Source organism: Lissotriton vulgaris, unplaced genomic scaffold (assembly GCF_964263255.1).
Source record: "Lissotriton vulgaris unplaced genomic scaffold, aLisVul1.2 SCAFFOLD_1994, whole genome shotgun sequence".
Lineage (NCBI taxonomy): Eukaryota > Metazoa > Chordata > Amphibia > Caudata > Salamandridae > Lissotriton > Lissotriton vulgaris.
The window spans coordinates 220,062-292,150 of record NW_028244464.1 but is presented as its reverse complement, the minus strand read 5'-3'; positions in this window follow the sequence as shown (position 1 = coordinate 292,150).

Sequence of the window (72,089 nt, the reverse complement as noted above, 5' to 3'; positions counted from 1 at the left end):
CAGCAACTACATTCTCTGTTATAGACTTGAAGAATGCTTTCTTTTCGATCCTTATTCATCCTGAAAGTCGATATTTGTTCGGTTTCACTTTGAATAACCAATTGTATAGATTTTGTAGAGTTCCTCAAGGCTATACTGAAAGTCCTAGTATTTACAGTCAACATTGAAAAGACAGCTTGATTCCTTTACTTTGCCAGAAGGAGTGGCTCTCATACAATGTGTCAATGACATCTTGTTGGCAGCCGATACGCCTGGACTATGTGAAGGGTGTACTTTGTCTTTGCTTTCTTTTCTTGCTACACACCACCATAAAGTATCACGAAAGAAATTGCAATATTGTAGACCGAAGGTAACCTACTTAGGTCACCTTCTGTCTAAGGAGGTTCGTGCATTAACACCAGATCGCATTCAAGCAATTTTAGACACCCCAGTACCTTCCACTCAGAAAGATTTCCATGCATTCATTGGTCTGACTTTGTTTTGTATGCAATGGATATTAGGATTTTCACACGTTGTTAAACCTCTGGTAGCGCTTTTGATGAAAGACACTCCGGTGCCCCTTCCATGGACAGATGAATGCAAAAATGCTTTTCGTCAGTTAAGACAAGCTCTTTGCTCTGCACCAGTGTTAGGCACACTAGATTACACAAACGCTTTTACATTCTATGTACACAAGAAAGATGGTTGTGCATTGTCAGTTTTAGTACAGACACACGGGGACAAGCAGCGTCCCTGTGAAAACTTTTCTGAAGTTCTTGATCCTGTTGCTCGTGCATTGCCTGGGTGCTACCGTTCAGTTACAGTGACAGCTGTGTCCATACGAGTGAAGGGATAGTTTTGTCACACAAACTGTTGGTACTCGTACCCCATGCCGTAGATACCCTTTTGAATCAGACCAAGACACAACACTTAACTAGTGCTCGCCTGACAGGATATGAATTGACACCGTTAGCACCTCATATTACCTTGAAGAGGTGTGCGACACTGAACCCAGCCACTTTGTTGCCATTCAAAGCAACCTCACAATTGAATATTCCTTACTGAGGAACAGACAAAGGGTTGCATCGATTTGCAAGATATGCCCCTTCCACATGTAGATGGGGAACTGTGGGTTGATGGGTCCTGTCTGAAGTTACCAGATGGCACAACTTCAGCTGCATTTACATGGATAGTCGCTATGCTTTTGGAGTGGTCCATGATTTTGGCATAGTCTGGAAAGAAGGAGGCTTTCTTACATCCCACAGGATGCAGATAATGCATGTAGAATTAGTGCATAACCTCTTGATTGCACTTACATACCCAAAGAAAGTTGCTATTAGGAAGTGTTGCGCACACAAGAAAATCATTGACAAAATAGGACAAGGCAATGCCTTTGCAGATCTCGTAGCTCGTGAGACTGCGATGCAGCGAAGCACTACTTCTATGTACGTAGTAAAGTCTCAAACTGAGCGTTGGCATGACGCTAGAGAGAAAGTAATGGATATATAGAGATCTGCCCCTCTGGAAGAACTTGAGCAATGTTCTGAAGAAGGAATGTCAGACGATGAGGGTTGTTGACGTAATAAAGAAATGAATACGTGGAAATTACCTGCAGCCTATTTACAACCTATGGTTCAAATGGCACATGGGCTGGCACATGTTGGAGCTCTGGCAATAACTAAATTGCTTACACAAGTTTGGGAGCATCCTGAAATTGCCAGCACAGCTAAAAGAGTAGTACAGTCCTGTTTGATCTGTTGGCAGTATAATCCTGGAAAAGGGACACGGACTCCTACAGGAGGGTTTGCTACACCGACTGCACCTTTTGAAGTCTTGCAGATGGATTACATTCAACTTGAAAGCTGCAATATTCTGAAATATGTCCTAGTGGTGGTATGTACCTTTAGTAAATGCATAGAGGCGTACCCTACAAAGGATAATACAGCTCTCACCACAGCAAAGGTGCTTCTGAAGGAGTTTTTCTGTAGATACGCTTTTTGTAAACTTTTGTGGAGTGACAACGGACCTCATTTTATTGGGCAAGTTGTTGAGTATGTCCTGAAAGGATTAGGAATCAAACAGAAATTCCATACAGTCTTCCACCCGCAATCAGCAGGATTAGTGGAGAGGTACAATGCTACTTTAAAATTGAAGTTGGGGAAAATACTGGCTTCCACGTCTTTAAAGTGGCCAGATGCATTACCCTTGGCATTGTTGTCCATAAGATCTGTGCCACATTCACGATCTGGTATCACCCCGTAGGAAGTGATCTTTGAGAGACCGATGAATATCTGGGGAGTTCCTAAGCCACGCCTCTTCCGTGATGTTCCTTGTGTTCTGATGAATTAATATTTGGCACAGTTAACCAACAGTTTGATTTCTATTCATCAACAGGTTCAAGAAGCGCTTCCTGACAGATCTACAGGTGAGGCCCACAACTATGTGATGGGCAAGGTCTTCGACAGATCGAACAGCCTGGAACCGAGGTGGCGAGGTCCAGAGCAGGTGCTTCTGATTACAAGGACAGCATTTCGAGTCACAAACAAGAAGAATTGGGTCCACAGCACATACTGTAAGCGTGTGTTGCCTGCCATGGTGGAACCTGCTGTGCTGACCGACCATCGAGAGATTCTGGAGACGGAGAAAGGTCAAGCTATCTCACCTGACAAATCTGCAGACGTTTTCCCGGACCACACAATTCCTGCAGCATCGCGATACCACTTGAGACCGGGGAAAGAATCTGCAGTGTTGAAAAAGACTGGTTGAGCTACCGCCCTGGGTTAGTGAAATGGAGAGCCGATGTGGCAAGGGGGGGATCAGCCCTGCTTTAGTGTAGTGACACCCGTCTTGGCACATGGTGAAGAAATCAGCTGCTGCCCAAGGGATAAGACCTCCAACGATTGTTTTCAATGAGTTTTAGAAAGATCAATTATCACTGTTGCTGAAATGAATAACAAAATAATCATTTGTGCTGTAGGGTTTGTTGTTGCTCTGGTGGTTATGGTAATAATCACCTGGTTTGTTGAGAAAGTGGCTCCTGCTCGACAGCTTCTTGTTGCCACTACTCCAGTTTCAGTGGAACACCACTATTTTACACTTCCCTACCATGAGCAGAAACATTGACAATCCTACTTAAATAACACATTCATCCAGATGTTGCATCATACACACAATGCTACGAATACTACCAACTGTTAGGTGTGTGGAATGATACCTGCACACCAAAAGAAAGGAGGAACACCTTTTATTCCTCTACCGTTTTCCCATAATGGTTCATTTCAAGCTTGGTATGCCCTTTTGTTTGCTTTCTGAAAGCCCTCAGTAGGTAGAATCATCTTTCGGTTGAATAAAGTATGCTACCAAGATGAAGATAGTTATCCTCAAGCTAAAGAGACTAAATAGGAATGGGAAGAGTACCAACCGGACAATATTTTGACACCATATGTCTTCATGAATATGGGGAACATTAAAGACAATGGACCTTTTGTAATTTCTGTGATCAGAGCTAAAGGAGAACTGTGTATAAGTAGTGTTGGGAGAATTCCAGTAGGACGGAGTGAATGTATTTTGAAATTGATTATTGAAGGAGCACACAACAGTAGTTTTACGTCTTCGCATAATTCATATTTTGTATGTGGTAATAAAGGATACTATCAATTGCCTGTTGGTTGGTCTGTGGTATGTTACATATCATTTTTGTTACCACCTGTGTTCTTGGCCCCTCCATCATATTACCTGAATTTAAAGTTGTATAATGACATTTCAAAGAATAGATACAAACGAACAATAAGTACAGATGAAGTTGACCAGACAGATACCACTTTGCAACAATATGTCGATTTCAATTTGGGTTTGTTCTTCTTTGTGGGTACTGCATTGAATAGCAGAAAGATAAGGCGATTAACTCGTGTTGTGGAAGCTGTCACCAATAAAACAGCTATGGCACTTGGGAATATCACAGAGGAACTACAAATTGCGAGGATTGTAGCACTCCAAAATAGGATGGTGCTAGACGTGATTTTGGCTGATCGAGGTGGTGCATGTCGCATCATCGGTAGCAGTTGTTGCGTATTTATATCGGATCACTCACCTTCAGCATATAATGCAACCTCAAAACTGCATAAGATTGCTGCAGAAATTCACACAGAGACTGGTACATGGACATTTTCAAACTGGATATGGACACTGTTTGCTACTTGGGGCTGGAAGCTACTAACTAGTCTATGTATACTACTGGTGATGCTATTTACATGCTGTACTTGTATACAATGTGGTCCTATGCTTTGCTCCATGTGCATCACTGCTTGCACACCTGCCAAAAGAAATATTGCAGATATAAAAGCACAGCATATATTAAACAGAGATATATTCAGCCTCTTCTGCTTCGCACATGCTCAGTTGAGTTTACAGCTGTCCTCAACTTGTAAGTGTCAGGATGTGTCCACCAGAATTAGCTAACTGTCAGCCCCTCCCACTTGTTGCCAGCACACTTTCTATATGACCTTATATGTATTTAAAACCAGCATTCTGTACTTGTACCACCTTCATTTGAGCCCCTGTGTGGGTATAAAAGGATCATGCTCCTTCCAGTCAGTGTGCTTCTTCATACATTGCCGAAGGGTGTTGTGTGAATGTAGTTCCACCTCATGAGGTTTAATGAACTCTGTCTTTGCTATTCCAGTTTCTGTGCCAACTTCTTCCTATTGGTCTGAGGACTCTGTGCAGAGAAAGGCGAATCCCTTGTACTGGTAGGCCTTGCTGATGCTCACCACCACAGCGGAATATAAGATTCAACGTAAAACACAATTAAAATAATTTACTAGCACCACAACACGAAAAAAACAGCATTAATTGAAAACCACTATGGAAATAGATGTAAAAAGGAGAAAGAAATGATATAGAAGAAAAAATGATACTTTGTAAAAAAACCTTAGCCAGCTCCTAGTGCATGCTGCTCAAAGAGGATGGAAGTCTTTATGTGATACATGGAACTAAATGAACCTGTTAGTCTGTCAATATTGGCTTGGGGACAAAGGTATCAACAATTTAAATGGAGAAGAAAGAGCAACTCAGCAACTAAAGGCCCTCTTTGGCCAAGCACAAGCTGCATATTACTCTCCAAGGTCCAAATATTTACCTAACATATGAATTACACCCTATTTCAAACCCAGGGGCCATGTGAACAGGCTGTGTCATACCCAGTGATCCAAACAAATAAAACATCTAACCTATTTCAGTTTAGTAGTGTTAAGAAACTGATGGCACTAAGAAAACTCCATTAGACTAAAAAATTAGGATTGTGATCCTGACTCTATATCACACCCAGAGCCTATGTGTATGGTCTGTGCCACAGCCACACCCAGTGGTCTAAGCAGTGAGGCTACAACCCTGTATCACACCCATGGATAGTGTCCTTTTCCTTCAGCTGCAGTTGGGCTCAGACAACCAATCTCTCCTATCTGGTTTGCCAGGATGTTGCTCCAATGTGAATTTACCTTAAAAAATAAAAAGCCAAGTGGCATTTGGCAAAACACAAACTGCAGGTTTAAGTAAACAAAGCGGAAGCTTGCTGAGGAGGCAAATCTCAGGGTTAGCACCAGAGGGACCAAAAGGGTATCTGGGGGACACCCACAAAGGTGGTCAGGGTTCCCTACAGAAGGAAGAAGGGAGAGAAAAACTTTAAAAAAAGAGTTCTCAAAAGGCCCCCATAATGATCACCAAAGGAATAGTCCTAACCAGCCCAAGTCTGATTCCAAAAAGAAAGGGTTCTTCGACCATAAGATAGGGAGGTTTGTACCCCAATATATAAAGGGGTAAAGGTATGGGTACATAAAGGGTGACTCCAAAAGTCCCAGGAGAACACAGCCTCCCTTGGTGGGTTGACATCATGGTTACAAAGCGCTTAGAGACCCCTGGGTTATAGTGCGCTATACAAGTCACAATAAATAAATAAATAAAATAAATAGTGAGTGATGCGCTTGGAGAGGAGTTAGTCTCAGTTAGTTTTGGGGGATAGACAGAGATGACACTAGTTTCCACATGGGATAGAGAAATGGTGTCAAAAGCCAATATGCCTGAAAATAATTCCAGGTATAGGTAGTGGGTCACCAATGATAGACATCTGCAAGACATAGGAGCCAGCATGACAATTGTCAGGTGTCAGCTGTTGTCAGCAGAGCAGCTCCTAAAAATCACATTCCAGCAAGTCATAGTCGCCAACAATGGTGGGAGCCATCTACTGGTGGGAGCCATCTACTGGTGGCTTTGGTTCCCTTTGAGTAGGGGGGCTCAGGTTCTCTCAAAGGTGCTATGAACCCTGCCATGCCTGTAGATTGTCTATTAGGCAATGCCCTGGAGCATGCTACCTAGAGGGAGGTAGAGCTCAGGTCTCACTTAGAAATGAAGGAATTGCCTGATTGGATCTGCATGACCACACGAGCCAAGAGCCTGATCCAATGGGCCAGACAACTGCTAAGGAGAGTCGTAAGTGGTGCAGGAAACTGGTCTCTGGAGTAAGTATGGGCAAAATTTGTGAATTTGCGTTCCGCGAATTTCACACGAAATCGAATTCACAATCTGCAAAATCCGCGAATTTGTGCGAATTTGCGGATTTTTGGTTTTTTGCGTGTTCGTGAGGTTTTTTGCATGTTCGCGGGGCTTTTTGCGTGTTCGCAGGGCTTTTTGCGTGTTCGCGGGCCGCTTGCATGGCGAAGTTACCCATGCGGTCGTGTATGGGCACAGCACCCTCTGGTTCACCACTGCCACCCTCTGGTTCATCACTGCCACCCTCTGGTTCACGACTGCCACCCTCTGGTTCATCACAGCACCTCTGGTTCACCACTGCCACACCCTGGTTAACCACTGTCTCCCTCTGGTTCAGCACTGCCACCCTCTGGTTCACCACTGCCATCCTCTGGTTAACCACTGTCACCCTCTGGTTCAGCACTGCCACCCTCTGGTTCACCACTGCAATCCTCTGGTTCACCCCAGCCACCCTCTGGTTCACCACTGCCACCCTCTGGTTCATCACAGCACCCTCTGGTTCACCCCTGCCAACGTCTGGTTCAGCACTGTCACCCTCTTGTGGTATTGGGTTCTTCAGACCTACATACTCTGTAAAAACTCCATGACACCATAACATAGAAGTTGGCACGGAAACTGGAAATGCAAAAGACAAGTTTATTAAGACCCCATGGGGTGGTGGCACATTCCTACAGCACCCTTCGGCAATGCAAGAAGTATCACACCTAACATCGGTGCAAGACCTCTTTTATACAGTTTTACAGTAATAAAAAGAGTGGGTGGGACACATTTACTCAGTTTAGGTACATATAAGGAAATTTTTGGAACACAGCCAGCTTATGGGAGGAGTTTTAACACCACTGGTCAGTTTGGGGAACATTCCTAAGCGATGACTGTCCACTAATACAGAGGGTTTGACTGCGCATGTGCAAGCTTGACCAGTACTAAAAATAGCCTGTTGCTGGGCAAGGTTAGATGGTCATTGGCACAGAGGAAGGACAAAAGGGCATGCTGACCATGAGGCAGCACGTTCATGTAAATGGAAGCCAGTAATTCAAAATGGCCTCCGAAAAACGTGGTCAAGATAAGGAGAAATTCGTGTAGCTGAACCTAATGCTAACCCAGTCATTGTCAAATTACGACAGACGACCCTTTTAGCGTTTAGCTGAAGCTATCTCATAATGGACATTATCGGGATATTCATCGTCAGTATTAATCAACATAATATTTGTTATTTCTCGATCAATCATTTGCTCATTCTTAGCAATGGCTCATTTGGATGGAATACAAGCAGAAATACACATAGAACATAACATAGGGCCACATTGAATACATAGGCAAAGGAAGAAGAGAATCCCAATTATTATACATAAAATTGTTAATAGTTTCCAACCCCAAGTACTGAGCAAAGTCCAGACCCAAATTGAAAATGTCCATGCACCGTTTTCAGGATGTATTTCAGCAGCTATTTTATGCAATTTAGAAATAGCATCATATACAGAAGGTGAGTTATCAGGAACATATACACAGCAACTACTACTGATAATGCGGCATGCACCCCCACGATCAGCTAACACTACATCTAGAACCATACGGTTCTGGAGCGTTACAATTCTGGTAATTTGAAGTTCTTCAGTCAAATTCCCTAGGGCAAAAACTGTTTCATGAGCGACAGCTTCCACAACACGTGTTAATCGTCTTATTTTTCTGCTATTTAGAGCATCACCAACAAATGAAAAGAGGCCTAAATTAAAATCAACATATTGCTGCAGGGAGGTGTCTGTTTGATCAATCTCGTCAATTGCTAATGTTCTCTTCCCTCTATTAATTATAAAATCATGATATAACACAAAGTCATTATGATACATGGGTGGGGCAATAAACACAGGGGGTAATACAAAGGATATGTAACATGTTCCTAACCATCCAATAGGAAGACGGTGATAACCTTTATTTCCACAAATGAAGTAAGTCTTTCGTGAAGCCACAAAGGCGATACCATTTGGAGTGTCATAGGTGACAGTAGTATTACATTCACTTCTCCCTACTGGGATAGCACCTTTATTTCGGACACATAAATCAGCTTTGGTATCAATAACTGTAATCACATGTAAACTGGACATATTTATACGTCTTTGATTAGTGTAAACTCGAGGCAACGACACATTATCTGGTCGATATTCTTCCCATTCGAATTTAGTTCCTTCTGCTTGCGGTTAGCCATCTCTGTCATTATAGCAAACTTTATTAAGCCGGAAAAGTAGTCCACCTTTTGTCGGCCATCTCAGAGTAAACAGAAGAGTATACCAAGCATTACAAGAACCATTATGAGAGAACGGAAGCGGAATAAGTGGAGTGCCTCCTTTCTTCTGATGTCCAGGCAACATTCCACATACCCAACAGTTCGAAGTGTTCATCATATTATGGGTGTGATGCAAAATTTGAATGAATCTGTTATTTAGATAAGTCTGTCTATGTCGTTCTTCATGATAAGGCAAGGTGAAATGAAAATGTTCAGATGGGATTGGGGTAGTAGGCACTAAGTAGTCTCCCGACGGAACCAATCGTTCTACAACCCATGCTATTACTGCTATTACCACTATGGTCGTAACAAAAAGCACTGCACTAAGAATTCTCTTATTTCTTATCGTAGTAGGTGCCATAGATCAAAGCACAAATGTCTCAAAACAAAACAACTAAAAAATAAAAATATGAGTGTTGAGCTCCGAGGTAGCCATTGGTTTCTTCTCCGAGATTCAAGACGGGTGTCGCTACACTTGGCAGAACTGATCCCCCCCCCCTTGATATTCCAGGCTTCCGTTTTCACAAACCTCAGAGCGGTAACTCAACCAGGCTCGCACAAAACAACTGCTTTTCTTGGCCGTAGATTGTATTTTTCTCCACCAGAAACAGTGTGGTCCGGGAAGGCTCCCTCCGATTCAGTAGACGTAGTAGCTGGGCTCTTCTCTGCGTCCAAGATGTCTCGATAATCAGACAGCACAGTGGGGTTCACCGGATCCGAAGAGACACAACAACAATGAGTAGAATGCACCCACCGCTTCTTGCTCGTGACTCGCACAGCCGTTCGAGTCACCAGCAACACCTGCTCAGGGCCTCGGCTCCAAGCTGCTGGTTCTCTCAAACGAGCGGATCATCACATAATCCCCAGGACGAAGATTATGAGCCTCTCCAATGGAATTGTCGGGGAGCGCTTCTCGAACCTGTTGGTGAATAGAAAGTAAATAATTTGTTAATCGTGCCAAATAATCGTTCATCATTATACAAGGCACATCAAGTAACAAACAAGGCTTAGGAACTCCCCATATGTTCATAGGCCTTCCAAACAACACTTCATAAGGTGTGAGGCCAGTTCGGGAATGGGGTACTGATCTAATAGATAGCAATGCTAGAGGCAGAGCATCCGGCCATTTCAAAGACGTAGATGCCACGATCTTTGCTAGCTTCAACTTCAGAGTAGCATTATACCTTTATACCAAACCTGCTGACTGTGGATGGAATACAGCATGGAACTTTTGCTGAATCCCCAACCCTTTCAGGACATACTCCACTACTTTCCCAACAAAATGAGGACCGTTATCATTCCACAAAAATTTACAAACACCATAGCGTGGGAAGTACTCTTTGAGCAAAACCTTAGCTGTTGTCAACGCTGGATTATCCTTCATGGGGAAGGCCTCAATCCATTTACTGAAAGCACACACCACCACTAAGACATACTTAAGATTATTGCAACGCTCAAGCTGGATGTAATCCATTTGTAGTACTTCAAATGGTGCAGTAAGTGGAACAAACCCTCCTTTCGGAGTATAAGTCCCTTTAGCAGGGTTGTACTATAAGCATATCAGACAGGTCTGCACTACTCTTTTGGCCGTATTGGCAATCTCAGGATGCTCCCAAACTCGTGTAAGCAATTTAGTAATTGCAAGAGCTCCAACATGTGCCAATCCATGTGTCATTTGAACCATTGCTTGCAAGTAAGCGGCAGGCAATTTCCATCTCTCCATATCCTTGCTCCTCCAGCAACCCTCATCATCCAACACTCCCTTCGTTGCCCAGGTTGCGAGTTATGCTTCGGACGCTGATTTCTAAATGTCTAAGATCTCCTCTCTAGCATCATGCCATCGCTCAGCCTGCGATTTCACCACATATATTGATGAGACATTTGGTAACATGGCAGTTTCCCTCACTATGCGATCTGCAAAAGCGTTTCCTTGTCCTACTTTGTCTGTCACTTTCTTATGTGCACTGCATTTAATTTTCGCTACTTTCTTTGGATGTAATAGCGCATTCAGGAGGACACGTACTAATTCTCCATGCATAATGTGCACTCCGTGTGAAGTCAAAAATCCTCGCTCCCTCCAGAGCAGGCCAAAATCGTGCACTACTCCAAAGGAGTACCGGCTATCAGTGTGGATATTCACACATAAACCAGCACTTAATTCACATTCTTTTGTTAAAGCTATCAATTCAGCTGCTTGGGCCGATTTCTGCGGTATTCGTGCTGTTTCTACCACTGTCTTAAGTGTCGTGATCGCATAGGCTGCAGAAGTTGTACCATCTGGCAACCTTAAACACGATCCATCAACCCACAGTTCTCCATCTACATCTGGAAGTGGCGTATCCTGTTAGTAAATACGACCCTTTGTTTGTTCTTCAGTCAGGAAAACACAATCATGGTGTTCTTCCTCCTGGCCCTCAGCAACTGGATACGGCAATAAAGTAGCAGGGTTCAAAGTGGCACATCTCTTCAATGTAATATGTGGCGCTAACGGTGTTAACTCATATCCTGTTAAACGTGCACTCGTTAAATACTGGGTTTTTGTTTGGTTTAACAGAGTGTCTACCGCATGGGGAACTAACACCAACAATTTGTGTGACAAAACTATTCCCTCACTCTGTCGTATAGCCACTGCTGTTGCTGCAACTGCTTGAAAACACCCAGGTAATCCTCGTGCTACGGGGTCAAGTACTGCTGAAAAGTATGCACAAGGTCTCTGTTTATCCCCGTGTGTCTGCACTAGGACTGACAATGCACACCCATCCTTCTCGTTTACATATAATGTAAAAATCTTTGTATAATCTGGTGTACCTAGCACTGGTGTGGAACAAAGGGCTTGTCTCAAATGTTCAAAAGCATTCTGACATTCGTCTGTCCATTCAAGGGGAATCAGTGTAGTTTTGGACAACAATGCTAACAAAGGTTTTATAATGTGTGAGAACCCCATTATCCACTGCCTGCAAAAAGATGTTAAACCTATAAAAGCACGAACATCTCTCTGAGTGCGAGGGACTGGTGTATCTAAAATTTCTTGGATTCGATCAGATGTCAATGCACGTCCCTCCTTAGACAAAAGATGACAGAGGTAGGTCACCTTTGGTCTACAATATTGTAACTTTTTCCTAGAAACCTTGTGATTATTCTGGGCAAGAAAAGAAAGCAGGGCAAGACTACTCTCTTCACATTGTTCCTGCGTGTCTGCTGCAAGTAAGATGTCATCAACATATTGAATGAGAGCCACTTCAGACTGTAAATTAAAAGAATCAAGCTGTCTTTTCAAAGCCTTGCTATAAATGCTAGGGCTTTCAATGTAACCTTGAGGAACTTGACAAAATCTATATGATTTATTATTTAATGTGAAGCCAAACAGATATCGGCTATCAGGATGGATGGGGATCGAAAAGAAAGCGTTTTTCAAATCAATGACAGTGAAGGTAGTGGCTGTGGGCGGAATCAAAGTAAGTAAGGTGGTAATATCAGACACCACTGGGTACTGAGGCACTATTATCTTATTAAATTCTCTCAAATCAATAATGAAACGATAGATTTAAGTGTCTGTATCTTTCTTTAAAATCGGAAGAATAGGGCTGTTACAGACATTATAGGGGACTTCTTCCACCACGCCTGCAATAATCAAGTCATGTACAGTATGCATCAAAGCAACTTCACCTTCCCTGGAAAGTTTATACTGCGGTACACGAGGCAAAGACGCCCCCTCCTTAACAGTGATACGTATAGGAGGGATAATCATCTGTCCCACATCTGTATCTGAAGTAGCCCATAACGTTTTTGGAAGAGAGGCTAACGCCTCGGTCTCTTGCATGAGGCACAATCTCACCACATCCGGGTAATTCTCATTCAAAATAACCCGCACCCCTTCAGGAGCGCAACGTATAGTTGCTCGAAAATATTTAACCATATCCAGTCCCATGATATTATCTGGAGTGTTCGGTGACAACAAAAACAGACATGCGGCTGTAAATTTATCAATGTGAAATGTAAGGGGTTGTGATAATGGGCTAAGAGAGGGTGTTCCATCGAACCCTATTGATGTAATTATTTCGCCAGACAGGGGAGCCCTTGGAACCAAGTGTTTGGACAGAGCACTACGAGTAGCTCCTATATCGACCAGAAACTGATCAGTAGAACCCACAACATGCGCTGATACATATGGATCCCTTTGATCTACTGGTGCTTAAACCGATTCCACACCCCATCCTAAGCAATCCTATGCATGTACATATTCCTGGGACTCAGTCAGTCAGTCAAATTAACTTTATTCGATTTGATTAAAATCATACAAAGGACATAAAAACAATAGTATATACAATTAAAATAGGATTAAACAATTTCTTTACAATCGAGTTCATTTAACATGGTATTACAATAAAAACAATTTTAAAATCACTAAAAACGGGTTATACACACTGATTTGACAAGTTCATACATCTTCTTGATCTGGCCGCTGCCACTAGGAAATTTGCCATGGCGAATGTGATACGTATATTTCCCAGAGATTTTAAATAAAGCATGGCTGGTCTCACCTGGGAAAAGCCAGCTTCCCTTAAAACAGGTAACAGGTATTTTTTTCTTTGCGCAGAGAAGAAATCACAAAACATAATAACGTGCATCGTGTCTTGAACTGAAAAATTGTCACAAGTGCAAGGTGGTGCTAACTCTGGTTTAATCCAAGAGTTAAAATTTCCCAAATAAAAGTGAATAAGGTTGAACATAAATTTTGTTAACAGAAATCTATGAAAAGGGTTTGTGACAAAACATAAATAGGGCTCAATTGCAAGTGAATAAAGTGACAAATAATGCAGTCATACTGTGGGCTTTAACAATTCTGATTCTTCTCGCAACAAACTTTCCCTTGACATGAATTGTTTTTTAATTACATCCACATCCTGTTTTGTAATACCGGAGGGAACAGTAAATAAGTCTGGGCGTCCCAGGTCCTTAAAAGATTTTTTTAGGTAGGCCAGCCATGGAATCATGCTACTATTCTCCAGACTCATCACATCCCTCATAATCATGTGGTTTAGCGTTAGTTCTGTGTTTAGCCAGGTCTTGAGCCAATATGTTAAAGGTGCCAATCTCAATTTATCCTGAACGTAGTCCAAACCCAGTTCCATGTGAATAGAAAAAGTCGGGGAAGATTGGGGAAGGCACAAGAGGGAACGTAAAAATCCATTCTCCGCTAGCTGAATTTGATCCAAGCGTGCATAGCCCCATAAAGGCACGCCATATAAAGCCACAGGGAGGGATTTGCTGTTATACACCTTTATGATGGCTTTCATTGGTCTATGACCCAACCTTTTGGCGAAACCCAGAATGGCCATTGATGTCCTTGTTACCGCTAGGCTTTTGGCTCGTATCTGGGGTCCCCAGGTACCCTTACTATCAAAGAGCACACCCAGGTAAGGGAAAACAGGAACACTATAGACTACCTCTCCTTTACAAAAGAATGTTTTTGCCTTAGCCTTTTTCTTTTGTGGACCAACGACCATGGTGTGGGATTTAGCAGCATTGACCCTCAAATCAAGCTGGTCCATAAAGGAGCCGAATGCGTCCAGCAGCTTTTGGAGACACACCCCTGTGCGTGCTATGAGAACGGCGTCGTCCGCGTATAGGAGAGCAGGGATCTTAACTTCTCCTACAGGCAGAACGTCTCTTGCTGCCCCTTCTAAGTGCTTACCTAGGCCGTTTATGTAAATTGTAAATAGCAGGGAAGCTAATATGCAGCCTTGCCTAACACCCCGTTTCGAATTGAAACGGGTCGTGCATCTGCCTTCTTTTGTTACCCTAACTGCGGCAAATAGATCCCGGTGTAGGGACGCTATGAACCCCACCAAGTCTTTGTCAATCCCCATCTTCAACAAAATGTCCCATAACTTTGATCTGTTGACCAAGTCGAAGGCCGAGGAGAGGTCCATAAATGCTAAGTACAAGGACCCCTCCTTGGCCACCGTATACTTAGCGGTCAGTAGATGTAAGTTTGAACACTGTTCAATCGTTCCTCTTTTTTCCCTGAAGCCGTACTGAATCTCGGCCAAACCGCCACATCCTTCTAAACTATCCTTTTACCTTGCCAAGAGGACTCTGCCCAAGATCTTTATAGCAGAGTCCAAAAGGGATATGGGCCGATAACACCCTGGGTCGTCCCTTTGGCCCTTTTTAAATATGGGGACTATTGTGGAGGTCGCCCATGTAGTTGGGGGAGGCGTACTGTTTGCGGCTGCGAACACATTTGCCAGGATGCCAGCCCATAGTTTTGGTGAATGTATATAAAAGTCGGCCGGCACCCCGTCTGGGCCAGGGGCTTTGTTCCTTGTGGTAGCACAAATTGCCTTTTCCACCTCCCCACTGTTAAAGTGTAGGGGTGTGACCACCAAACCATGCATATTTTGTAGATGGGTGGAGTCGCCACTATCACCATAGATGGAGCTGAAATGAGCCAGCCACCTCTCGTCTGGTATTACACAGTCAGTATCTGTGTTGGGGGAGTCCGAGAAATATGGATGGTTGATTACAGCCCAAAATTGCCTGCTGTCCCGCAATATGTCGGTGGAAGATAGTTGTTCCCACGCCTCTGTTTAATGCAGTCCCGTCTGTTCTTAGTAACCTTACTGTATTCTTTTCGCAAATTTGTAACCAAGGCCCTGTCCCTGGGGTTTGCTTTAAGGGCAAATTTTAGGGCTTTAAGTGCTTTGGTGCAGGCGGGATCAAACCACCTATCGTGTTTTGACTCTCCCCTGCCCCGTGGGGCCGTGAGGTTGGAAGATACTATACTGCATATTGACTGGAAGGTGTCCATGATGTCATGGCCTTGTGAGGAAGGGTCTAGGCAGATCATTATCTGATCATTTATCTGCGGACCAATGTCAAAGTAAAAATCACCAGGAACCACATTCCCCCACTTCAACCGTCTACCCTGGTCTATTGGGCATAGGGTAGGTCCAGGTCTGGCCTGTCCTGTCTTAGGGCCCATAAAATCCCCCCAGGACACAATCAAAAGGACAGGGTTGTGATCACTAAAGGGGGATGGGACGGTGCAATAAGAAAAAGTGTAATTGAGAATAGCAGATGTCACAAAGATATAGTCAATGACAGTCCCCGGGGATGACCCCTTAAACGTTGGTGTTCTAGGTTCCCCCTCCCGTGCTATAAATTCGAAGAGGTTGAAATTGGCCAGGAGATCCTCCAGTTCCTCACCAGCCCTAGTATGCTCAAAGTGCTGCCCCTCCTGATCCCGTGTCTCCATACATTCAATTACAGTACAACCAAAATAACAAGGATGGATATTAAAATCACCCATTAACACAAATTCATAACTAGTATGAGTATTTTGGCTGAATAGATTTAAAAAGCTATCCAATTTTGAGATGTTATCCCCACCATATTCCTTGTTAACAGAGTTATAGAAACTAATAAACAAAATACTCTTTGACGGGCTAGTTTGCCTTTCTACAATTAAGCAATTTGGAGAATCATATTTAATCTGTTTCAAAGATCCAATAAGATCAAGAGAAAAAAGAGTCAGGAGGCCTCCCCTCGCTCTGCCTGCATTACTAGGACAAGCCGCGGCTGCAAAGCCTGCGAAACCGTCCAACCAAAAACGGGATGTCATATCCCACGTTTCCTGCAGGGCAATGACGTTGTGGTCTGAAACAAAAGAAACCCATTCAGTGTCACTCATTTTTGAGCTAATTCCTGCGACGTTCCAGCTAAGTATTTTACAACCTACTTCCTTAGTGGCTGCCATAGTAGCCCTTCTTTCCTCAGGGGGCGTGGTTGACTCTTCCCTGGGTAGTCAGTCCATATCATCCAGGCCAGACAGGGGTGAAAACTGGTTACTTAGGCTCACACTTAACCCGCCCTCCTTAGTTAAGGCCTGAGGGACATGATGTGTCAATGTGAGAGGGGCAGGTAGGGCTATTACTGATTGCGTTTGAGTGAGCTCATTTGGGTTTCCATGTGCCGCTGCTAACCTCCTACCCTGCCATCTGGCCTGATAATTTGTTTTGGGTTTATGGAAGGGTGGTGGTTGATAGAAAAAACCCAGGGGAACAGGTCTTAAACGATCCCCATTTGATATTGCTGTACCATCCCAAAAAAGTCTGTCAGCCACATCGGCCCTACAGCAGTTTACGACCACGCAATCGCCATATGTTGTTTTTGGTTGTTTGCCAATCCAGCCCACCCTCCTTGCATGAATGATCAAGTCCGCTATATTTCCACCACAACATTTCTCGCCACTCCAACGCTTAACTTTAGCCATAAGATCCCTGGTTGATTCCCGTTCCCCTTCCCCCAGGGGGTCTACCCCAATAAACACTGCCACCAGGGGGGACGCTTCCGGTGGGAGGTGAAGTTTGTATGTACTTGGGGTGACCCTTGTCCTAGATGGTTGGAACTTTTGGGGCGGTGCTAGTGGGTCAGGTGCCACACTGTGACTGATTGCCGTGGCCTGCTGAATGGATGTAAAAGCAACCTGAGGCATGGTCCCATTAGGCAAAATCCCGCCTGTGGAATTGGTCACGGGTATGGCCCCCTCGACTCTCCTGCCCCTACCCGTCTCCTCAAGTTTGCCCTCGCTCGTTAAAATGCTGTTAGAGGGGAGCGAGTGAATGATTCTGTCAATGAGGGAACACTTCTTTAATAGTCCTTCCAGGCATGTATTTAGGGTGTCCACAATGTCTTTGGCGATGCCCACCAACAGCGGTTCAATCCTAGCCACAAAGAGTTCCTCCAGTTTTTCCTCCATATTGACTGAATTGTCAGCAATAACTGGCATGGTATTAGCTTTTTTCCCTTTCTTGCGAGTGTTTGTTTTTGTGGCCATCTGAGGTTGGGCTCTTGGAGGTGTAACAGGTGGCCTGGGTGCAGGTTCCCTTGCTGATTGGACATGAGGTGGAGGGTTGACAATGGACACAAGGGGTTCCAAAGGGACACAGGCTGAGGTTCTGGGAGAGGGGACTACGGCCTCAGCTGTAAGCGATGTTGATGGAATTCTCGGGGACGTCAGTGCAATGGCAAGTTCTTGCTCAGCGTTAGCAATCTCCTTCGTTAAAGCCCCCACAGTGGAGGAAAGGTAAGACATGATGGAGTTTGAGTGCCTAGGCATTTTGGCATTATTACCACCCTCCTCCAAGGTTGAGTGTTTCTTTCTCTTACCCATCTTGGATGTTGGATGTTAGCGAGTTTGCCCAGCCCGGCCTCCTTTGGCCCCTGACAGCCACAGACGGCCCGCCCTCTGCCCAGGCTCCACCCGGCGCCGCCCGCGTGCGTCCGCGACGCGGAGGAAGGTGCTTCCTTTTGTGCGCCTCCTGGCGCTGTAGACAGGAAGTGGGCGCTGTTGTTGCAAGGCAGGCTGGGAGCTGTGGTCCGCCCCGCTCTGCGGCCGTGCGATGGAGCTGCTGGGCGGCGGGGGCAACCACAGCCTCAGGAACCCAGCGGCACGGCGGTGTTCTCACAGGTCAGTGCAGCGCTGTGACCCCTCCTAGGGTCGGTGTCCAGATGTCTGTTTCCCCCCTGGGACTCTGTAAACTCACCCTCAGCTATCTGATACTGATTTCGTCGATCAAAAGTATTATGATCATCCTGACCACGACCCCTCGCTTCAAACCTGCCACGATCATTCGCTCCACCCCTCGATCCTGAATAATTATTCTGCGCCCTTCCACTTCCTCGACCACGCATATTACGCTGTTCTCGAAGCACTGGACAGTCTGAAGCCCAATGTCCAAACTGTTTACAGTATGCACACTGGTCCTCAGAAATATCGGAACGAACAGAAGACGTACCATACGATCCACGTCTACCCCTATCGTTCCCTCTCGTCTGTGTAGCATGAACCTGAGCCAACATCACCTTCGTCTTTAACTCCTTCGCTTTCTTATCACTACTTTCCTTAGCCTCCAATTCCTGTTGTTCATAATACTGAGCCATAGTCAATAAAGAAGCAGGGGTCGCTGTGGTCTAAGAACTTTCACTGGTCTTTAAACATTTCGCAATCTACGGTAGGAGATTAGCCACATACTTGTCAACGAACAAATGCCTGCCCATATCTTCTGTTAGTAATTGCCCACTATAGTCATGGAATGCTTCCTCAAAACGCGAAAAGAAGTCAGAAACAGATTCATCCGGTTTCTGTTTCCAAGAAGCTAAGATAGTCCAATCAACCTTCTTAGGGGGAACAAGCATTTTCAATTTATTCAAAATAGCCCCCGGGAGATCTAAAAGTAATTGACATGGCTTACACGCAGGCTTCCTATCTAAATCGGCTTGGGCTAGTTCTTTCCAATCTGCACCTAAAATCGCTCGATCATCGAATTTACGAATCGCTCTCCACATATCAGGAGGTAATATCAATCCAAAGAAAAGATCAATATCAACTAATGTCATTACACACGCAGAAATAGTCCCTTCCACTCCTTCATAGAAAGCTGCCGGGTTTTTACGAGGGTCAGGCAAAGCAGTCTTAAGTGCCATAACATCTGTTCTATTCCATGGCGTGTAAACCCAATTATATATAAAATAACCCTTTGCATTCACAGACGTTTTATCATCATCTGTACCTTGCCCTTTAAGAGGGACATATAAAGGTGCAGCTTCTCGCATAGGCATAATGTGAACTGTAGAACTCTTATCTGCTCCAAAGATAGGACACTCTTTGGAATTCTCCGTCGATCTAGATGCAGCCGAGTCTGATGCCTTTTTCGCCGCTCGTAATTGTAACGCCTCATCCAGCAGATGGACCAACCGTTGGAAAAACGAATCCGCATCTGTAAGAACAAAAATACCTTTACGCAAATGTTCACGACCAACTGATACATCTTTTGGTTCCAACTCAAATGAATATTTTCTAAACCGTTCTACAACTTCGTCTCCAAAATGACTCAAGAAATACAACCGTTCTTTCTCGGACCACTTACGCATGTGGTCATCAATCTCTGAAATAGTTATAGTTTTAAGATTAAGTTTTCAAGCAAACCCACGCAATTCCGCAGCCCGATCAACACTTAGCCTGGTATGACTATGCCCTTCATCATCTTCATCCGATTCCTCATGCGGAGCCGTAGGTGAAGCATACGGAGGCGGGCAACAGTCTATCAATAAAAAATCATCAGGTTCATTAGTAAGGACAGGATAAAGAGGACGTCGAATAGGAAATTGACCATTAATTTGCAAATTACGTTCTCGTGCCTCCCTCTCTTTCTTTTCCTGCAAATCTTTCTCCTCCAGCTGTAAAGCTTTATCACGGGCAGCCTTTCGCTGCTCCTTGTCCGCCAAGGCTTGTTCACGCTTCATTCGCTCACGCACCACTTTCTCCCACATTCATACACAATCAAACATATCCTGTCCAGAACTGCGCTGAAACAAACATTGCTCCACATATTGAACCTTTCGTAAATCAAACGACCCATGTAGTGGCCATTGCAATTCACGATCTGTCTTGGTATATTTATGCCACAGCGTACTATACATAATAGGGGAAAGGCCAAATTTAATATACATTTCGCGATTAGGTGTCCCCTCTGGAGGAGTGGCTGAGATTCATTTAATCGATAATTGGTACCTTTTCCAAGAAAGCACATTCCTCGAAGTGTGCTTAAAACAGGCATGTCAAAATATCACGAAAACGCGATATTACATAAAATGGCACTTAATATACTTTACACATGGTGTGCCGTCGAACAAATACAAAATCAGAGAAATATCTCCACACTGCCTGCCTATGTGAGGTGCACTGCACATATAACTCAAATCATAGAACCAAATGTTAGCTAACCAAAACAAATCCAAAAAGCCACAGTAAGTGTCCGTAGACTATCTTACCAATCACAAGCTTACCAAATTCTCAAGTATCAAGGTTCCAGCTGCCAAGTTCTTTAATCGAATCAGCCAAACAGGCACGGTACGACAACCCAACCGATCAGGATCTCAGTCGAGGACCGGCGCCACCTGAAAGGTCAGATCAGAAGGAAAGGAAGAAAACACAGTGGGTGCCAAGACTCGGGTCACTCAGTGGCAGCGTACGCGTCCATGGCGAGTTTCCAATCCTTCGTCACGACCTCTCCTTCGGACATCCGAGTCGCCGATGAGTCCCTTTGTGGTCGCCAATTTGTGGTATTGGGTTCTTCAGACCTACATACTCTGCAAAAACTCCATGACACCATAACATAGAAGTTGGCACGGAAACTGGAAATGCAAAAGACAAGTTTATTAAGACCCCATGGGGTGGTGGTACATTCCTACAGCACCCTTCGGCAATGCAAGAAGTGTCGTAATTGGCATGGTCGCGTTAGCGATTAGCTGAAACTACACGTTTTCCTCCTTAACTTGGCTATATATGAAAACGCCATTTTGAATGTTACGGCGGCCATCTTAGACCATAAGCGGCCTCGTGGCAAGCGTGCCCTTTAGTCCGTTGTCCGTACCACTGACCACTTCAGTTTGCCCAGCAACAGGCTATTTTTAGTACTGGTCAAGCTCGCACATGCGCAGTCCCCACTGACCAGTTACCCCTCAGGAATGTGCGCCAAACTGACCAGCGGAGTTGTACCCCCTCCAATGAGCTGGCTGTGTTCCAAAACATGACCATATATGTACATAATGTGTTGTAGTTTGTGCCGCCTATCTTTATTACCCCAAAACTGTATAAAAGACGGGGTCACACCGGTGTACGGTGTGATACCTCTTGCATTACCGAAGGGTGCTGTATGAGTGTACCACCACCCCATGGGGTCTTAATAAACTTTTTTTTGACTTTTACAGTTTCCGTGCCAACAGTTCTTGAGTGTAAGTGGGTTATCTACGGAGCATGTAGGCCTTAGGAACCCTGATTACTACAGAAGTATCTCACAGAACATCGGTGCGAGACCTCTTTTATACAGTTTTACAGTAAATAAAAAGAGTGGGTGGGACACATTTACTCAGTTTAGGTACATATAAGGACATTTATGGAACACAACCAGATTATGGGTGGAGTTTTAACACCACTGGTCAGTTTGGGGAACATTCCTAAGCGATGACTGTCCACTAATACTGAGGGTTTGACTGCGCATGTGCAAGCTTGACCAGTACTAAAAATAGCCTGTTGCTGGGCAAGGTTAGATGGTCATTGGCACAGAGGAAGGACAAAAGGGCATGCTGACCACGAGGCAGCACGTTCATGTAAATGGAAGCCAGTAATTCAAAATGGCCTCCGAAAAACGTGGTCAAGATAAGGAGAAATGTGTTTAGCTGAACTAAACGCTAACCCAGTCATTGTCAAATTACGACACTCTGGTTCACCACTGCCACCCTCTGGTTCACGACTGCTGCCCTCTGGTTCATCACAGCGCCTCTGGTTCACCACTGCCACACTCTGGTTAACCACTGTCACCCTCTGGTTCAGCACTGCCACCCTCTGGTTCACCCATGCCACCCTCTGGTTCATCACTGCCACCCTCTGGTTCACCCCTGCCACCATCTGGTTCATCACTGCAACCCTCTGGTTCACCCCTGCCACCCTCTGGTTCACCCCTGCCACCCTGTGGTTCAGCACTGCCACCCTCTGGTTCAGCTCTGTCACCCTCTGGTTCATCACTGCCACCCTCTAGTTCACCACTGCCACCCTCTACTGAGACGTTTTGTGACGCAGCGGCAGCACAATAGATGCGCCATGGTGCTGGGTATTAACAACGTGACGCATCTAAGAGATGCATCACGTTGTAAAGCCCTGCGCCATCAGGAGGCGTTCCGGCGCAGGGGAGGGCATTCCTGTGCAGGAATGCCTCCTAAAAGTGGCTGAGTGATATCTACAGAATTTCACTCAGTTACTTTTAGGCCAATGCTGCATCAAAACCCTGCGCCTGCTTGAAGCAGGCGCAAGGCTTGATGCAGCATTGGGGAGATAGGGCCCCCCAGAGCATTGCTGGAGCTGCGTTGCGCTGTTTTTACGGCACAGATGTGGTATTGCATCTTGCCGTTTTTGCCACATGGTGCGCCGCATTGGAAATGCGGCGCACCATGGGTGGCTGAGCTGCGGCGCACAATAACTGGCGCATCCCTGGGGATGCGCCAGTTATTGTAAATCTGCCCCTATACATTTAGCCAACGAAGGAGCACTTACTGATTAGACAGTAGAAAGTACTCCAGTTGAGTAGAGGTATTGCACAAAAAGGTGGCATCTTCGTGGACAAACACGCAGGGCGGGATTCTTTCTGCCCCCTGTTAGACTCCTTTTTTGTGCCCTTCTGCCCTCTGTTAGACTCGTTTTTCCCTTGTTTTTCTGCCCTTCTGCCCTCTGTTAGACTAGTTTTTCCCTTGTTTTTCTGCCCTTCTACCCCCTGTTAGACTCGTTTTTTGTGCCCTTGTGCCCTCTGTTAGACTCATTTTTCCCTTGTTTTTCTGCCCTTCTGCCCTCTGTTATTCCCTTGTTTTGGGGCCCTTCTGCCTTCTGTTAGACTCCTTTTTGTGCCCTTCTGCCCTCTGTTAGACTCGTTTTTGTGCCTTTCTGCCCCGTTAGACTCATTTTTTTGCCCTTCTGTCCTCTGTTAGAATTGTTTTTCCTTTGTTTTTCTGCCCTTCTGTCCTCTGTTAGACTGTTTTTTGTGCCCTTCTGCCCTCTGTTAGACACATTTTCCCTTGTTTTTCTGCCCTTCTGCCCTTTGTAGACTGCTTTTTGTGCCTTTCTGCCCTCTGCACCACAACAGCACCACTCAGCACCACCACAGCATCACTCAGCACCACCACATTGTCACTCAGCACCACCACAGCACCACTCAGCACAACCACAGCATCACTCAGCATCACCCTAGCATCACTCAGCACTACCACAACACCACTCAGCACCACCACAGCACCACTCAGCCCTACCACGGCATCACTCAGCACTACCACAACACCACTCAGCATCACCACAGCACCACTCAGCCCAACCACAGCATCACTCAGCACTACCACAGTATCACTCAGTGCCATTACATTATCACTCAGCACCACCACTGCACTACTCAGTACCATCACAGCATCACTCAGCACCACCACAGCATCACTCAGCACCACCACAGCACCAATCAGCACCACCACAGCACCAGTCAGCGGCACCACAGCATCACTCAGCACCACCACAGCATCACTCAGCACCACCACAATATCACTCAGCACCACCACAGCACCACTCAGCACCACCCCAGCATCACTCAGCACCATCCCAGTATCACACAGAACCACCACAGCACCACTCAGCATCACCACAGCACCACTCAGCATCACCACAGCACCACTCAGCGCCACCCCAGCATCAATCTGCGCAACCATTGAACTAATTAAGTATTAATTATTAAAAAAAATTAAAAGCCATTGTAATTTGTAATATCAAAACAGCTAAGTCACGTAAATACAAACCATGTTGCATTACAAATGCTATAGGTGTCGCATTTGTGAAAGTTATAACTATTGGCACTGTAAATGACAAAGCTAATAATTTAGCTATTTTCAAAACCAACACACAAATAAAAAAAAATTGTAATTTACAAGACCAATACTCAAACTTTCCTAATGCGAGACCTATTGTATTGCAAATGCTTGTTTTTATATCTGTCAGTGCTTCCTGTTGAGGTTTAATTTTCGTGACAGGCACCTCATTGCCTACTTATAACTATTCTCTGACCCTGCTTCAAGGGTCAGAGCAGGGTCAGAGAATAGTTGCAAGTAGGCAACGAGGTGCCAGGAAGCACTTACAGGCTTACAGCAGCAGATGCCCAAGTTGAAGTTAATTTCTTTGTAACCCTTTTGTAAAAGGTTACAAAAAAATTGCATAAACTTTTGCACCTGCTGCTGTAACCCTGTAAGTGCTTGGATGAAAATGTGTCCCCGCTGATTCACAGATTTTACCGCGAATTCGCGAGATTCGTGGATCACGATATCGCGCAAATTCCCCGAGCGGAACGAATTTTCAGCCCATGCTTACTCTGGAGTTTAAAGGGGTTGCTGAGGAGGAGACCCCAAAGCCAACCGGGGAAGACATTGCCACCCTAGGTGAACTACTTGAGATTGCCAGCTGGCAAGTTGAGGGAGGGTCAACAGGGAGGAATTCTCCCAAGTACAGAAAGTGTCCCACTCTTGAGGGTTTGAGCCACCAGGCCTCAGCCAATGCAACAGGTGAAGTCTCTGGGGATCACCTGATCTACTGGGAGAACGATCCCCTTTATAGTGAACCTAAGGTTACTGGTGCTGGGGCAGCCCTTATGCTCGTGCTCCTCTAGTTTTACTGGTCCTTCTTACAGGGTTTGGGTCATGACATCCCCTGGCAGGACATTTGGGGCAAGACAAGACCTTCGCCAGGCTTGTCTCCCAGTTTTATTGGCCCCGAATAAAGACATCCTCAGATACATTCTGCAGGACCTGTCCAAACTGGCAGACCAGTGGGAAATCAGGATAAAAGTACAAATATCCACTGATTCCACTCCCTATCATTGACACCCCATTTAAAAAGGTTGCACCAATGGCATTGGACCCTTGGACCTCATAAAGGTGCTAGGAAACAGGTTTGTCCTGGTCATTGTGGACCATGCCATCCGCTACCCAGAGACCATCCTTCTGAGGACAGTGACTGCACCCATGATGACGAGAGCTCTGATGGGATATTTACCCGAGTTGGGTTCCTCAAGGAGTTAGTGTTGGACAGGGGCACCAGCTTCAAGTCAGAGTACATGAAGAACATTTGGGATGAGTATGATATTACATACAAGTTCACTACACTGTGTCACCCACAAACCATTAGCCATAAGTGGGATGTCCTCTTCCAATTACATCTCTTTTTTCACCAAGAGGTGCCACAGAAAGGCTTAGTAATCAGCCCACTTTGAACTTCTCTATGGGCACCTCTAAGCTGTGTCCATGAGAAGTGAGAGCAAGCTCCCAGGAAGCCAACCCAGGATGTAGTCAGCCATAAATTGCCCCTCCGGAACCAGATGCACTGCTTCAGGAAGCACAGCCAAGAGGAGATGAAACCCTGGTGTGACAAGAAGGCCACACAGGAAGAGTTTAATCCTGGCCAAAAGGTATGGGTCATGGAACCTGTAGAGCCCATATAAGATCAAGGAGTGGAAGGGGGAGGTGAGCTACATCGTGGACCTCCAGACCCCTAAGAATCCCCTAAGGTTACTCCATGCGTAAAGGTTGAAGCCTCATTTCGAGAGGGTCAAACTTAGCGTGCGCCTAGTCAGATCAGGGGGTGGAGGAAGAGAGGGATCATCTCCCTGACCTCCTCTCTGTACAGGAATATGATGGGTCAGTCGAGGGCATCAACCTCTCTTTCACCAGGACCCCATAATAGCGAAATGACTGTAACAAGTTGCTGGGGCTGTTTGCTCCACTGTTCTCCCTTACCCCTCGACTCACTCATCTGTGCCTCAATAATGTCAACACAGAAGACAGTTTCCCTGTAAAGAACAAGATGTACAGATTGCCAGACAGGGTGAACACCAGCATCAAGAAGGAAGTTTCTAAAATGTTAGCCCTCGAGGTGATTGTGCATTCTAACGGTCCCTGGTCCAGCCCTGTGGTATTGGTACAAAAGGCGGCCATGCTGTGGACCAAACTAGAACTACGGTTCTGTGTGGACTACCGAGGTCTCAATTCCATCACTAGCACTGACTCACACCCCATTCCCAGAAATGATGATGAGATCATTGCATGGTTTGACGCTACCAAATTCTTTAGTACCTTTGTTGATATCAGGGTACTGGCAGATCACCTTAATTCTCAAGGACAAACAAAGGTCAGCATTATCAAGCCCAGAGGGACATTACCAGTTCTAGGTGATGCCCTTTGGATTGAAGAATACCCCTGCTCCCTGCAACAGTTGGTAAACAAGTTCCTTGCTGGTAATGAGGCTTTCTGGCCTACCTACTTGTAAGACATGGCTGTCTAAAGTTCAAGTAACACCTACATCACCTCTAGGAAGTGCTTCAGGTCTTGTAAGAGGCAAGCCTGACCATCAAGGTCAGTAAGTGCTAGACTGAGCAGAGTTCTGTGGTGTATTTGGGACAATTGGTAGATGGTGAGGTTACGTGGTTTTTGACTTTGCTTCGTATCTAGCTGCCATTTTTTATGTAACCACCATTTTCTGTTGCCTCACTCAGGCAGCACGGCGAATTTGATGAGCGCGATGTTTTTGCCTTTTCAGCTGCTATGTGTCTTTCCCGTTAAAGAGTAACTCCTGCCCATGTTTATGAAACCGATGTCAGGGTCTCCCGAGTTCTGTAAATCCATGTCTAGACTGATTAATCCATGTCTTACTCCACTGGTTGGGTCCCACCATTCTTCTCATCTCTACCTTGTTTAACTGACCTTCGCTGTTCTGTTCGTGTGTTCTCTTGTTTCATAGACTGTCCTTTGAAGCATTCAAGTATGTTCTACCACCTGCAAATTGAATTACGGACACTAGTGTTGATTAACTTGAGGGGAGGGGAGCACACAGGGTCTGAAAGGAGGGTGTGTTTTAGACATTCGATAGCTTGTTGTCAAACTATTCCTATTTGTCAGTTTTGTATGTTTTGGGAGTTGACATTGTAAACATGTGTACTATAATAGACTGCGCACCACGGAATGAGGTGGCAGACTCCTGCTAACCTACCAGTTGGTGTACTTACAGGACCACTGTGCTTAGCTGCAGCTAATAAATCTGCTTTTCTATGCCTAACAGAGTGTCACGTGTCTCTGTTTGCCAAAGCAGGTGAACCCGGAGATCTTAGGCGTGCCCTGCGCCGCCTGGCCCATAAGGTCAGGTTCTCCAATGGAGACAAGGTGCAGCCCACCAAGCCAAGATTGAAACAATCATGGCCTGGGAACCACCTAAAACCCAAACAAAAGTGAAAGCTTTCCTAGGCCTCACTGGCTGTTACCACAAATTTGTTAAGGGATATGGTACCATTGTTGCCTCTTTAACTGAGCAGACTTGCAAGAAGTGGCCTAGATTGGTGACCTGGACAGAGGCTTGTCAGATAGCCTTTGATTCTCTCAAGGATGGTACGTGCAAAGCATATGTGCTCAGGGCCCCTGATTTCTCCAAAGAGTTCATTGTTTAAATGGCCTCATCAGAGCAGGGGCAGTCCTAGCAAAGCTGAATGAGAAGGGCTTTAACCAACTGGTAGCTTTCAATAGCAGGATGTTCCTTCCAAGGGAACAGAGGTTGAGTGCTATTGAAAATAAGCTTTTGTTGTGCTTTGAGCACTAAAGAAGTTGGGACCATGCCTCTTTTGTGTGGACTCATTTCCTCATTTAGGCCGACCACATGCCCCTCAGATGACTCATTCAGATGAGGAGTGAAAATCCCAAACTGTTGAGGTGGCCCATCTCCCTATAGGGATTGGACTTTACAGTGGAGTACTGACCATGCCATTGCTAGTACTCTCTCCAGATCCTTCCGCCTTAATAAGAGAGAGCTCCCAAGGGGATGGGTAACTCTCGCTGTCAGGTGGCTGGGTTAGGCCCAGGAATAAACACTGCCATTTCACATGCACCTGTTTCTTAACTTGTCCTCCTTTCTAAACAATGACTTTTAACACACATTTGCTTTCGTGACAATGCAGGATTACTTTCTCTGAAACTACAATGCTCACATTTCCACTTCGTAAGCACACTCTCATGATACCTTGAACATTTGGTACAATGACTAAATGTACACGGTGCAAATGTTGTTGTTTGTCCATAAGGCAACGTGGCTATCACGAGAGGTTGAATAATGTCAGCCTGGCTCAGGCCTTTGCATGGAAGCATGGATGCTGTTATAGCTACACGCACATTTCCATATTCAAATCAGAGGAGCAATCTGCTGTCACTGTGAGGACGCTGTTGTCAGAGTTTCAGCCCAGGTGATTCCTGTTTTACCTCTGCAAAAAGGGATGTCCAACTTGTGAACAAGACAGGGACCTGAACACATTCCCTCACAGGTAATGGGGAGTTAGATTATTCATTAGGGGATTTGGGCAGAGGAACCGCCCTAGGCAAGAGGGTTAGAGAGCGCATAGTAGGAGTAAACTACGTACCGTACTTATATGCCAGCATATGCACTGCTTTAGAACAGTGATGAAATTGTTTATCCTTTTCACTGTTCTCATGTTGCTAATCACTTCCATCTGCTTCTATTTATGAATCATTGAAATGCATACATTTTATACCTGAATCACAATTGTTCTTAGCCAGTTGCACACTACATCCTGATGTTGATAGTTTGACAGGTAAATGTGTAAATGTGTGTAAATGTACATGTATTTAGATAGCGCAAATCACTGACCGAGGTCGGTATCTAAGCGCTTGCTTAGGGAACCTGTCCTGGTATTCCCCTGTGAGATAACCCCGGCAGGGTATCCACAAGGTGAAAGCCAGGCATCCCCCCGCAAGGGGCCGTTGTGGAGATTAAGCAAGCTATTGCCCAGAGTCGCAGAGTGTGAACCCGTGAGTCAAGAAGGCACCGGAGCGAGAATTATCGAGTCCGTGGAATTTTTTAGCCCAAGACCCGCCGAGGCGGGGAATTGAACCCTGGTCCAGGGCCGATCTCAGCTTCCGGGTCTGCCGCCTCTAACCCCTGAGCCACACTTCACCACTCCTCCACTTCTCCAGGTATACAAATACGGAGATTATATAAGAATTTAGGAACAATACATAGATGCTTGCCCCTGCTTTTTATGCAAACATTGAAAATAAACACTATGAGAGCTGTCCAAGCTCCACAATCACAATTAGCTACACAGGACATTAGCCCACAAACATTGAATGCAATCATGGGTAAGGTTCCCATCGGATGGGAGGAAATTACATTCTGTGAAAGCGAGTGCATTCATCAGGACAAAGGATCAAGCTGGTACGGACGTAAAAGCTCACCAGGTGTGGGGACCTAATCCAGAGGTAGCCTAAAACGGATGCCTTCATGTCAGTACTCACAGCATAATCACTATCATTGGGTCCCAAGCCTGCCTTGCTGCTGTTTGTTTTGTCACCGCCCTGCCCTCCTGTGAGGTAACAGTCAGCGGGGGACTGCACCGTTTCTGCATCGAGGGAAGACTCCAATTACCAGAGTCCCCCTGTGGCACCAGATGTGAGCGTCACCATCTAGCGCCAGGAAGCGCCAGGAAGCGAGTTAAAACCGGCTCAGGGCTCCCGCAGCCTGGGTCCCAAGCCTGCCTCGCTGCTGCTCGTTTTGCCACCACCCTGCCCTCTTGTACCTTAACAGTCTGCGGGGATTGCACTGTTTCTGATTCGACCGGGAGACTTCAATTCCCAGAGTCCCCCTGTGGCTCCAGACGCGAGCATCACCATCTAGCGCCAGGAGGCACGTTAAAACCGCCTCAGGGCTCCCGCAGCGTGGGTCCAAAGCCTTCCTTGCTGCTGCTCGTTTTGCCACCGCCCTGACCTCCTGTACCTTAACAGTCCGCGGGGACTGCACCGTTTCTGCATCGACCGGGGACTCCAATTCCCAGAGTCCCCCTGTGGCGCCAGACGCAAGCGTCACCATCTAGCGCCAGGGGGCGTTTTAAAACCAGCTCAGGGCTCCCCCAGCGCGGGGCACGCTGGCGTGCCCGGGCAAAGCCCGGGCCAAGGGGGGCCCATCCGCGTCCTCCTAAGCCCAGAAAAGGCCAGGCTGGGCCATACTCTTTGGGTTTTGGCCTTATACTACCGCCTTGTTTTTACTTAATACTTGCGGTAAGACTGAACAGATTTATTTTATTGATTGAACAAGGACATATTAGACTTCTGTGATCTTTGGTAAAGCGAATTGGAAATTAGGCATTTCGCTCTTTTTAAGCATCTGTGATTCACAATTTCGTTTTTAAATTTTATGTTATATTAATATTAATATTTTATTGTTTTCAATTAAATTGTTGATTCTTACAGGTCATAGATAGATAACGCTAACACTGTATGATTAGTGTTTGTTATAATTGTTAGAATAGGATAAGACTGGATTTGGGAGTATCATACCTTGGGAATTTATAGTAATCATATCCCAAACTGCACTCACCTTATTTGATTAAACAACTGACGCAGATATCCCTACCCAATTAGGAAGGCAAAATGGGGAAGAGGAAAGCAGCTGACATGATTACTGGGAGGAAAAAAATAGCAAAAACTCAAAAGTTAGTTAAATCAGCAGCTGATAATTGCACGCTTGCCGCTATTGATGAGCTAATTGAGGAGGTTGAAAGTATGTTATCAACTGAGAAAGATAGTAATGCTAAAGGGAAAAACAAAATGTTCTCCTATTATAATAGGAAGGATATATCTGGTAAGGTAAAGGTAAATTGACCAACTATTACTGTGCACCAACCCTATAACAAAGATCCAGTTTTACTACCAAGTGTGTCTCCATCTAAATCTGGACGGGCTACAGGCGCGACCCCCTCCCCCGCTATAAGCAATTGCACTAACTCAGGTAGGGATCGTCATAGCCTTTCACACAATGAGGTAGTGAACATAGAGTGTTCAAATAGATATCTGCCCCTAGAGGACAGCGAGGTGGAAACTCAGGTAGTTTTTGCAGCAAATGAAGTTCAATTTGGACCAATTGGCCTATTTTCAACAGAGGAAGCTCCGCAGAGCAAAACCAACCATTACAGGGAAGAAACCTGATCCCCCTAATATAAGAAAGTGGGTACCTAAAATATTGGATAGAAACACTGTCAGTCAAAATACAAATCTTGCCGTAAATCAAAGCACCTACCCTATGACAAGAATGTGCACTAAACCCTTGGAGCCCCTTAAGAGAACTGGCACAATAAATATATTCTCCCTCGGGGACCAAACCAGGCGTGTAAATAGAAATCTAGAAAGTTCACATCCATCTAGGTCCTGGACGGGGGTGCAAACCTCAGGAAGGGGTCTTGTTGTTGAGGAGGGGAATCCTAGAGTCAACCAGGGCAACTATATCTCAACTAGAAATTAGCAAAAATTGTATAATGTATTCCTAACCAATGTAGCGAGGTTAGCCCCGATAGTAGAGAAGACAGGGAGTCACTTGTAAATAAAGTAATGCACTGGTTTAGGAAGGAAAGACAATGTCTTTCCATAATAAGATCTGACATAAAAATGGGGAAAGGATCCCTCAGAGCCCTGGTAATTTAGACTTTATAAGGGTATCCTTTTGTTCACAAGATATTGTTGAGAATGTAATTGGTATGAACCTAAGATCTCATTCCCTTTTTCAATCAAGAATTAGTATTAGGCAAAGTAGAACTGAGGGAACCAGTGATTCTAATCAATGTATTAATTAAAGGTGTTACAGTGACCTTGAAGCAATAGATTGACTACCTCAAGTTTGGAATTTGCATCCTGTAGTGAGTGATACAATACAATCCTTGGGTCAGGCACATGGCATCTCACAACCTGTTGACGAATGTATACCCCAGGGGAAGGTAATAGGCCTGAGGGTATTAAATCAAATGATAGTGAGCCACCAGAAGGGTCTATGCATTTTATTGATACTGAACCTCGACTTGAAGTACTTATAGATCCTAAAAATAATTATGATAGTCCTCACATCTTAATATTACATCTAATTCCATGCCAAATAAAGATGGTATCTTGGAACATAGCAGGGCTTACAAGGAAGCTGCAAGAACCGGATTGGCAGATTTACATTGATTCCTTTGATATTTGCCTCTTCCAAGAATCCTGGGCAAGAGCACCTTTATTTAAAGCTGGTTATAGAACATTCAGCTTAGAGGCGCGGCAATCATTTAGAGGAAGACCATCTGGAGGCCTCTAAGTATAGATAAAACATAATATCAATGCATCTGTAGTGATCTTTCCTACTGCCACTGATGATATCCTGGGACTTAGTTTTAAATTTCCGAAAAAGTACTGGTTCTACCTGTTCAAATATATATATATGACCCAGAGAATCTTCAAATGAATCAGTAATAATCACCCAGTTAGAGGAAGCTCTTGACACAATACAATCTAAAGAGCTTATTATACTTGGAGGTGACTTCAATTGTTGATACGAGCCATTGCAGGGAGTAAATATGGTTATTGAAGAACAAGACCTTGCTATGGGCATCCCCTTATTGGAGACAGAGGAAATGGTGAGACCTTCTGCCTCAGCTTCACAAATATTTAATTTTACCATTGAATATGGATTTAGATCACGCAACGGCAGAACCCCCTTAGACCTCAAATCCTCAAATACCTTCTCAATAGGGGTGTCATCCTCCCGCATAGATTATATTATGATAAGCACCCATCATTGGGACCTTCTTCAAGATTTTAAGATGAATAGCAGCATAAGAGAAAATGATCACTTCCTCTTGTGCTTAGACCTTGTATGGAAAGTTTTTCTGCTGCATTCTCCATCCCAAACAGACAGGGATGTAGAGGTGATACAGCCTCAGTTTTCTAACAATAGGAGGGCCGTAAAAAGGCCATCTATCCTGGGTAAGATCGAACCTCTGACACATGTTTACAATATCTTTGCTGACCTGGTATCATATTTTATGAAAGAGCGATCTAGTGGCCTAACTATAACTCAGATCCATCAGAGGCTGATTGAGAGTATAAAGCCTCATTTAACAAAACCAGTGCCTAGGAACATCAAACATAACATCATGTCAGGGCAGTCGAACCTATGGTTTGACACGGAATGTGTTCTTGCAAAGAAAAATCTAGTCAAGGCCCTAGAAACCAAAAACATCACTCTGATTAGGCAACTGAGGGGCGCATATAAAAAAAAACAGAAGGCTGCACATAGAAAGTGGGATGATGAAAACTAGAAAGAACTGCTATCAGCTACTAAGAGGAGTGACCAGTTTTTGTTCTGGAGGATTATTGCAAATGGCACCAAGGCAAATGTTCCTGTCCAAGACTATATTCTTGATCCTAACTCCAGGTATAACCACTTTGCCCACTTATACGCTCTCCCTGCCCAACCAATTGAAGTTTCTTCAGTTAATATTGATACAGTTTTATCATCTAAACAAACTACACCTCTCCAATTCAGTATGGCAGACACATTAAAGGCAATAGCGGCCATAAAATCCTCTAAAGCACCGGGACCTGATAAGATACCAGGTGACTTATTTAAATATGAGACAGATGTTTGGGCTCCTTATAGCAACCTCCTCTGTAATGAAATTGCTAGAGGCCAACACATCTCTGACTCATGGAAGGGAGCAGAGATCGTCACAATCTATAAGAAAGGCTGTAGGGACGATCCCGCTAATTATAGACCCATTAGCGTGTTAGATATATTACAAAAGGTCTATGCAAAACAGATCTTAGACAGGCTAAATGACTGGATTATAGTTGATAACGTGCTCTCTCCATGTCAAGCTGGTTTTAGAAAGAAAATAAGTACCATAGACCAGGTCTTTAGATTAATAGTTATATCATGGAAATACACACGGTTAAGATGTGGAAATCTATATGTGGCCTTTATAGATTTAAAGGCTGTACTTGATTCCATTCCTAGAGACCTACTATGGGCAAACCTACTTCAGCAAGGGGTTCCGAGCAACATTGTAATCAGCTAGTTAGGCTCCATGAGAACACATATGCGAAAGTACGGTGGGGGAAAGGGGGAGAATTGACGGAACAGATATCAGTATAAAGGGGCGTGCTCCAGGGCTGTGTCCTGGCGCCAACCCTATTCCTCTTGTTTGTCAATGATATGATTGAGGCCCTCAAAAATGCCAAGCATGATTCCCCGAAATTGGGAGGTGAACATATCTGTGCTCTAACTTTTGCTGATGACACCATCTTGTTACCCCAGACACCTAAAGGTCTCTAAAACCTCTTAAATTCATTCGATGTGTAAAGCAGGCAAAATGAGCTGGAAATAAATCCACTGAAAACTAAATATATGACTATCAGACCCCATAAATGTTTTAAATACAAACTGCAGTTAAATGGAGTAACCTTGGAGCGTGTTCCAAATTTTGTATATCTTGGGGTAACTGTTGACTCCAAACTATCATGGAATCCTCAGATTATGAAATCCAAATCGATCCTTAAACAAAGTGCAGCTCCGATCATAAAAAAGCTTTTCTCCACCACGTCTAAAGCTATTACTCTTGCACTCCAAGTTTTTAAATCTAGTGTTCAAGCAGCTGCTTTATATGGCTAGGAGTTATGGGGGGGGCGGCGGCCCTCTTACCACTCACGATAGGGGAAATCAAAACTATGAGGAGATTCACTGCCATATCACAGAATACACCTGTAATCCCCCTTATGCTTGATTTGGGCATTTGGAGGATCAAGCATAGGGATATTTGGAGAACCCTTTTATATCGGATCAGAATAGGGACTACAGAGGATTTGCAAACATATAGACAGGTTTGAAGAGAATTGATCACTCTTAACACTTCTGTTACCTTCTCATGGTTGGTCCATATCCGTAGATGGGTTCTGGTTTTGGGCTTGACCAGGTTCTGGGAACATCCTGACTTGCTCATTCCAGAATCCAAATAGGACTGCAAAACCATCTTTTGGAATTAAATTCAGCCACATTAAATTGCAATTATGGCCCACTCATAACCCAGTTTATCAGTTTTAAAATAATCCCCTGCTTTGAACCTTACTAGACGAGATTGAGCCCTTACTTGCTAAAGTGCTGTATCTAAAATTTAGATACGTTATGTTGCTAATCAAGACACTCACATCTAGATCTGGGAAAAAGGATGGTGAGAATAATGATTCTATATGCACCCTCTGCTCTTTAGGAAGAGAAGAGGATCTTGCCCATGTACTATTCTTTTGTGCGTTATATGAAATCCCAAGGAAAAATGGATAAAACCCTTGGGTAGGAATTTGTGCATCAGGAAATACATTCAAATGTTGTGCATCTTAAAGGCAGACACTTCTAAGTTGATCATATTTGGAATGAGTAGATTCTTATTGGCAGCAAATTTTATTAGACTAAAGCGAGGTTTGAAGCTTTGACCTAAATAATGAAAAAAGGATAATACCCGGCTCTATGATTCTATATAAAGATTGTTATTTCCTATTCTAGTATTTGTATATAATGTCAATCAAATATTTTCGTAGTTGATTGTTAAAATTCATCATTAATGACATATCTGTGTGTGGCACTTGCACTTTACATAATTAAAATGCTGTTATTGTTTCTGAAATTATTATTCACATTTGATTCGGGGTAGTAACTTACATTTTTTTTGCTGTAACTAGGAAGAGATTGGCAACCATTATGTGTTTAAAAAGTTTTGTACATGTTGCTAAAATTATAAAACTGCACTTTAGACATTGTATTGCTAGGCACTATGCACTTTAACAAATATATATATATATATATATATATTACCTACTGGCGGTCGCCTGTAGGTAGTTATAGTTAGGATTTTTTTCAATGCAAAATCTTTGGAAGGGATTCGTCAAGCGGGGGCCGAGATAAAAGGGGGGTCCCAAAACGTGTTTTCCCCATGTTAATTTCCATAGGGCGGTCGAACTCACTTTTAGCCCAAACGGCTGAATGGATTTCCACCAAACTTGGCAAAATTGTAGGGACTGGTAGCCCGATGTGCCGTTGCTATGTCTCAAGATATGTGCTCCAGTGGATGTTGAGTAATTTAGGTTCAAAAAAATATATATATCTATGGCAGCGCCCCGGTGTGCGCACCGGGGCATGTACCGGGCGGCTACGCGACTTGCGTGCGGAAGCTAATTGGTTCTCGGGTGTCTGTAAACATACCAAACAGTCCGGAGCGGCCACCATCTTGTGTCTCGGTAGGATCGAGACACAAGAGGTGGCAAAAACAAAGGGGAAATTGACCATTAGGGGGCAGAGTAGACGCCCCCCTGACCCCTTAGGTTTGATGTGGGGGCCATAAAAGTGCATCGGGCCCCAAAAAATGTTCTTTTTTTTTATTTTTGCGGGGGGGAGCGCCCGGTACGCGCACCGGGGAGCGGACCGGGCGCGTACCATGGGAAAAAGAATGACAGTTTAAAAAAAAAGTAGCTGTTTTAAAGAAATGTTCTTTTTGTTGTTTTTTAATTTTTTATTTAAGTACCTACATGTAGGTACCAATGCAGAGACTTAAATTTAATGTACACCGTCTCCTCTGTAGATATCTTGCATGTTGTTATAGAAGTTATTGTGGTATATGGAATCCATAACATAGTCTGTCAGGAAAGCAGAAACAGATCCTTTAAGCACTCCCTGAGAAGTCCTAGGGGATCATGGGTAGTCTATCCTGCTCCCTTATGATGAAAAAGAGATGTAAAATACACATAGGAGATAATATAGTGGGAGAAAGGTAGTAACTATGAGTAAACTTACTATGTAACACAAAAAAGTTGCACAGCATACTATGAGTCTCATTTTATAATATAATCATGTTGGTAATACTTCATGAATTACATATAAAAATGAATATTGTCTCAAACAATTTAAAATTATTAAATATAAATTTATTCGTCTGATTCTTTTTCATAATTTAATAAAACTTGCAACATAATATTGTCAGGTATTTCCTCATAATTATAAGTACATGATTCCATTTGTACCAAACATTCTATTAACTGTTGGTCCAAAGAGTCATCCATGAAATCAACTTTATCTTTTTGCTCTTCTGGATTTTCCAACCTTTACTTCGATAGAAGTAACATTTGCTTGTTTTTCTCCTTCCATTTTCTTTCTGAAAATTGCATAAAAATTAACTATATTAGTAGAGTTAGGGTACTGTTGGGTTTAAGTTTAGACAGGTACTTCTGAGTTTTTAACAGTGAAGTAATTTTTGGGCAGTGTATGGTTTCAGGCAGGAAGTAAAACTATTACAAAGTGCATGTGATGAAGTCTAAGTAAATTCATAATTATACCAGAGAAGCCTAACTCAATCCATAATTATAACAGAGAAGCCTATCTCAATCTATAACTATTACACAGGGATAGTATATACCTATCAGAAAACGTTTTCCCAAATTAACTTACAGTGCACAACATAGTTCCCCTTTCAAATTAACAACTTACCTTTTTCAAAGTAGTTGAAGTTTTTTGTCAAAATTCAATCAAAATGCACCTCAGGTAGTATTAGTCAAAATGGCTGTGTTTCCCTGTCATTTTTCTTATATATTCATGTACTCAACCAATCAAATGTCTGCAAATAAAAGTACAAAATGTAAGTAATATTTTAATTGGTTGTAAATTCCAACAATTTCATATGTGTTTTTGTCATGTAATTTACCTCAGGATATTTAGACAGGGCTACAGCCCAAATGGCTCAATGGAATACCATCAAATGTGGGATAATGGTAGGGACTGGTATGTAGTAGGGTCTATGCTATATTTGGTGAAAGTCTGTCCAGTGTTTTTTATGTAATTTCATTTCCCACATTTTTTTGGGAGCGCTCACCAGTGCGCGCCCGTGGTACGCGTACCGGAAGCGCTACGGGAGTCCGCCATTTTGTGTTTCGGTTGAATTGAGACACAAGATGGAGGACAAACAATGTTGGGAATGGGATAAAAAAGGGCACAGTAGCCACCCACTGACCCTCTAGGTTTTCTGAGGGGAGTGTAGGAGGGGCATATATGCCCAAAAAAAAAATTTAATTTCGCGGGGGGAGCGCCCTCTGGTAAAAAATAGTGAAAAAAGTTAGAGAAAAATAATCATTTTGAGTGATCAGAGGTAGGGTAGCTCTGAAAAGAGTTTTTGGGTTCTGTGGCTGATTTAGGTACCTACAAGTAGGTTCCAATGCACAGTCAGGAGGAATATTCTATTCCCCTCATCTGAGAAGTGCACACCATCTCCTCTATAGATATCTTGCATGTTGAAACGCAACTATGAATCTCATTTTATAATATAATCATGTTGGTAATACTTCATGAATTACATATAAAAATGAATATTGTCTCAAACAATTTAAAATTATTAAATATAAATTTATTCGTCTGATTCTTTTTCATAATTTAATAAAACTTGCAACATAATATTGTCAGGTATTTCCTCATAATTATAAGTACATGATTCCATTTGTACCAAACATTCTATTAACTGTTGGTCCAAAGAGTCATCCATGAAATCAACTTTATCTTTTTGCTCTTCTGGATTTTCCAACCTTTACTTCGATAGAAGTAACATTTGCTTGTTTTTCTCCTTCCATTTTCTTTCTGAAAATTGCATAAAAATTAACTATATTAGTAGAGTTAGGGTACTGTTGGGTTTAAGTTTATTGAATTGAGACACAAGATGGAGGACAAACAATGTTGGGAATCGGATAAAAAAGGGCACAGTAGCCACCCACTGACCCTCTAGGTTTTCTGAGGGAAGTGTAGGAGGGGCATATATGCCCAAAAAAAAAATTTAATTTCGCAGGGGGAGCGCCCGGTACGCGCACCGGGGAGCGTACTCTGGTAAAAAATAGTGAAAAAGGTTAGAGAAAAATAATCATTTTGAGTGATCAGAGGTAGGGTAGCTCTGAAAAGAGTTTTTGGGTTCTGTGGCTGATTTAGGTACCTACAAGTAGGTTCCAATGCACAGTCAGGAGGAATATTCTATTCCCCTCATCTGAGAAGTGCACATCATCTCCTCTATAGATATCTTGCATGTTGAAACACAAGTTATTGTTGTATATTGAACCCATTCCATAGTCTCTCATGTAAGCAGAAACAGATTTATTCACATGTTTCCGTGCTTTCTCAAATTGTGGACAAAATTGGTTGGACCAGTTCCATTTCTGTCTTTGGCATATATTGGAATATACCAAGGCAGTTTGTGGAAAAAGTGTCATCAATTGATCAAAGGTGTCCTTTAAAAGCATTTCCAGACCAACCCCAGTCAAAGTGCCCAAGTCATTTCCACCACAGTGCACTATTAAGAGGTCAGGCTTTGGCAGATGCAAAAAGGTTAACTATAATTGGTGTGAAGCCTGTGTTTTTTTCAGTGAATTTAATAGGTTTTTTAAATGCTAATTTCTAACTATAACTGGTGTGAAACCTACAGTTTTTTCAGTGTGTATATATATATATATATATATATATATATATATATATATATATATATATATATATATAGATATATATATATATATATATATATATATGTATATATATATATATATATATATATATATATATATATATATATATATCTATATATATCTATCTATATATATATATATATATATATATATATATATATATACATATATATATATATGTATATATATTGTTTTTTTTACGGAAATGTATTGTTTTAAATGCTCTGATAATTCTGTGAATCAGGTTTTGAACTCTGGAATCTTTCAACTAGCCTGTATACGGCCTTTGCTCAAGAAGCCCAAGTTAGACCCTTCTGATGAGAAGAGCTATTGTCCCATCTCCTGCTTGCCGCTGCCAGCTAAGCTAGTGGAGAAAGCCATGAATAGAGAGCTATCTTTCTATCTTGAGACATGGCATATTCTCGACAGCACCCAGCATGGCTTCCGTGCGAATCATTCCACGGAAACCGCTCTACTGATGGCAGCTGAGGAAATTGGGAAGGGGATGGATGAGGGAGGCAGGGTCATATTGGTTCTGCTGGATCTTACAGCGGCCTTCAACACCGTAAATCACGAGGTACTCATCCAACGGTTGCAGGATGTCGGTGTCAAAGGCCTTGCATTAGATCTCCTCTCCTCATTCCTGTCTGACAGGGAACAAGTCATCTACTGGAACGGACTTCAGTCAGACAAATTTTCCCTTCCAGGAGGAGTTCCCCTGGGTTTGGCATTATCGCCCACCCTGTTCAACATCTATGTCTCCCCCCCTGGCCAAGCTAATAAAGAATCTGGGTTTCAAGCTGGAGTCATATGCTGATGACACTCAGCTGATCATTTCCTTGTCCCACCCCGTGGATTCCATGGCTTCTGACTTCGCCGGCTGCATGTCCAAAGTCATGCAAGGATGAACTCGAACTTCCTAAAATTAAACACTGAAAAGACGAAAGTCCTGGAGTTCGGAAGAAAGAGTCTATCTAGAATCACAACTGGTGGCCTACATCGGCAGGAGTCTGTCCGGTCCCAGTGGCGAAAGCAAGGAACCTGGGGTTTATCTTTGATAAAGATCTGTCATGGAAGCCCCAGGTGAATCAGGTGGTTTCTTCCTGTTTCTTCATGCTTAAGGGGCTGAGAAGGATCCTGCCCTTTATCCCTTACCATCTCAGGAAAACGGTTATCATTGCCACTATCTTTTCCAGATTAGACTATGGAAACGCTCTCTATTTAGGAGCAGGGTGTGCTCAATTGGCCAAAATGCAATCAATCCAGAATGCAGCAGCCAGGATGCTCCTCCACCTGCCTAAATACCATTCCACCTCACAGGCTATCAGGCAGCTACATTGGCTCCCTGTTCAGAGACGGATAGACTTCAAAGCGCTCTGTCTGGTGCATAAAGCCTTGGCTGGTGTGGTGGCCTCAGATCTTCAACACCTAGTCACGAGGTATCTGCCAACTTGACCCCTGAGGTCTGCCTTACAAGGACTTGCTATGGTCTCTAAGATCAATAAACAACGATGGGCCTGGAAGGGCTTCTCCCATCTAGCCTTGAGGCTTTGGAATTCATTACCTCAGCAGTTAAGACAAATTGCCGACTACAGGAGGTTCAGGAAGGAGGCTAAGACCTGTCCTTACTCAATAGGACAGTGGCCAGCGCAATCTCAGTTACCCTGCACAGCGCCAAGATGCCTCAGCATTAGTGAGCTTCAGAAATACCATCACTCACTCACTCACTCAAATAAAGATGCTTATATACAACTTTCTGTATTGGACAGCTTGAAGCAGTTTTTACTCATATGAGAGTCCAGGAAAAACACAGGATTTTTACAACGCCTTGGCAGAGTTCACGGAACTCTGCAGAGTGCCCCAAAAACTCCACCTCACTATATGGAGTTTCACAAGTAGGCAGAGCTACTCAGCGCAACCATTCAAATGGTGGATTATGTTTTCTTGAACACAAAGTGTGTTCTTGCATTGGAAATCACACAAACGACACCATGCGGTTCGCTTGGGCACAGCTATCTTGTTTTTTGCTCTGTTTAAGTGCTTGAACTGTTTTTCAATCCTTCCCTAATCTCTGTAATCCTCCCTCACCAAACTTGTCTACCCCTTATTTGTATTTATTATATTAGCGTGTGTCTTTAAGTTTGTGCATTTGAAGATTTTTGTAATTTCTGGGGGGGGGTTGTTTTTTTTCATATTTCTCTTTACTGCCTATTTTTTCTTTACTTCCTTTTCCTGTGTCATCTTATTCACCCAGCGCCAAGGCAGAGCAGGGGATCAGCTGCATCAGCCTCCCAGGACCACTGACAGCAACAGCCACCTTCCTTGCGGTCGGCAGCACCATAATTGTATGCAGCCCATGCCATTTATTCAGAGATGGAGGTGGCTGTGCTAGTGCAGAACCACCTCCCCTCCACTCTGGCAGCAGGCAGCAAGCATGATAGTGGTATGGCCTTCAGGAGCATCAGAAGTGGGGGGAGAGGGTACACCGGGTTGTGCACCGCAGCTCTGTGGTCTGGCACACCCAACAAAAGCTGACACAGCGGTGGGTCGACATCCTAGACAGGGAACAGGAGCTGTTTGACCTGCCGAGCATTGAGGTTGCATGGCTCGGTGAGAAATAATCATTTGTTTGTTGTGATCTGTGCTAATATTTAGTTTCCCTCATAGCAAGCATGCTTCTTACATTTGAAAGTAAAGTTTATGTTACAAATATTATGTGATCGTCATCCAGCCGGGTGCTCGGAGCTACCTATTCCTAATCGTTGGTGCTCGTGATAGAGGGCACAGGGACCTACTAGCTCAATTTTACCATACTCACCTGGGTCCATATAGCATTCACACTTTGTACTAGCAGTGCTGCCTAACTAATTATTAATTAATCACCCTATCAGTGCCTTGAGTCCTTTCAGGATTTATACATATAAACCATGACTTACCAATCCTTGTCACCTTTGCTATAAATTCTGGGGATCGAAGACGGAGTTAGTATAAACAGGCAGTATTTAAACCCATTTATGTTTCCTGTAATAACTACAGACTCGGGGAACATTTTAAAACCTTTATCTATGAAAGATTTTCTGAGTCAAAATGAAAAAGCCCACAATCTCATGACCATACATTTTACAAGAAATAATATAACCAGTAGGACATAAAGATTGTAAGAAATCACAGTAACACCTTTAGATATTGGTACCTGGGAAGGATGAGAAAGGGAAATAGCACAAGGACATACCACATGGATTATATTTACTTAGAATTGTGCAAGGACCAATCCTGGCCACGGGCTGGGTCAAATATGGACCAGGCTCCCGACTAATCAGGTCTCCATGGGACAGCACAGGTGCAGATCAAGACAGGTGACCTCAGCTAAGTGCAACACCAGCATCACACCCCTCTCTCTCGGGAAAGCCAATTAGTACCCCGACTGGGAAATCAATAATGTCCACCAACACCTCAATTCCTCTGACAAAGTGCTCTGCCAGCACCTCTGCTCTCGATCTACTATAGCATGTGTTGGGTCAGTGACAGGGCTGCTACTCGGACAATTCTGACAATTCTCCATCTAAACCTACCTTAGTTATACCATTTCGAGGGCAATGTACCACCCCTAAAAGTTGCAAAACTATGTGTTCCCCTTTAGTGATTGGTTGGAAAGACGGGGAGAGTTCATCACACCATGAGATCATCTCAATTGACTGGTATTGATTAAGTCTCTACCCACAATTTATTTTCCCATGACTTTATTCCGCCCAACAATATTGGCATACAAATTATATACATTGTATTTATTTGAGTCTTCTTGCTTCCTCTTTAGAGGTCAGTAGACCAGGTTCCCAGGAACATGATGGGTAATAATAAGCCACATTTGTAAAGCATGAACAATCACCCGTAAAGGTCTCTAGGTGCTGGGGGCCGTTGGAAAGATTAAGCAAGCTATTGCCCAGAGTCACATGGTGCTGGGCTAATCTGCCTCCAGGGCTCAAACCATGATCCCCAGATTCCAGTGCCAGTCGGCACCACACACAAGGATGTTGGTAGCCATTCAACGCCAATGCTTCGGCAATTTCGAAGTTTGAGTGAGCGCGCAAATCTTTGTCCAAGATGGAGTTTCATCAGTATTCAGACCCAAATATTAGCTAACAACAAAGACAAAGAGAAACATATTAGAATATAAAAATAATTTAATGCACTGAATACCACTTATCTCTACTCTAACTCCATTCCTTTATTTTGCCTTTCGCATTAATAACTAAGCAAAACGAATTAGCTTAGTAAAAGCTGCAGCATAAGCGTTAGCATGTGAGATTTAAAGCAGCCATTTTGGCACTAGTGTGCAGAAGCAAGAAATTCCCTCCAAAGCAGAAAGACGTCACACGGCGTAGATGTGGCAGACCCATGCGCAATAAAGTTCCCGCATTTTCGGCAGCCATTTTTAGGCACTCGAGTTAATGTTAGTAAAAGTACATAAAATAGCTTCCTCTTAATACTAGAAATGTCATGAAAATGCAAATTTTATTAAACAAAACATGTTGGTTAATAATTAGAAGTTATTTCGAGAGGGCTAAATCCAAGCAAGTCTCTGCACCTGACTCCGAGTAATAAATATGTCCAACTTTGTGTGGAATCCTGACCCAAATGAGAGACATTGTAGTGCAATGCTGATGATGAACAAAACGAGAAACATTGAGTAATTCTTTTAGTGTAGAGTAGATTTGTGTATGTTAGTTGAATGGACTGGTCAGGCCATTGAGGAGTGTGCCTAAGGAAACAAAGCAGTGTGGACCCGGCAAACAAACCTTGCTAAGTGTTAACCCCTTCACTGCTATTCAATTCCCCCCATGCTGAGCCTGTTTTTGGCTATTTGGAATAGTTTGCTCTTAGGCCCTGTAATGTTTTGTCCACATACAATGTCCACATAAATGTTGTTAAATGTCGTATACTTGTAAAGCGCACAGCTGCCCCAGCAAAGGGGCGACCCGGCGCTGTATACCGCTGGGGAACCCATCCCGGCTTTCCCTGTGAGATGGTCCCTCCTGGGCATCTTCACGGTGAAGACAAACATCCCCGGCGCTGATGGGGCCGTTAGTAGAGATTAAGCAAGCTAATGCCCAGAGTTGCTGAGTGGGACCCATGGTTGGAGTAGGCACCGAGGGGAGAATTATCGTGTCCGCTGACCATGGCCCAAGACCCTGCCGTATCGGGAATCGAACCCTGATCCTGGGCCATCCTCTGCTTCCGGGTCTGCCGCCTCTAACCAGTGAGCCACACCACTCCACATCAAATTTGCATACCTTTTCCAGCTTCCTGAGGATTCTAAAGGTATCCAGAGTTTGTGGATTCACCTGGAGGGGAGCCAGAAATTAGCCAAACTATAGCAAAAGTTAGATTTACAAAACAAAAAAGGGACAAAAGTGTTGCAGAGGAAAATGTGAGATTTTCAGATAAATTTGAGATTTGCAGAGGATTCTGGTTAAGAAAACATTGGGGGATCCATACAAGCCACAAATCCCTAGACTCCCCAGGTGTCTAATTTTCTGAAATGTATGGGTTTGACCAGGAACGCAGGCTCCCCCCTTTCAAAACCAAGTCATTTTGTGAATGGTAATTTTTGATGTGTCCACAATACATTTTGGGCCCTTCCCTGCCGAGGGTACTTTATCCACCCACACAAGTGAGGTATCAGCTTCATCAAAAGACCTGGGGGAACACTGGTTGGTAGGAAAATTGTGTAAGCCCAGTGATACCACAATGTTCCTACACAGAAACATGAGAACATTTTTATTTTCCCAGCTAAATTTAAGGTATGCCGGGGATTATGGGTAAGAAAACATTGGGGGGTTCATGCAAGCAATATCTCCCTGAGCTTCCCCTGGTGTCTTGTTTTCAGAAATGTCTGGATTTGGTAGGTTTCCCCACCTGTCCACTGAGCCCAGGGCCAAAAACTCAGGTGACCCCCCTGGCAAAACCAAGTTGTTTTTTCATAGTTCATTTTGTTGTCCCCACAATACGTTTTGCAAACTTGCCTGTTGCGGGTACATGGCTCACCCACACAAATGAGGCATCATTTTTATCTGGAGACCAGGGGAACACTGGGTGGTAGGAAAATTGTGTCAGCCCTGTAATACCACAACTTTTCCACACAGAAAAGTGAGAAAAAGTTGATGTTTTCACTAAATTTGAGGTCTACAGGGGATTCTGAGTACAAAAAGGTTGGGGGGTCCTTGCTAGCCATATCTCCCAAGACTCCCCAGGTGTCTAGTTTTCAGAAAAGTGTTGGTGTGTTAGGTTTCCCCAGATGGCCGCTGAGCCCGGGGCAAAAAACCCATGTGACCACCCTTGCAAAACCGGGTTGTTTTGTGATAGGTAATTTTGATGTCTCCACAATACCTTTTGGGCCTTTGCCTGTCACAGGTACTTGGCCCACCCACATCATAAGTGAGATACCATTTTATCGGGAGACCTTGGGGAGCACCGGGTGGTAAGAACATTTTGTTTTTTCAAAGATTATGACACAGTAAGGCATGAAAAATGTGTGCCTATATGGTGTAAAAAGGAGCTTGGTCTCGGACCTCCTCTCTGCAATCCAGCTGTGTGGCGCTTACAGGAGGTACCTGGTGGGCTAGTTGGGTCTCTAGGACCCTCAGTAATCGAGGGGACTTAATTCTACAACTTAGAACGCCCCAGGGGGCGCATTTGCAGAGTCTGGCAAGGAGGGGGCAGGGCCTTTGGCATGTTGCTGGTTTCTTTTTTCTTTAGTTTCTTCTTTTATGAGATGGAGGCCCCGTGGCCCCCCTTCTCTTGACCAATTTTGGCCCCAGGGACCCCATCCCCTGGGGCTTGGCAACCTTTTTTTCTTCTGAATGGGTGCGTGTGGTCCCCTCCTCAGGCCAATTATCGCCCGGGGACCCCATCCCCGGGGTCAGCCTTTCCTTTTTTACTTAAATTTATAATTAAATGGAAGGGGGGCTGCGTGGCCCCCCTCCTGGGCCACTTTCTGGCACCAGGGACCCCATACCCCAGGGCCTGGCCTCTCCGTTGGGGACTGTGGGGGGAGCCCTAATGCCTGCCGGCTGCCTGCCTCCTGCGGGAGATGGCATTGCTTTTGCACAAGGGTGGCTACTATCATGCAGTTCCCCTTGTGGAAAAGCAAGCTGCTTTGGTTTGCTTTCCTGCTCTCGCTTCCAAAAACCAAAGCAGGAGTTTGCTACGACAGTCATGGCAAGCAGCAATGTCCCAGGGTGGGCACCCCTTGACATTGCAAGAGCTAACCCTGGGGGGTGGTGGTCCCCGGGGCTTGGGGGTCCACAACGGACTCCTGCATTTAATTAAAGAGTGCCCCGGGGAGGTGGTGGTCCACTGGGCAGTGTGGGGGTAGGACTCACCCCACACATCATTTTTTTATTTTAAGCCCTGGGGAGGTGCCTGTCTCAGGGCTTGGGGGGCCCAGGAGGCCCCCGCACATTAATTAGGACTAGCACAGTGAGGTGGTGGTCACCAGGGCAGCGTGGGGGGGCAGGAGCCTCCCATGCATTAAATATAACCCCCCGGGAGGTAGTGATCGCCAGGGCTGCAGGGGGGGCAGATGCCCCCATGCATAACCAATTAAGCCCCAGGGAGGTGGCAGTCCATGGGGCTAAGGGGGATCCCCTGGGCCCCAGCTACATAAATAGGCATTGCCCCAGGGACCTGGCCCACCTGAGTGCTATCAGTTAACGATGCGCTGGAGCCCGCAATTCCATTTTTAAAATGTACTTGCGGGTGTGATGCACCCAGGGTGAATTCTGCTGATTTAAAAAAAATGCTTTTTTGGGGCCTGGGAGTCCCTGTGGGACCCCCTGAGCAGACCTTTTCTTGTTGTTCACCCTTTTGTACACTGTTTTCTTGTGACTCGGTTACCAAGTCGGTTACCAAGTCAACACTTCCAGGTTTGGAGTGTTGGCCGCCAATCAGAAGTCAGCTCTTGCTCAGGAGGAGTCACGACTCCTCCTCACTGCTCAGATATCAAACTTTTTTTTTTTTAAATTTCTCAGAAACTACTGAACGGATTTACACCATTTAAAAAAAGGTCACTTTCTGAACCAAGAGCTTCCTTTTGGCCAAATTTGGTGTAATACCGTTCAGCAGTTCAGGCTGTAGCTTTGTCTGAAGTTCCTATGGAAATTAACAGAGGGGAAACACATTTTGAGACCCCTTTTTTTCTTGGCCCCTGCATAAAAAATCACACCAAAACTTTTAAGACTGGAGCGGACAGAAGCGGGCCATTTGTTTCGAAAATTTCAATAAGATTCGTCAAACAGCACCAAAGATATTGGCAAAAGAAAAAACGCTTTTTCAATAGAAACGAGGTCCTAACTATAACTACCGACTGGCAACCCCCAGTAGGTAATAAATAAATATGTATATTGAGCGCACTCACAGGATTCTTCCCATGCTCAAAATGCAAAGCATGTAGGAGTAGTTCCAAGGTATTATCCTACCAGGTTCCTGACATGCAATACACCATACTGCATTTATTGCCTAGTCTGTCCTTGTATGAAAATTTACATAGGCAGCACGATCCATCCAACTAAACGCAGAATCCTAGAGCACACTTGCGCAATTGAAAACAAGGATCCCTCATACCGGGTAACGAGGCATTTCTCAGAATTACATAACAGTGATCGTACACTTCTTAAATTTTTCTGTATCGACCATGTTCCAATGAGTGAACGTGGGGGAAACAGGGAATTGAGTCTGCGTAGACTTGAATCTAGATATATAATTGACTTACATTCAATCATACCATTTGGGTTGAAACCGAATAAGAACTGTCAATAGATTTAGGTTAACATGTCTGTGGAATGACTGAAGTTGGTAGATAATTTCTTTATCTGAAGCTGAAAGGGACTGATTTGTTTTACTGTCTTGTATATGAAATTGTATGAATCTGCATAAGGGTCTCTTCTGACTTTAATTAGTATTTACCTATATACATTGGTTGGTAATTGAGCAAATCATGACTTCTGAATTGATAAGGTTTCAATAAGAATGGTTATTAATGAGTTTGCCCATTCAGGGCTCAATTATGCGTGGAATGAACTGCCAGTATTTAATTGTGCGCCATAAAAACTGATATACAGTATGTATTAATTAGTTAGTAGAACTTGTTTAAATTACAATGTTTAAGATTGTTTTATATGTAAAGAGTGTACATATGTTGATATTCCAAAATGGCGCTTACTTCCACAATGAACAGCAGTCCACTTTCTATTCCTATGGAAGGCACTGAGCAATTAACGCGGGAGATTTGTAAATAAAACGGCGCCTGTTTACTTTCTGTTAGATGCAGTGGATAAATGCTTGATTGCCGAAACGCGTCTTGCTGTTCTGTGAAAATAAAACAGAGATTCCAAACTTACCACAAGAGTGCGACCGTTCCTTCAGTTGTTTGGGGGAATTTTCGGAGCTGATATATATATATGTATATATATATATGAAAATGTTGGCAGCATTTCAAATTACTAATGCTCTGATAAAGAGTGTTGTACCTCTTTATCATTGATCAGTGCTCTGCGGGAAGAGTGCAATACAAAATATTATCAAAATAGGGAAAAAATGGGCAATGTGGGAACTACGAAAGAGTGTTTGATTTACCCTCTTCCTCCCACAGTTAGCTTCAAGTTTCCCTTGCAGTTAATATCTGTGGGGAGATCTGCATTTGTGCCTCACTCACCCAATTTTTCCCTTAAATGAACAGCATTTAGGGGCGTGGTAAAGACCCTGAGCAAAATGACCACCTTTGCCACTAGCTCTGTGAAACCTATCCCCCTCCCATCTATCTGGCAACAAAATCCAACTACCCGGGGCTGAGGAACCCACCAGAAAGCAAGCCGGAAGTCTTCCGCCGACTCCCGCTGCCGAACACCGCCTGAGCATGAAGTTCTGGGTCCTGCAAGTAGAAGGCCTGCTTGAGCCTTGGAGCTGGGGGCTCAATTTTGGAAATGGCCTGCACAGTCCGCTTGCACAGAACGTGACACGCTTTTGCGGAGTGTCGTGTACGGTGCTGATACCCGAAGAAGTCCCTAGAGATGTGACCGATCCAGGCGAAGAGTTGAAGACGGCACCTGGGACCTGGAGAGACTGCACGTAGTGGCCCGGAACGGAGGCTTTAAGTCAGGTACAAGACCAGCGGCGGCCCTAACGCAATCAGGAGCGCTCCAGGAGTGATGTGAGGTGGAGGGGGGCCCCCAAGGTTGTGGCTGAAGTAGCGGGACCCTCCCCCTATTTTCCAAACATTACAGAACTGGCCTACAGACCTTTCAGGCGCTTTACTGGAAGCGAGGAACTGGCCCTTCCCCCATCTTCTCGGGACACGGTGGAAATGTGGTAGGCGGCGGGAGCCACAAATAGCGTTGGACATCTGCAATCCTTCTTGTGGGGCTGGGGGTCACCTGAGTAACTGGGCTTTACCTCTCACTCACCTGTGAGCCACACTGGTGCTTCGTTGGCGGTGGAGGAAATACATGCAGTGTAGGGGGAACTGACCAGATCTCTCGACCTTGGCTATCAACTTTACGGAAGACTGAACGCTTGAGGGACGTGTGGCAGTACTGCCACCCCTCTGTGTACTTTGGCCCGCGGTACACCTGGTGACTGCTAGAAAGAGATTGGGTCTCACCATCATGGCATATGGTGGGCACCAGGAACAGAAGCTCACGACTTTGTGTGATACCGACAACACTTTGAGACGATAATGGAGGAGAACAAATCTGCAGGTGCGAGGGGGCCGAAATCAGTGCAATCGAACAGGCTGGACCACTACACCCTCCCCAAAGACATGCTCCAGGGCAGACAATCTGGGGGAGTTACCGCCAATAAACAAAGAGGGGAAGACCAAGAGACCGAGAGCTGTCATTAAAAGATGTTATGAAGACAATCACTAATGTCCAAACCTCGTTGGAACATAAAAAAGTCAACCTGATCTGAGCTGACCTCATCAAACTTAATGATAAATTCAAACAGGTGGATGATTATGAGGAGCGCCTACATCACAACAACCTGTGCATCTTAAGCATGCCAGAAAAATCCACGGGACAGGCCCCAGACCTTTGTGGAGGACCCCAACCTACAACATCTACAGCCCAAAGGCCTCAGTAAGTTCTTTGTTACTATAAGGGCACACAGGATCCCCGGAGGTCATCGCAAGATGGGTGCCCCCCCCGCCCCCAATACTGGTTAGAGTACTAAATTTCCACGACAGATACATAATCCTTCAGAACGCTAGCATGGAGGCCGCTCTCCGCTACGAGAATGCAGACATCTCTTTCATCCCAGACTTCACGCAATGAGTGCAGAGGCAGGGACGGTAATTCATTATGGTAAAACAGAAACTCAGAGAAAAGGGACTGAAGTACTCCATGCTGTTCCCGGCACGTCTTCGAGTGGAAGCAGAAGGAAAAACCTGGTACTTCGAACAACCGGAGGAAGAGTCTGACTGGCTTGAATACTGGACGGAACGTGACTCACAAGATCCCAATACTGGAAGTGATGCTGCCTCTCAGGCCCATGGCTGATGGGGCCAAAATAGACACAATGACTCCCCAACTCAGACTGATTCCTTGGGCAGGCCAGGACAGGTAACGGGCTGTGTGGCAACTGAACCTCAGGGGGATCTTTCCCTCCTGATGGCAGACACCCAGAACTGTGGTGTGTGACTCGCCCAGGGGACTTTATGGTTTTTACCTTTGGGAGGGGACAGGAAAACAGGATGCCACATCCTTACATTTTCTGCTTTTAGTTCTTCTACAGGGCGAAAAGCACTCTGCAAGTTTTACATGGACAGTTCTATGCCCAGAGTGCAGGGCAGGGTGGGGGGTTGTTGAGTGGGGGGAATTTTGTTCATTTATTGCTATGTTTTTTGCATCAGTACTTGGTTTTGACTCTATTAGAGAGAATACTGAGACTTACGAATTGAAAAGTAAGTGCAATGGGGCAAAACTCTTAAGATTTTGAGTTGGAATGTTAACGGGCTCGGGGACAAAATCAAACGCAGTGTAGTTCTCCAATATATTAAACGACAGGCCCCGGATATGCTCATGCTCTAGGAGACACACCTGATTGGAAATGTATGTAAGGCGATGCACAGAGGGGGGTACAAAATGGTTGCGCATGCAGGATTTACCTCTGGTTCCCCGGGTATGGGTATCATGCTGAAGAACACGCTCCACCTTGCCGTAAGCTCCACATGGACGGACAATCGGGGCAGATACGTTGGGGTTTCGCACACATGGGAGGGCCGCCCCATCTCATTCATATCTGTACACGGCCCTCCAGGCCTGCAGGGTACCACCGTTGCAGACCTGGGCTCGGTCCTACTCACCATTTCAGATGGCCCCTTAATCCTCGGGGGCGACTTTAATGCAGTGGTCTCGAGCACACTGGACCGATATTCCCCACAGGAGGTAGGGCCCTCCTCCCACTAGTTACCTGACATTTTATCGAGGCCATTGGACTGGTGGATGGGTGGAGATCATATCATCCAGACCAGACCAGATACAACACACCTTTCACTCTGGGGCGCATCATAGCCTCTCCCGTTTAGACTACTGTTTAGTACCGGATGCACAAGTCACATACATACACAAAATCATACACCTCGCTAGGGGCATCTCCATCCACTCACCGATATGGGTCCACATAGTTCTCCACCAGCTCACGGTGGGAAGATTAGCCCCAATGAATTCACATTACCTCTGCAATTAATAAATCGGTAAAACCTAATCAAAGTAATGGACAATTACTTTTCCAACAATGTTGGGTCTGTGTCCTCATCCCAGTCCTCATGGGAAGCATTCAAGGCTATAATTCAGGGTCAAGCTTTGTCGTTGATCTCTGAAATGAAGAAAGATAAACAAAAAGAAGTCCTAGACATTGAAGCCAAAATTTAGAGGTTAGAGGGTGACCTGGAATGACGCCGGTGAAGCTCCATTTACTGAGCCTGAAACAACACAACTACACGGCTCTAGTTACAGATAGGGCCAAAACTCTGAGTAGGGAGTGACAGGGCTAGATTTATGACCTGGGAGACAAAGCAGGGAAACTCATAGCATGGCTAGACAAGAGGGATTGGGCGAACAGACTGGTCCCGGAACTCAGAGTCATTTCCAGACTGTTCACAAGACAGTCACCTCATACACTGAAGAGGACTCTCAGGAAGTGCTGTGAGACATTAGGCTCCCCAACCTCTCCCTAGAAGATCGTGCTTTTATGTATAGTGACATGACAGCAGATGAGCTAGCACAAGCAATCCGCTCCTTAAACTCGGGGAAATCTCTACGTCCAAATGGTATCCCCATCGAGCTATACAATTTGCGACCCAATAAACTTGCACCATTCCTAAAATCTATGTTTGAGGAATCCAGGGAAGTTGGAACATTGCCCAGGGAACAGAGGATAGCCACCATAGTCATCATATATAAAGAAGGAAAACCCAAGACTGACTGTGCCTCATATAGGCCAATTTCCCTTCTGAACGCCAAACCTAAAATCCTGGCCAAGCTTCTAGCCAATCGCCTGGTCAAAATATTCAGTGGCTTAGTACGCCCGATCAATCAGCCTTGATCCTGCACAGAGTTAATGGGGTATTGGACAGAGCACATTCCATCCAAGAACCAGCTGTGATCATGTCCCTGGACGCAGCCATGGCTTTTGACACTATTGAATGGCCCTACCTCTGGGCAGCTTTGGCAAATATGGGATTTGGCCTGGACTACATCCAATGGGTACGTCTCTTATACAATGAACCTTTTGCTTAGGTGGCAGTCAACAATAAACTGTCAGCTATGTTCCTACTTACCAGGGGAACCCGTTAGGGTTGCCCACTTTCACCTCTTCATTTTGCCCTAGCCCTAGAACCACTGGCAGCCTAGATCCGGCGAGATCCTATGATACCCAAAAAAACTGTTTCATTAATATACAAGAAATTATTCAATAACATGACGGATCCTCTCCAATCATTGTGGGAGAAATTGATGCAAGATGGGATTGAGATGGATGATGAGCATTGATATGGCTAAGAAACCATATCAATGCTTTTACAGTATTATTTCGCAATCCTTATCTTACTGTACGTACTTTTTTATAATAACAAGTCTTACAATTGTGGCAATACATTTCTCTTGTACGAGAAGAAAGACTGTTCAATAAATGTTAACCCTTTATTGACAAACGCCCGTCTCCCTATTCTCTACATCTCGTGAAAGTAAACTGCACTAACCTGACTGAGTGAAATACATGTCTATTGTTTCACACGACCCTAGAGATTGACTCTTGATCTGAGGAGCAAAGTTGTCATGTTGCACGGTTGTTGGAAAGCTGAATCCCTTCTTGTCTGTGCCAAGGAAGCTGATCACTTCCTATGCAGAGAAGAAAGTTTCCAGTGACCTCTGAGCTAGTTGGTAACAAACCCAATTAAGTTTAGCATAGTCAGTAGAGGCCTGGAAGATCCGCACTTCTACGTCGATACTACTGTTTATGTTATTCCAATGCGCAGGGCCTAGTGGGAAACTAAGAACTACACTACATGGCGCCCAACGTTTGGTAAGGCGATAAACTAACGCAAGACGTTAGAGTAACTCAGTCGTGCATATTTCACACAGACCCCTTTCTCCCGTAAATACTCCAATAGACATCTGGAGTGGGTGAAAGGTTAAAATCCGCCCGACCTTAGTAGGAAGAGATTCCTATGTTAAGCTCTGGTTTATTCAACGTTGAAGGATACAGTGTTCCAAAATATTGTGACCTAATCTTTGTCTCCTTGGAGACCAACTCTGCAAAGCCTGCATTTATAAAAAATGACAGACAGTGAAGAAGAAAGGGAAGCAGTTAGACTGGCATCCCTACTAATAGAGGAAGACTCGAGTCTCCTACAGACTGACCCGGATGCAATTATCATCCCGGTCCACTTAAGAAAATCTATAACTTTAAAACTTATAGAGAACGGACTAACACCTCAAGGTGGTACAGTAATTTTCGTGATAGAGGCTCACGAGTATCGGCAGACAGAGGTATTCTATTCATGGATAAACTTTCCAGCGGCAAACGCTACAACAAAAGAGTTTCACTATTACAAAATAGAGGAATCTCCGGAAGAGTACGCTCCTTTCGAGGAGATTGAAATTCCACTTAAATTCCAAGAGCACCTGCTCTGGTTTAATGGCGCCCTAAAACACAATGATCACATTACCAGGCTCGGTCCACTAGGTAGACCAGGAGCAACGTGGCCGGTTCTAGCCAGCTACACACCACATCCTGACATTGTAAAAATGTCAAAGGAAGAGCTGTTAGTACAGATAAAAACATTAATTAAAATACATAGGCAATTAGTCCAATATGTAATGCGGACTGCAACAGTCCAGCCAGCTGTTAATGTACCACAGCTGACCCCTCATCAGGGGAACACTAATAAAATCACACCACAGAACATACAGTCATGTCTTGGTAAAACACCCGTAAAACGGGAACAAATTGCTTTCTGGTTAGCACAGAAAATCACTCAAATAGAGGCAGTATTTCCTGATACTACCCCTATAGTGAAACACAGAATCTTGACCATCTGCCTTCCTATGGGAATCGCACCACACGTAGAGGACTGCGACACTTGGGGTACAGTCTTTGCTTCCATTTACACAAAAACACACGGTGTTCCGTCTATGGCGGTAATACCAGAAGTGCTAAAACAGATTCAAAATGAATACGGTCCAGAGCCCGATTTAAATCTAGGTATGAAATTACTGAAAGACTTCACGCAGGTCTCGGCTATATTATTAGCCAACATAAAAGGAGAAGCAGCTTCTGTGGCCATTCGCCAGAAGTTGAAGGAAACAGATATAAAAGATCCAATTGAGCTTGCCAGAATCATAGAGAAATGCTATGAAGAATTAGGTAGAGACAGCTTGGGTGGGAAACCAGTCAAGCCCCAACTGCTCGAAAATCCTGAAAAATTATTTATTAAAAATAATTTAAACACTCCTAAAAAGAGCTGGGATGGAAATAAACAATCCACTCCCAAGGAAAAAGTTTTCCAGTCCAGAGGAAGGTCTCCTCGACGGAGGGAAAGAACTCCGACTCGAGAACACCGGTCTCCCCAGAGGGAGCCCTCTGAGAAAAGATATAACCTTAGAAATAGGGATAATCTGAAAAAACCTGATAGATATCAAAGTATTGATACACGTCCCTCTCGATCTTTTCCACAGAAATCGGAAAGAAGAGGACGGTCAGACCCAGGAGAGCACACCAAGTCCAAAGACAAGGAACCTGCTCAGAGTAAAAAATCTCAATTTCCTAAAAAGAAGGTAGCCAGTATTAGAGTAATCAACCATACCGAGAATACTGAGGACACAGTTGAAAAACGGGGAGTGGGCATTGACAATGTTGGACAGTGCAGCAGAAATCAGTATAGCGCGCAAGATCCTGATGAGTCATCTGGAGACAGTGGACACGAATGAATACATTCAGGTTGAAACTGCCGACACCAGACTTAGCGAGCCCCATAAAATATATGAAATAACATTGCGTATAGAGGGTGATAAGACTAGGAAAATAAGACGTCTATTTTGGGATAAACTCTCAAAAGGCTACGATATTCTGTTAGCTGAAAAAGATTGGCCCCCAGAGTTTGTCAGAGAGTGCCCTCGTGGCGAAGAAGTGATTATGCCTGCCTTCTCGAATCACATTCCGATTCACAAAAAATATACATATGCAAGGAAATGGGCAGTAGCCCAGGCACCGGCATTGTATAAAAATCATGTAGGATGGGATGAGGACTCTCCTCCTCACAAAATCCAGTTAAAAAGTGAACCAACTGCCCAACGGCAGTATCCCATTAAGCAAGAAGCTAAAAAACAAGTCAGGGAGATCTTAGATCAACTTGAGTACCAGGGGGTGATTGAAACATGCACCTCTCAAATGAACAATCCTTTGTTTCCTGTCTCCAAGCCAGACAATTCATTTCGTCTAGTTTTGGACTACAGACACCTTAATACCTGTTGCAAAACTTTTTCAGTACAAAACTCGCATAGTGCAGCCCTAATGAATAACATAGTTAGGAAAAAATATAAAACGACATTAGACATATCTAATGGCTTCTTTTGTCAAAACATTGCACCGGAAAGCAGATATTTGACCGCTTTCTCCGCATTTGGGTCGCAGAAAAAATTCTGTCGACTCCCACAGGGATTCAAGAACAGCCCAGGACTATTCTCAGCTAGGGTAACAGAGTTACTACAAATCTATAATGATGAGGCATTATCTTACGTAGATGATATCTATCTCACAGACGACGACTTGGATACTCACTTGAAAAGAGTGAACACCATTATACTTGGGTTCGCAGCAGAGGGTTACAAATTCAACTTTAAAAAGTCCCGAATTGCCCATCTGACAGTACTATTCTTTGGGTACGAATTATCAAGTGAAGGGAAAAGCCTAGCGGACAACTTCTTAGAGAAGTGCGCTGTACTCCAAGCTCCAAAAACGCTGAAGAATTTACAATCCATTCTAGGTTTTCTGAATTTCGGAAGAACTTACATCCTAAATTACGCAGAGAGGGTTAAACCTCTCTACGAACTAATTAAACCTGATTTTAAACAAATAAATTGGACTCAAAAACACACAGAAATTTTGAGATCACTGCAAACAGACATGTTAGCAAAAACAAAATTAGATACACGTGACAACACACGTGATCTTGTAATCCGAGTCATCCCAGGAAGATGCAGATTCACATACCTAACCTTTAATGAGGGAGAAAAGGTACCAATAGCATACAAATCACATTTGTACACAAAGGCTGAAATAAAATTCAGTTCAACTGAGAAAATTCTAACTACGGTTCAGACTGCGGTAGCAAAAGAAAGGCCCCTAGCACAAGGTAAACGAATAATAATCGTAACACCTATACCGGCTTTAGAAGCGGTAACTAAAGCAAGCATTCCTAATGCTAAAGCTTTGCATCCGAGATGGATTCAGTGGGTTAATTCTCTTGCTGCAACAGACGTAGTTTACGAATTTGATCCTAACTTAAAAACACAGGAATTTTTACAATATGAATATGAATGTCCTCTGCCAATTGAAATCCTGCCTCTCCAAGAATACGGAAGTGTTATATATACTGACGGATCAGCACAACCCGCAGTTGGGGGTAAGCAAGCTTACAGTGCTGCGTGCGCGATTGTTAAAGGTCGCTGGCACAAAGGTAAATTTAGACCAATGGTCACCAAAACACAATCTCTAGGAGATTGCTCGGCTCAACGAGCTGAATTAGTAGCATTTAAGATGGCGCTAGAAAATACCGATCGCGAATTCCCCACACTAATAGTGTGCGATTATTTTTATTGCGTACAATCTTATAATGAATACTTGCAGAATTGGGTTGAAAACGGTCTCAAAGATGCAAAAGGTAGCACAATAAAGCATAAAATGCTTTGTGAACAGGTAGTTCTTTTGCAAAAAGAACTACAAAAGACTGACGTGATACACACTCTGAGTCATCAACGTGATGGCGTTCACGTTGCAGGGAATTCATTGGCTGATGAAGCCGCGAAGGCAGCTGTGCAAACGGCTTCCGTAGCTGCGATAACTCGGTCACAAACAAAAATAGACAGCGATATTCTCCAAGCTGTCAGTGCGTCAGTAAAAAATTATAAGAAAACACTCCCAAAAGGCTTTCCTGAAAAGTACTTGTACTTAACAGATACGAATAATGTTCCTTTTGCTCAAATCCCTGGAGTGGGGGATAGAGTAATTCCAAACAGGGAACACAGGTTAGGACTAATCAAAGCGGCACACGAAGGGCTTGCTTCTGCACACGCTGGCGTTTCTGCAACAATATCACTATTAAAACAAGATATTGGTGGCCTCGCTTGGGAATACAAACTAAAAAGTATGTATTAGAATGCGACATATGCCAAAGGATAAAAGTATCAACAGTAAAACGACCAGCGCAGACGCCCCTTCTTATCTCGGATAAACCATTTGCATGTGTTTACCTGGACCACTGTGGTCCCCTACAAAGGGACGGCAACTATAGATATATCATGGCAGCAGTGGATTCCTGTACGAGGTTCATATGGATGTGGCCCCGCGCTCGGCTGACGCTACAACGGTTATAAAAGATTTGCGAGTCTTTATCGGCACATACGCAATTACCACGTTCCATTCTGACCAGGGTCCTGCTTTTAGCTCTCGAGCTTATGGGGAGGCCATGGCCAGCATGGGAATTGGGTTGCGGTATTCTTGTCCATCGCACCCCGAAGGGAATAGTGTGGTTGAAAGAAAAAACCGGGACATAAAGCGATCTATAACAGCGAAGGTATTAGGTTCAGCGCTGGGTGGGTCAAACATTTAATAAGTGTCCAAACTAGTCTTAATAACTTGCCAAGAAATTCTCTAAAAGGTTTCAGCCCATACGAACTATTGTTCGGAATTAGAATGAACATTCAGGACCTCGATAGTCAGATGTCAGTGGTACAAGAAAAAACAACAGACTTTGACATCAAAGATCGTTTGGCTGTTTTACAGGAACTGAATGAAACAAGAAAATCCTTAAGCAACATAAAGTTAAAACAACAGCCATCTACCACTGACGAAGCACCACAAGCAACAGCTCCAGCAAGGCCTGTCTGGATTCCAAAGATTGGGGATCTAGTCAGAGAAAAGATCGCGGTGAAGAAGGAATTTGGGCCTTCTTACAGAAAAGCAGTACCTGTCTTGGCAGTCACCGGAACAAGATCAGTTGTGCTACCGCCCCTTGCAGGTAAAAAGGAGAACAGAGTCGTGTCTATCGACCTGGTAAAACCACAAGCATGTGGCCTATAATCAACAGTAGGCCCAGTGGACTCCCAAGAAACAACAGAATACCCAAACTTGCAACAATCCAAGAGGTTCAAACTGAAAGACTAATCACATTCGATCAGCCTGCAGTGCACAATGAAGGACTATGCAATAATGCCATGGAACTCGTGCCTCTTGAGACACAGATTGAAACAGTTCGTCAAGAAACAACACCAGTCTACACTAATGTGGCATCAGAAAGTGCTACGGAGAGACAGATTGAAAAAACAATCCCAACAATTGACAGAACTGCCTCTGGTTATTTCATCAACTTCGACAACTTCTCTGAAGATCAAAACGACCCCGAAGTGATGCCAGAAACAAAAAAGACTTTTAAAGAAAAAGCAACGGAACTCTTTAATCAACTAAAGGAAATCTACCTTATTTCACCTTGGTTAGAGTTCTGGTTCGGTCTAGGTGTATTTTTCCTCCTGCTTTGGCTCATCATGGTACTTTGTTTGGGAAAATTCATTGAGGGAAAATATATTACAATGGACACAGCAAGTCAGAACATCAACCTAGTCCTGAAACCACACAGATCATCCCACGTGAAGAAAAGAGAACTGTCAACAGTAAATGTCACAGCAATTCCAATACCTGGTGGGGTAGTATGGGAGAAAACAGACTATGAGATATATGGTCCGGTCGAAATCCTGAAGTATCCTCATCAACTGAAGGTTTCCTTAAGTGACTTTGTAACACCTAGTACATTCTCTGATGATTGGAACTTTAACAGTATTAATGACATGATGTCTGATTTAGTAATGTCAGCTAGATTCACAGATCATGATTATTTACAAGGTTCATCTAGTTATGAGCAGTTATTCTGTTACACACACTATGGTGATCATTACTTGCATAAATCTGCACAGCCTAGAAATGTTTTTTTGTATAATCAATGGGAACATTGTGCTACACCACCTAAAAGCAGTTCTAAAGCATTTTTTGAGAAATTCAAATACTTCTCAGGGTTTAACACCAGTAATGCAGAAACGTTTTATTACAAACTGTTAGATAAAACAGGAATGAAAACAATGCTGACAAATTCTAAATTGATATATTCAGAAGCATTTTATGATAAAATGATGACATTTGGTTTTGATTATTGGAAAGATAACATTGAAACGAAAACAATTTGGGGTACAAAAGATTGGCAGGTACAAGGCATTGAAGCACTATTCAGAACCTGCATGATACCAGAACAAATGATGTTTTTAAATGACACAAACACCAAACATCCTGTCTTGGCCTAGCTAAGATCAAAGACCTAAAAAAACCGTCTATACCAAAGCCAATACCTGAAAATGCAACTGCAGATATTGAGTTAGACGTATCACAAATTTTACATTTTAACAGAACACATCCTCATTGGAAAAAGTGGTAAATCTGGCCTACTGACACAAACAACTGTCAAGATAGATTCCTGAATAAAACACAGGGGTTAAAAATGACCAGACTAGACCCGAGATACTCCCAGAGACAACATCCAGGGATAATAACAACATACAGTGTAGGGAAACTCTGCCTTGAATGGCTAACATCATCCACACTGGCTGAAATTAAGCAACACTTTACTAAAAGATGGTGCTGATTTGCGCGATTTCATTCTTGGACCACGCAAACAGCGTCAAAAGCGTTTCATAGCGACCAGTATCTATGCTGCGTACAACGAGGCTTGGAAAGTCACACAAATTGAAACAGCAGAAAAAATACGAGAAATTGATCGTATTAATTTGGAAAAATCATTTTCTGTAGTGGACAATGGGTTAATGACTCTGTCCTCCAGAATATATTCGTTGGACAATATTGTATCCTCTGCCTTTGATGTGATAGACAGAGACTTGCTAATGTTACAACATGGCCAATCTCAGTTACGTTCTATTGTACAATTAGGCTGGACGCTGCAAAATCTTCGTTCAGGCTATGTGCCTTGGCGTTTAATCAACACAACGTCATTATTTTCCATTTTTAACCTTACTGATAAACAGATCAGTTTGGCACAGAAAGGAGCAGACTATACAATCCTGAGCATCGAAAAACTTGAGAGATTACCATTGACAATGTCAGACAGTCCTGTCATTGAATGGATAATACACGGAATTATCACAATTCCGATAACAACTTTCCGATTTAAAAAGTGCCTTGAATACATACCTACTGGCCAGTATGAACAATTGGGTAAAGGATATGTAAAATCAGAATGGAAATTACCATACACACATTCTTGCTATAGTGACAGCGACAAAAATGTATTTCTTAGTGGTGAAAATTGTAAACATTCACTAAGCGGTACACTTTTGTGTCAGGGTATTAATTTACACGGAGCATGTGATGGAAATTCTAACAACCTTTCATGCCACCAGCTAGTCACACCTGCAACTCAGATAGAGCCCTTCTTTATGCAACTCGCTAACGGGAGTTACATTCTTAGAACGGATCACAGATCTTGTGGCCTTGTGCCAGGGAAAAGTTATCTAGTAAGTGTAACATCCATGGTCAAATGCTGTATGCAGGCATTGTTCCCGAGTGGGCCTGCAGACACAGTGACTCCCATCTGGCCTCGTCTGAATCTCTATTCTATACGAATTGATACTTTAAGCAAAATTAAGTCTGTGCTTTTACAGACAACAGTGCCCATAACGTCATCAAAAGAGACGTATGATCTTCTAGTTGCAAGGACAGCTACTGAAGTTCATGAACTTTTATCAACAAATTGCCCCGTGCATTTCGTAGAAATGCTCAGCCAACTCCTTAACATGTCTAGTGCCACGAGCATCCCAGGCATATTTAAGACGATTTTTACGGGACTGCTAACACCCTTTCAAGCAATTTTGGGAATCGTTCCTAATTTTGTTCACTCTGTTTTTGGCGGCATACCACTATTTTTGGGACTCATTGCAGGGATTTTATTTTTGACCCTCCTGCTTCGTTATGGCAAGCCGAAACTCAGACATAGCTCCCATGGGAATGGAAGAGACAATCCTAGCAATGCGCTACCGGGACAGGATAACTAACGTCCTTGGATTGGCCAGGCTGAGAGATCTAAACATGACCTGGTTCCTTTCATTCAGACCTATATGGCAGAACTGTATCTTACCGGTACTACGATGTATGCTATGTGGAGATGAATGCGTGTTGGACATCTGTCTTTCACTTCCATCAGCAGTACCAATGGACGTCGATACTTTGCTCAGTCCAATAACGGCTCACACATTGTGTTGTCCCCAGCGGCTACCAATCCTGATGACAGCATTCGTTGAGACTCCTGTACTACGACTAGGTGGTAACAGTGGAGCGAGTGACAAAAGCAACATCACCCAGTACGACCTTTTGTGAGCATTGCTGAACCCGACTATGATGACAGCAATCATTCTCACACCTGCCAAGTTACAGCACTATTGAATTTGGTTGAACTGTCACCTGATTTTGTAGACCAATTCTTTGAGAGCCTGTCTGATACGATGTTCTCACCCGTACAGAAACAATAACTTTTGAGAAGCTTTCCGACACACAGCGTTCCCATGAACTCTAAATTCGGCCTTCAGTTTTGATCAACAAAAACTGCAAAAAGCGTTGGAACTCTATTTTCCCGTTCAAGCAATAATTCTTTTGAATTGAACATTTTTTAATATTGACCCTTTTTTGGCACGAACAATTCTTTGCTTAACGTAAAAACTATTCTTAAAGAACAGAAGCATCAAACTTCTATTTTTAAACACATCTAGAGACATAACAACTTACATCAGCCTCTAGCACACATTTATTGCAATGCATTTATATGTGATGATTTATCTCGCCTTTCTTCTGTTTCAGAGATATTTCATGTGTAATTCTTTTTGCATAATCGTTCATTGATTTCATATACAATAATTTTTGAATGATTTCTATGCTTCAAAAACGTACAGTACCTAAATTTCACGTATTACAATATACGCCTATTTCGAATGCATTTATGTATTTTGGGGTGGGCAATGTTACACATGCATCTAATTGCTCTAGTTTTAGTAATTTGATGGACATGAAAACGTGGAGTGGGTGTTGCGTGTTTATCTAGGTTCCTGATCGATACTGTGACCTTATGCCCCTATTCGGCTATAAATCCATTTATTCCCTCTATTGGCATAACCGTTCAAGTGCGATATTCAGAAAGTCATCTCTGGCCTCACACACGAACAGAGCCACATTCCAGCATAGTTCTCTGCCACTTCCTTTGCAACCAATTAGTGCAATGACAGAGCAGAAGCCACTATCTGATATTCCTAGATTAACACTCCGAGTTCTTCAACAAGATAAAAACTCAGCAAACCTGGAAATCCCGCTTGCTGTGTTTTGATTAGTAATGGAACTCTATTGAGAAACTGATAGCTATCACTTCCTAGTGACATCTTTAATTGACGTCTTATGTCCAGCAAACTTGCGTCAAACCAGGCACCTGTCAGGTATAAATATTACCAACGTTGCCTTAAGCAATTGCTGTTGTGCACCCTGCTGGTGTCCCATTGCTGTTGTATGCTGTATGCAGTACGCTGATGCTGCTGCTGTCCCTTTGGTGGTGAAGCTACTGATACCATTATCGCTGCTAAAGCGCGAACAATGGTGTGGAGAGCTTAGGAGCTGAACAGCCGTCCCTCTGCGAAGAGCCCAGCAGATGCCAAGCTGCCCACGGACGCTGTCCCCCCTCCTTCCTCGACGCGCTGAAGAGAGACGCTGCCTTTCTCGTGCAGAGAAATCCAGCGCCAGCGTTTCTAGTCTGCCCTCGCGGGTGACTGGGATACTGAGTTCCTCCTGAAGGAAATACCAGACTTCCATCATTCTATTCAGAGGTATGGTGTTGACTAAACCCTTAGATGAGAATTCTTGAAGCAAACCTTGGCAAAACCAACTTAACAAGTCTTACAATTGTGGCAATACATTTCTCTTGTACGAGAAGAAAGACTGTTCAATAAATGTTAACCCTCTATTGACAAACGCCCGTACCCCTATTCTCTACATCTCGTGAAAGTAAACTGCACTAACCTGACTGAGTGAAATACATGTCTATTGTTTCACACGACCCTAGAGATTGACTCTTGATCTGAGGAGCAAAGTTGTCATGTTGCACGGTTGTTGGAAAGCTGAATCCCTTCTTGTCTGTGCCAAGGAAGCTGATCACTTCTTATGCAGAGAAGAAAGTTTCCAGTGACCTCTGAGCTAGTTGGTACAAACCCAATTAAGTTTAGCATAGTCAGTAGAGGCATGGAAGATCCGCACTTCTACGTCGATACTACTGTTTATGTTATTCCAATGCGCAGGGCCTAGTGGGAAACTAGGAACTACACTACAGGGGCCTTGATTATATGCAACTTTATATGACAAGCATAGGGTCTTGAATTTGATGCGATTCTTAATCGCCAGCCAGTGGTAGTTTTGGATGACTTGTGAAATTGGTTGAAATTTAGGGGTCCTTGAAAGCAGTCTGGCAGCTGCGTTTTGGACTGTCTGCATTTTTTTGATGACCCTGCATTGTGTATTTGCAAACAGTCCATTACAGTAGTGCAGTGATGACATTACCACAGTACTGACCAATGTTTTCCCTGCACTTTCTGGTAAAAATGGGATTATTTTTTTATCAATCTGAGTTTATGGAAGGCTTTTGACACAACTTGATTAGCATGGGATACGAAGTTCAAATATTATTCCCAAGTTCCTAACCTTTGAAACTGGACTGGGTGCAGATCCCATTGATGGAGACCACCAAGAACTAGACCAGATTGGAGATAGTTTCCCAAAGAAAACCACCTCCGTCTTCTCGGAGTTAAGTTTGAGGCAGTTACTGACCATCCAATCCTTGATGGCCAGCATGCCTTCTTGGAAACATTCTGCCGCCTTGTCTCCGTCATTATTTATGGCCAGCACCAACTGTGTGTCATCAGCGTAGGAAGTAAGGCCCATCCCATGAGACTTTATGAATCTAGCTAGGTCCGACACATAGATGTTAAAAAGTCTCTGACTTAGGGATGAGCCATGAGGAACTGCACACGGTAAGGTTAACTCAACCATTTGAAATGGCCCCAGGCTGACTGCCTGCGTTCTTTCCGATAGGAAGGAGGCGAGCAGATCTTTAGCTTTAAGTTGGATACCCATGGCCGCGACACGGTCGATCAAAATAGCATGATCTACTGTGTCAAAATGCGCTGACAAATCCAGCAGTATGAGCACTGCGGTGCCTCCTTGGTCTCTAATTATTCTAATGTCTTCTGTGGCTTTATTGAGAGAAGTTTTGTTTCTGTGAAGCTTACGGAACCCAAATTGCGTGTCGTCCAACAGATGATGCTCCTCAATGAACTCAGAAAGTTGAGTATTCATCGCTCTTTCTGCCACCTTGGCCAAAAAGGGCAAGCTGGCTAAAGATCTGTAATTTTTCAATTCCTCCACATCAAGATGAGGTTTTTTTAAGAGCGGTATGAGGAGAGTATTTTTAAGTGAAGCTGGGTAAATCCCAGTCTCGAACATGGCATTGTAGATCTGGGTTCCCTCCTATGTAATGGTATAACGCTTTTCCCCTGTGCATCATTACAGTGCATAAACTGGCTGATTCATGTGTATTGATTATTTTCAATAAAAAGAATTATAATAAAAAAATTAACAGCATTTGTGCTCTCCATCAGAATAAAATCCTGATTCGAATAGAGAGGCAGATTCTTTATTAACTCAGTTTTAAAATAATCCCACTTTGATGGCGAGCAATGCAGTCCTCAAGTTTTAATATCAAGACAATAATACATGTTTTACTATATTAAATATGATAACCTGCAGAAATATTATATGGATGGTTTATGTTATGTTACCAGCACCTATGCTATTTGTGTGGCCTCATAGCCCTTCTGGCCTTTCAGTGGCTTCCTTGTAATGCTTCTGCAAATTTTCATTGACCAGAATCACTGTGGTCTGATGTTGTCATGTTGGAATCTGTTCAATTGATGCATGTGTGCCGCTATGCAGCTCGGGCACCAAGCACAGTGGCCTCGAGTAAGGATAACCATGGCAGACAAATAAATTGGTTGCAATTATTTCAAACATTTCTATATTCAAACCACACAAAATGTTATTACATACAGTTATTTTGTTGAGAGAATACCATAATCCAACACACGCTCTCACAAAACCCATATATTCTTCTTCCATCAATCTTATATTCCAAAATTAGTTCCTGACCAACGTCCTCCATAAATTGTTAACGACTACTCTTCATCACTTCTCATACTGGTGTATGAACCCATTACCAACACACTCGCAAAGTGGGTAGTGGGCGTAACATCAATGAGGACATTATTTTTGTATGGAGAGTTGGGGCAAAGGGCCATCCCCAACTCTACTTGATAGGTTTGAAAATCCCATTCCTGCAATGCACTCGTTTTATGCTATATTAGGTTAGAAGGGTGTGGCTAAATAGACACCATTTGTATTCACGTTATGCAACCCATTGAGTTATCCCTGTAATGTGCAGGCTTCAGTTAGCTAGTGTGACTCCATTTTGTATTTCTTAATCCCTATTAGGCTGCTTAGACTTTGCCTGAATTAGGCCTCAATACTTGTATTGCTTGCCTAGAACACTGTATTTAGTTATTATTTTCCCTTCTGTTCAAGTCTGTTTCTCGACTTACTAATGAATAGGCCATTCTGCCCGTGCATAACTATCCAAGTGTGTAGTACTGCTCCTACGTTAGGAGACGCTGAGGCTCAGCACAGTAACCTTGCGTTGCAGATAGCATGTACCCATCTGACAGGTGGCAGCTCATCCCTCTGTGCCCTCTTTGTTCATGTTCGGCCCAGGCTGGTAACTTTTATAGTCGTGCCAACATCATGTAGAGCATGGGAGGAGGACCTGGGGTTGGATATCACAGACGAGCAGTGGGATTTCTGTTGTAGACAGTTGGGGCAATTGTCTCCAAACTACCGCCTAAGGTTCACCCACTTCAAATATATTCACTGCCTTTGCCACACTCCTTCCCAGCTCCATCGCAAGGGCTGCGGCCAGATAATAACTGCTGGTGGTGCGGTGCCCACCAAAGGACCTTCATCCACCTGGCTTGGCAGTGTAGTTCTATAGCCAACATTTGGCTGAAAATACTGCATCATATGAAGAACATAACTGGGCAGAACTTTCTAGCACACCACTGATGGTGCTGCAGGGGGTTGTTAAAGATATTCCAACGCAGTCACGGGGGCTCATAGCAATGCCACTTATGCGGGCAAAGAGAGAAGTGGCCTTGCACTGCGGTGCCGCTTCCCCCGACACGCAAGAGAAAGACCGATAGTCTTGGTATTGGGAATTATTACTGTTAGACCTGGCATCCTTGGTGTGGTTTCCCCCTATCTTTTTGCCTCTACCCCCTGTATTTTTGATGCTGTGCTGGATTTCGTTTTTTGCTGCTTTAGATGCTTTGGGCACTTTGCCACTGCTGTCCAGAGTCAAAGTGCAAGAGCTCCCTGTGTAAATTGTTATTGTGATTGATTATCCATGATTGGCATACTTGTGTCAACAAGAAGTCCCTAGTAAAGTGCACTGAGTGTGCCAGGGTTGGTGATAACAAATGCTACTAGTGGGCCTGTAGCACTGATTGTGCCACCCACATGAGTAGCCCTAAAATGGTGACTCAGGCCTGCCGCTGCAGTGGATGTGGGTAGTCTGTGAACTGCCATGTCCTCCTGGTCAGTGTCCCCACTGGCCAGGCCTAACCCTTCTCTTTCTGTACACTTTGGTCACCCCTATGGAAGGCCCAAGGTACCCCCTTGGGCAGGGTGCAGTGTATGTGAAAGGTAGATCCTGTACTAGTGCAGGTGCTCTGGTAGTGAATTACAGCCATTTTTGTTTTTCACTATTGTAAGGCTATCTTGCCCCATAGGCATGCGGAATGCTGGCTACAGTGGCTGCTGCATATCTACCCATAGGAGCAAGATAGGACATACAAGTCTGGGATCCCTGAACTCAGAATTTAATAACACCTCTTTTAGGAAAAGTTGTTTTTAAATCCTGTGTTTGAGAACAGCACTTTTCGAAAGTTGCTGTTCTCTTGTCTGACCTTTCTGTGTGCCTTGGCCTGTCTGTGAATTGACTGTCTGGTTTGAGAGTGCCAGAGGCTGGGAACCCCCAGGAGGCTGGCTGAGTCAGCCCTAAGCTGAAAGACTGCATCTGCATCTTGAGCGGTGGGAGGGGATAGCACCTGGGCCTGATTAGGGCTGTGCCTGCCTCCCACAATGCTGGGCGGCTGACGAACCTGCCCCTCTCCATGAAAGGAAATGAGAGTCCAGGAAAACAAAGTGCTCAAGGAACACCCAGAACTAGTTCAGACTGGGCTCAGAGCCCTCCTGCACAAAAGGATCAAAGACTTTTAGGGGGTATAAGTACAGGACCCCTGACTACAGAAAATTAGATCATCCTGGAATTAAGAAGGGAACTCTGCCAAGGAGAATGCTGAAACTGAAGAAGGAAGAATGTCCTGCTGTTGCTCTGCTGAACTGACCTGCTGTTGCTTTGATACCAAGGAGAGGGGAAGGACTTTGCTTTGTGCTGTGTCCCAGGAACAAAAGGACTTCACCCCCAGCTTCCCTGAACTCTGCTGAGAGAGTTCTGTCCTTCCTAGAGTGCTTGGGTCAGTTGTGGTGCCTCTGGAAGTTGTACCTGTGTTGGGAAGCTGGAAACCAAGCTTTTAAGGAACTTTCTGCAAGTTTTATCGCATCCCTGGCATACCGAGAAAATTCCTCCCTCTACGAAGACCGAGATCGTCGCTGCCTTAAGACGTTGCATCCTTCGTTTGCAGGAAGATTTCCGTTGCTGCGAACATCGTCGCTCAGCCTGTTGCCGCTGGGTGAGATCACCGCATCACGTCGCTGCGAGAATCGTTGCAGAGCCATCGCATCCAGGATCTGCGAGTGAAAGATCGCTGCTGAGCCTCGCATCGTCGCCCTGGAGATCGTAGCAGTCCCTCAAGATCATCGCATCGTGCCTTTGCAAGCATTTTCCATCGGAACCTTTGCACCGGAATCCATACAAGGTATTGCCTTCCTCCCCATACAGACCGGATTCATCGCAACACGAATGCTAAGTCCAGGGTTGTCGCATCCCCTACCCAAGGTCTCAGGAGTGACGCATCGCTTGTTTTTCACTGCACCAGCTTCAGTTTGGGAACTTTGTCGCATTTAAAAGTACTGTTGGCTAAAAGTGACGCAACTGTGAACTTTTCACGCAACTGTGGATTATTTTATTGCAACTTTAAGAACTCTTTTGAAACCATAATCTTGAACTGTGTATGTTGGATTTTTGTCATTTTGGTCTTGTGTAGTTTAGATTAAATACCTTTATTTTTCTAAACTGTTGTGGTGTCAGTTTGTGGTGTTTTCTCTGTGTTACTGTGAGTGTTGGTGCAAATACTTTAGACATTGCCTTTGATAAGTCTTGACTGCTCGTGCCAAGCTACCAAGGGGGTGAGCAGGGGTTATCTAAAGAGTGTATCCTCTTTACCCTGACTAGAAGCAAGGGTCCCTATTTGGACAGTGGTACCTACCTGTGCCAACTAGAGAGCCCCAGTTCTAACAATTACTGACATAGTCCGGCCCCAAGGATATCTGGGGCCCATTTACAAGTTGGCTGGTTTCTGCTGCTGCGGATGACCCCTGGCACATAATGCACTGGAGGATGGACCTCAGTCCATACTGGGTGGAAGTATGTTGTTAAGACTGTCAGGTCAAAATGCGATAATGATATAACCTATATGTTAAGGTGTAGGGGAGCGTACCACTGGACTGTGGATGCATTCCAATGTTATATTGAATTTTTTTCAGTATCCCTGGTTGGCCGGATGTCCTGATAGCTGAGTAATGTACTGCAATATTGTGTTATTGTTTAACAACTTTTATTCAAAACGTCAAAAAAAAGAATAAAAAAAAATCACATCTCCAAAATCTTATTGGTTATATTCTGGTTGACTGAAGACTGTGGACACGTGTCAAGGATATGGTGGTAACGGGAAAGGTTGGAAATGTATCTTAATCCCTTGTGCTTCACTGTGCTTCCATTATTTGACAGGCACTTAGTTGGTCCCTCTACTGTAGCTAGTACTAGTGAGGTTGTCCATACATCACATGGTTAACACCTCAATTGGCTACCACCAAGCCAGAAATTCTGGCAAACATCAGTAAAGGAGTAAAGATCACACTGGCCACGATTTTTGACAGTACTGATCAGGAGTGCAACCTCTTAGATTTCAGTGCTATGCACAGAATGCCTTTTCAAGGTATAGCAGCATATTTCTTAATCTTCCTCACCTCCAAGAAAAATTATTTTCAAAAAAGCAATAGATGTTTCAACAGAGAATGCAGGTACTTAAGCCACACCTTGGCCAGGGCAATCAAGCTGAAAACCCCTCAAATGATTACAGCTATTAAAAAGGTACATACGCAGAGTGTGTGGAATGCCAAGACGGAGTGGGATAATAACACATGGTGGGAGCTAGCAGGGGCATATTCCTCCAAGGATTGTTCCTCCTTCTGGAAGTCAGTGGCCAGTGGAGTGAGCTCCCTGGGATTTGAATCACAAAATCATGAACTATCCTTTAAATGATTTATTTATTTCACAGCCCTGTACCATGAGTAGGTAGTTGCCACTGAGGGTGGGGCCTTGATATATAGTAGCCCCCGAAACGTTAATACTTCACCATTTAGTAGAGATGCCATGATAGAGTTCTTGTTAACGTGTGTGGGAGGAAGGGCTCCAGACCCAGACAGCTTCCCTGTAGATATATTTGCTCATGATATTGAAGTCTGCCTGATTATATTTCAGCCCTGTCTAATGCGATTGTGCTAGACGACTCCATTCCAGAATTGCAGCAGGGTAATGAGGTGATCCCGGTATACAAAAAGGGCAAAAAGTCTCTACCTGCCGTTTAAAAGGCCATTTGTCTAATTGACAGTATTCAAAATTATTTTGCTGTATGGTACTGGCAAAATTCCAACGTTGGATAGCAGAAAATTATACCATAAGCCAGCTACAAGCAGGGTTTAGAGTCCAAACCTCTACAAACGGCCAGGTCTTTTTGTTTTTCCGTAATCTTTTCGAAGACAGTGTTGGTCAGCAGGAGCAAATTGTTTGTTGCCTTTGTTGATCTAAAATCTGCTTTTGATCTCGTTCCACGACTGTGACTTTGGGAGGTTTTGTAGGCAATGGGCAAGCCTCAGGACATTGTATCTCTATTGATAAAGCTTCATGAGAATAATTATGCCCGGGTTACACGGGGATGGTTACACGGCCAATTGACTGACAAGACTCCAGTGTCGAAGGGTATGCAGCAAGGGTGTGTATTGGCTCCTACCCTTTACTCTTTACATTTAAATGACCTGGTAGATTACCTCACTGTTTTGTTAAGCGTATTCCCCCAGCCCAGCAATCATTAAGATCCTGATACTG